General features: G+C 35.7%; 2 protein-coding genes and 1 long non-coding RNA gene across 4 annotated transcripts; 2 read left to right on the top strand and 1 right to left on the bottom strand.

The window, feature by feature from the left end:
- The first annotated feature begins 12068 nt into the window (after window positions 1-12068).
- Window positions 12069-19421, top strand: LOC128186699 (uncharacterized). The gene is made up of 4 exons (XM_052856541.1): window positions 12069-12199; window positions 12552-13486; window positions 13718-19011; window positions 19364-19421. Exons 2-3 carry the CDS (start codon window positions 12656-12658, stop codon window positions 18809-18811), a joined length of 5925 nt encoding a protein of 1974 aa, XP_052712501.1. The 5' UTR covers window positions 12069-12199; window positions 12552-12655; the 3' UTR covers window positions 18812-19011; window positions 19364-19421.
- Window positions 19422-40147: 20726 nt separating this feature from the next.
- LOC128186472 (uncharacterized) lies at window positions 40148-42931 on the bottom strand. 2 transcript variants are annotated; one of them, XR_008243954.1, is made up of 6 exons: window positions 42805-42931; window positions 42398-42640; window positions 41810-42243; window positions 41530-41720; window positions 40892-41006; window positions 40148-40436 (listed from the first exon to the last, which is right to left on the bottom strand). It is a non-coding gene; the product is annotated as an uncharacterized LOC128186472 (long non-coding RNA). The 2 variants fall into 2 exon arrangements; XR_008243953.1 differs by lacking the exon at window positions 40892-41006.
- A 1689-nt stretch (window positions 42932-44620) lies between these two features.
- LOC128186471 (uncharacterized) lies at window positions 44621-47664 on the top strand. Its single transcript, XM_052856248.1, has 3 exons — window positions 44621-44756; window positions 45576-45812; window positions 45890-47664. The coding sequence occupies exons 2-3, from the start codon at window positions 45677-45679 to the stop codon at window positions 46861-46863; spliced, it is 1110 nt and encodes a 369-aa protein (XP_052712208.1). The 5' UTR covers window positions 44621-44756; window positions 45576-45676; the 3' UTR covers window positions 46864-47664.
- Window positions 47665-55567: the final 7903 nt, after the last annotated feature.

Genomic DNA, 55567 nt, shown 5'->3' with positions numbered 1-55567 from the left:
ACAACTGAACTCTATTGTCAAAATGCCGAGCAGCTGTCACTGGGTTTGATCTTAAATAATTGCATTTGTCCTCCCAGGTCATTGATGCTATGTCCTCAGGTGTTAAGGAGATGCCTTGTTGTTCAGCTATCACTGTTAATGTGTCTGTCCACTTGAGGTCAGCTGCTGATAGTGTAATAAACCAGGTGCATGGGCCTAAGTGACGGATCATTCCCAGCAAGTCCAGGAAGAGTTTGTTAAAATAAGCAGGTGATCCTCTGATCTTCTGCATGAAATGAATTCCTAGATCATGACGAATATAATCTTTAATGTTATCTCTAATTTGACCTGCAGTCAAATCGTTCTGTTTTCCTTTTCTTAGCGCAACACTTAAAGAGTCTTGAATTTCCTTAACTTCACAACGATACTGTGCATAAAATATGTACTCAATATTGCTGGCAAACCTTGTATCATGACATAAAATTCTGGTTTGAAAGTATTTCTTCAGTGACAGCTTTTTTACTCTGGGCATGGAAAATCCGTACTTTCCAGAAGGAAGTAACTGTGGAAAACTAAGTTCCTCCGAATGATCATCACTATGGAAACTTAAGGGATGCTTATTCTCCCCAGGAGCATAATTTAGAATAAGATTTGTGTCACTAGTAATGTCTTTCGGTTGAATGCAGCTATTAAATGGAAGGCCACTTAATCTACTTCTTTCATCTTCCTCATCAGATGTGTTGTCTTCATCATCGTTTTCTGCTTCGGAATTATCATCATATGTATTTACTAAACTGCTCCACAGATAGTCATCTTTTTCTTGTGCTTCTTGTGTCCAGTTGTCATTTAATATAACATCCTCATACAGAGGATTTTTCATCACATACTTCAGATTATGTAGTGCATTTTCAATTTTCCTGGGTCTAATATTTTGCATGAAAACATGGCCCCTGTATTTGATCTTTCTTTTCAGTTTAACTGTAATAAATGAATCTGATGATGGGACTCTAGGAAGCACAGATAAAGACTGCTGTATTTCTATGGGAATATTCACAACACAACCGTGTACAGATTTTTGTTTTCCCCTTGGTAAAGCAACCAACTTCATGAATGGAATTCTTCGAGAAATGAAAACTGCCTCTAAACTATTTAAATCTTTCAACTCATTTGGAATTTCATCAAGTTCCAGTCCATTGGCAACTGAAATGCTTGGAATATTACCTTTAAGGATAGAAGACTTACAGCAGCTACATATGTACTGAAGTCCATCATGTGATTTTATTGAAGTTATACATGATGACAATAAGTCCTCTTGAATATTCACATAGTTTTCCATGTTGAGACGAGAGACTGATGATCGATATAATAGTCTTTGACAAGAAACACAAATAAATGAAGGACCTTCAAAAATTTTCTTGTGAAAAAGCGTGATTGCATTATTTTCTAAAATTGGAGGAGCTCTTTTATTTCTCCTTGCCACAGTTTCTCTCGACCGTTCACCCTCTCTGACGGTAGGATCTTGTCTTTTCTTTCTTTTAGCATTCGTATTTGTCAACTGTTCTTGCTGTCTAATCTCAGGTTCTTTACGCTTCCTCTTCCTGTATTGGGTGTTCTTAACTTGTTCTTCCTTTGATACCTGAGGATTTTTTCTTTTTTCTCTTCTAGCTGTAGTATCTCTCAATTGTTCCTCCTGTCTTATGTCTTGATCTTTACGCCTTTCTTTCCTGTATTGAGTGTTCTTAATTTGTTCTTCTTTTGACCTCTGTGGATTTTTTCTTTTTTCTCTTCTAGCAGTAGTATTTCTCAACTGTTCTTCCTGTCTTATTTGAAGGTCTTTACGCTTCCTTTTCCTAGACGAAGTATTTCTCAACTGTTCCTCCTGTCTTATTTTAGAATCTTTCCGCTTCCTTTTCCTGCATATAGTGTTCTTTACTTGTTCTTCCTTTGATACCTGAGGATTTTTTCTTTTTTCTCTTCTAGCTGTTGTATTTCTCAACTGTTCTTCCTGTCTTATCTGAAGGTCTTTACGCTTTCTTTTCCTACATGAAGAATTTCTCAACTGTTCCTCCTGTTTTATTTTAGGATCTTTACGCTTCCTTTTTCTTGATTGAGTGTTTTTGGCCTGTTCATCTTTTGATACCTGAGGATTTTTCCTTTTTTCTCTTCTAGCAGTAGTATCTTTTATCTGTTCCTCCCGTCTTATCTCATGGTCTTTACGCTTCCTTTTTCTTGATTGAGTGTTTTTGGCCTGTTCATTTTTTGATATGAGAGGATCTTTTCTTTTTTTTCTTCTTGCTTTAGCATCTCTCATCCTTTCGTCTTGTCTTTTATCAGCATCCTGTCTCCGTTTCCTTTTATTTAAAATATCACTAAGTCTTTCTTTATTACGATATTCAGGGTCAAGTCTTTTGACTTGCATTCTTCTTGCATCCTGGGTAGAAATGTGCTGAGTTGAACCAGATTTTTTTGGTTGTTTAGAATTCCTTACTTCAGTTGTTAATGTAATTGTTGTATTTTTTGAGTGATTTTGTTCCTTAACACTTTGATCTTTAAAGTATGAATCCATCCATTGTGGAACATCCTGTGAGAATTTGACACCGTCACTTGATGGTTTTTTATCACGGTTTATTAAACATGGTTCTGTTGAAGGATCTATACTAAACAAATTGTTGTTCTGAGATAACCTTTCTGTTCTTTTCCTCAGCCTTTCTTCTTCTTTTTTCCTCCTATTCATATTTAGCCTGCAAAAAAGAAATATTTCCCAAATTAAACTTGTGCCACTTGAAGATGGAATGATTGTGCACACACACTCACACATATTTATTTATTTATTTATTTTACAAAATAATGTCAGAATCCTTTCAGGTAAAATCTCTGAAGAGATCCATAATATATGTATTAACTTTTAAAGTTTATTAATTCATCACATCAATATTTTTAGATCATCTCTTTTTCAAAATAACATTGCTTATTGACAAAAGAAGTTAACCTTGAAAGAAATGAAAATACTGTATTCTGTGGGTTTTTCTGTAGTCTTCTTATTCTTTTCTCTATTCATGTTTAGTCTGCCACAAAAAAAGAAGAGTAACATATACAAGATTAATACCAATAATTTGAAATCTATTTTTCTTATAATTAAATCTTTAGGAATAAGGAGTCACATAATCTTTGAGCATTTTGATATGATAAAAAATGGACAAGTATGATCAAATCCAATAAAGCCCAAAGGCCTTTATGATAGATTTGATCACATCTGATTCCCTCATAATATTCAAGAACGATTCCTTATTGCTTATATTTATATAATTTTCAGCAATTGTGTAATTAAATATTGAAATTGTTATTAATGAAATGTGTTGGACAATACAATACATAAGGAATTTGTAGTTTGATCACACACACTGGGAAGTGTAAATACAACAATTTTTTTCTTCAAATCTTTAGCAAATAAATACATGTAAATGTTTCTGATAACAAATGTACAATATATTGGTTTGTCTGCTTCAGGAATTTGACTTTGTGCGTAATGTTATTTATCTTTTTTTTTGTAATCTAGATTCTATATCCTAATTTTATTAAGAGCAAACGAAAAATGGGTTTCAAAACAATACATCTTTATTTTTATATCATTTATTACATTAAGATACCCCCTCAATAGAATGGGCATAAAGTAAAACAACACAATTGTAATGTTGTAGAAATAACCAAAAAATCCTTCATCATTTCTTGATACACATTCTGGTAAGACCTTAAAACATCATAATTCCCATTTTTCATATGTAAATGAAATTCCGATCTGACCGTTAGACATGAACTAAAAAAAATTAAAATGAAATTTTTCAAAAAGTTCTAATGCAGACAAACTACGCAAAGTTCTGATGGGAAAGATTTTAAGACTGCCAAGGGTGGGAAGCTCAATCTTGCGATGTCTCGGATGGATTTTCCACTGTTGCATTTGTGGGTGTACTAGGGGGATTTGAAAGGGTTGTATTTGGTGTTGATTGAAGCAATGGTGTGCCTGGATAAGCAATAGTGTCTGAAGATGATTGAAGCACTGGTATATCATCATCAGAATTGTTATCAAATGTTTCGTTTACGAAAGATGACAAATCTTTTGAAAGATTGTCGTTTTCCTTTTTCAGTTTCAAAAGTTCCGACTTCATTTTAGAAATTTCTTGTTTTAATTGGAAGTTTTGCGAGGAAACATGAGCAAGTTTCTTCCTTGCGTCTATTATAGTATTGTTCATTTTCTCAGCATTTGCATCAATTTGTTCAGTTCTACGGAGAACTTCTCTCATAGCATTTTCAGGTGTATATTGTTTACATTGCAGTCGTGCAAATATCCCAGTTATCTGAAGCGTTGAGGATTTAATTTCATCCATCTTAAACTACAAAGAAAAATTTCTTACATAGAGAAACGATTTTATGTGTACTTAATTTATACTAAATTGACGAAAGGAACATTTTCTAGTGTTAATAACATGACATCCCCTTACACAACATAGTTTTAAAAATTGAAGCACTGTACAAAATGGCTGTGTATTATAAATATGTTCAATTACATCCAGTGAAATTAGTTTTCTCTACATCCCCCTTTAAATGTTATTTGCTATAAAGGCCGAAATTGCACGATCCCTATGCCAGAATTGTTTTTATATAATTGAAGGATTTAATTACAAGAAAATCCATTTCCTAAATTTCTATGGGCAGGTGAAGAATTTTTTTTATTAATGCAAACGTGGTTGGGCAGTTTCCCTTATGCCTAGCAGAAACATACCACGTAAGCTCTACCGTTGTTTTTAAAGCAATACTCACCCGAAGAAAAAAACACCGCCACGTTCAATATCTTGTGGTAAAACTGAAAACAATTTATCTATACACAGTTACAAATGAACATATAAAAAATAAATCATGCGTACTATGTAATTCTATAGTACGTTCGCTTTTAACATTGAATACAAAACGTTGCAATGACACTCACATCGGCGAACTTGTGGAAATACGGCTATAAAATTGCTTTCATGGGTATAAAATACTTTACTTATAATAAATTCAAGCTAAGCATATTTAAAGGTATAAAAACCGGTAAGAATTTTCAATGTTTTACCTCTTTCCTAGTTCCTTTGAATCCGCAGACGACAATCTATGAATTTCGAACCCGAATGAAACGGACTCCATATACTTAATTTCGAGCCCGATGAAAAACGACATCAATTCGATCCCGATGAAAAACAACTTATCTATTTATGTGCAAGATTTTGTCCAGAAAAAAAATCAAATGAACATTTGATTCTTGTGACAACCTAATGATTTTAAAATTGAAGCAAACAATGAATGATTTAATCATATATTGACTAATGAGAGGTAATAAATGCACCATTATTATTCTGGTCACCTTGAACATGCACAATGACCAATTTTCAAGGTCAGGACATATTTTTAGGTCACATGCAATCTTAAGGTTTTAAGTTCGAATCATTTTTTTTAATGAACTATTTATGAAAAAATATATGGCCAACACTGTAATTTTTATTGACTTTATTTTTTATTGACTTTGAACTTGTGCAAATGACCTGGCTAAATGATTTTGGTTCATGATCATAACACATCCTCAGGTCATAAGCAATTTGTGTGTACAGTGGGGACATCCAATGTTCCTCCATAAAAAATTATTGACTAGACACGAAATCTGCACTTTTTCTGCCAGTGACCTTGACCTTACCCAGTTGACCTTGTGTCAAGGTCATGACACACCCTCAGGTCATAAGCAATCTTTGTGTGCAGTGGGGACTTCCAATGTTCCTCGGTAAGAAAGATATGGACCGGACACGAAATCTGCACTTTTTCTGCCAGTGACCTTGACCTTACCCAGTTGACCTTGGGTCAAGGTCATGACACACCCTCAGGTCATAAGCAATCTTTGTGTGCAGTGGGGACTTCCAATGTTCCTCGGTAAGAAAGATATGGACCGGACACGAAATCTGCACTTTTTCTGCCAGTGACCTTGACCTTACCCAGTTGACCTTGGGTCAAGGTTTGGGTCAAGGTCATGACACACCCTCAGGTCATAAGCAATCTTTGTGTGTAGTGGGGACTTCCAATGTTCCTCGGTAAGAAAGATATGGACCGGACACGAAATCTGCACTTTTTCTGCCAGTGACCTTGACCTTACCCAGTTGACCTTGGGTCAAGGTCATGACACACCCTCAGGTCATAAGCAATCTTTGTGTGCAGTGGGGACTTCCAAAGTTCCTCGGTAAGAAAGATATGGACCGGACACGAATTTCGAACAGACAGACGGACAGACGGACGGACGGACGGACGGACGGACGGACAGACGGACGGACGGACAAGGTGATTCCTATATACCCCCCCAAACTTTGTTTGCGGGGGGTATAATTATTGTCGTCTTGTACAGAAGAGAGATCTTTCTTCTGACGATAACAAATGATTCTTTCAAACCTTTTTTATCATAAGAGTTTAATTTACATGTAGACTTATCATAATAGCAGGTTTTTGCAGCAAAATAAAATTCTAAAAAATACAGCTCATATTGCTTTTAATAAAACACACTGCAAAGCCAGGAATGTGGTGGATTGAACGTTTAGTGTTCTCAAGACAAGTTCAGGTAGCACAGTATGATCTTAACTGTTAAACACTATTGAGGAATACTGTTCACGAGTGGTTTCAATCTCAATATATATATGTTTACATAATATATTATGTAATTATTTAGGCCTATACTCGAGCAGTCAATAGACCAGAATATTTTTACTGAGGTCAGGGAACAACTCAATATGATCATATCATGATCAATATATCATACAAAGCTGTTCCCTGCACAAAGGGGAAAAATATTGTCTATTGACTGTTCAGGCATTTAATAATTTTTTATTACCTAATTCCTCTAGCTAGTTAGTTAGTTTTCAGGATTTACATTTTATGCATTTTACAATTTTTTTTCTTCATCTTTTACATGCGCCAAACCTGTTAGTAAACACATAGAAGGAGGAGCCTCCAACCCATTAGATTGAAAATAGTCATTTACCTTATATGAGGCTTTAAAACTGTTGATTATTTGTTACTCAATATCAATAACATTGAATTTGTTTTCACCTATACTCTGTCCCGAGTTTTTGCTTCCACCACTTTTTGCTTGATATTTCAATAATAGTAAATACCTTTATGCTCAAACTATGTTCATCCACTAATATAAAAAATGTCCAGATTATCTGTTTTGAAACGCCCCCTATACCGCTTCAGGTTTCAATACACATCCCGAAATTGAAAGTCTACGGAGATTTTGCATTGCAACAGCCATTAATAAGCCCGGATGATAATGTTAAAAAATTGCGCGATGTATTCCGAGTGTATTCCGAATGGAGAAAAGATGTAAACATTCCTCAATATAAATCTCCGTAAGGAATCTGTTTTCGTTCCTGTGAATTTCTCTGAGTGAAAAGGGATAATTGTTCAATGAAGATATCTTGGATATATTCCCTTTTAACGATTTCAACTGTATTTCTTTCACAGGTAGGTCTAATTTTATTAAAAATCATCAAAAAGCGATGGAAGCAATAACTTGGGACAGACTATAGTTCTAAAAAGAGCGTAACGATACATTTCCTGAGAACTATCGAAAGGCTGCATATCGTGACTCTAATATGGAACGCCATGGCTGCCTTATAGCATTAGACTATAGGTACATTATGTCAAATTACCATTACATTATGTCAAAGTTCATTACGTAGTGTGAATATATCTTTACATATGGTCAAATCATTATTACGTGATGTCAAATACACGTTAGGTGAAGTAAACATGTCTTTACATTATGTCAACTTTTTATGTTGTGATGTAAAATTACCCTTAAGTTATGCCAACATTGTACAACCAAAGGTCAATACATCATGACATTATTTCGACACTGTATTACATGGGGCGAATGTATCTATACATTATGTCAACATTTTATTACATGCTTTCTATATATCCTTACATTATATCAACACTGCAGTAGGTATCGCGATTCTATCCTTACATTATGTCAACATTTTATTACATGATATCAATGCATTTTTACATTTTATCAACACTTTATTACATGGTGTAAATATATCGTTTTATTATGTCAAACCTTTATAACTTGATGTCATAAGTTTATGACGTTATGTCTAAACTTAATAACGTGATGTAAATAGGTCTTTGCTGTAGGTCAGTTCTCTATTTCATGATGTACATGCTCCATTACTTTAAGGTGAAACATCATTTCGTTACGCGAACACGGATACATCGGCCTTTCTATATACAAGGAAACGGTAAGCTTACCCAAATTTACCCAGGGGTTATTGAAATTTTGTGGAACAGAACGGAACCAGTAAAGGGTCATCCAATGTGAAAATAGAAATTTAAAAATAATGATTTATTTTGTTTTTATTCATTTCATTTCAAAATAAGATTGATCTTTAATTTTATTGTTTAAATTCGTTGTTTAAAGAAAAATATACATACTTATATTACTTACTACTGTAATATTAACATATTACAGTATTTTCACGGCAGAACTTACTAACTAGTTTAAGCTAGCAAAAAATATTCTCTATTAGTTAGAGATTTAAAACAAATGAAACGCATTCCAAAGCATACCATCTTTAAAAAACAATGTCAGCAGTACTTGACTTATTTGTAAGATTCTGGTTCCGTTACGTTCCGCAATATATTACTACCCCTGTGGATATTAGTATTCAACGGAACAGAACGGAATGAGCGTAAATTTCCTTCTCAGCCTATTTTCACGCCTATTCTATACTTACAACGAAAATATATGTAACATGATCATACATTTAACTGTTTACAAAAACCAACACTCATGCTGTCGAATTATTTCATTTAATTAAAAATTAGTAAGTTACATGTATGGGGCAAACCCTGAAAACAGTACCGATTCTACCAAAAGTGTTTGCCTTTCTTTATAATAATTCTGAAATCGGCGAATACAGTTCCCCTCTCTTATTTGTGTGCGTTTTTATTATGACATATTTCTGATTTATACCCTCTGTCTGAACAATTACCTAAAACAAACATTTCATAAAAACATCTATATCAAGATGGAGAAGGTCTTTAAAGGGGATAAAGATCTCTTGTAATTTATTTGTAGATTTTATTTCTTAAAGTTATCAAGTGCCCTCTTGGATGAAAAGGAGAAAATTTATCCAGAGGAACGTAGCGTACCCCCTCCACAAACACCATTTCCACCCCCTCTGCAGCAATAAGAATAAAATCATTTTCATAGCATAATAATTTTGTAGCAGAACGGCCATACCTACATGATTGTGTAGTTAGGGTCAGTATCCTTAATTTAAAAAAAAAAAACCAATAAAGGGGTTAATTTTAGATTTTATATCCATTTCATTTTAAATATTCAAGGGTCGATGAGCACGAGAAAACTTGGATTTTAAGTCTTATTCTTATAACTTAGGTCTATCTAATCTATAAATTCAATGTTTAAATACGTAGATGTTCATTCACTCTCGAGAAATTAAATTGTCAGCAACTAAGTCTTTTACAGCTTTCAGAAGACCTATATATAGGCCTATATATATTTTCATTCTTGTATGATTAAATCACTGCTTCTTACTAGTATCTACTGTTGGGGTTTTTCTGGGTCCATTCGGGTAAATCGGCGTACCGTTTCTATATAGTAAATTTTGTATTTAAAACATGACAAATATACAAAGACCAAGGATTTCGTGTTTGTATAACGGAATGATGTTTCGACTTAAAGTAATAGAGCGTATACATCACGGAATAGAGAATTTGCCTAACGTAAAGACTTATTTACATCACGTAATAAAGTTTAGACAAAAAGTCAAGACATTTTCGTATCAAGTAATGTACTTTTGACACAAAGTGATAAAGTGTTGACATAATAGAAGGATGAGTTAACAGCATGTATTAAGGTGTTGATAAAATAAAAAAATGCATTGATATCATGTAATAAAATGTTGAAATAATGTAAGGATAGAATTGCGATACGTACTGCGGTGTTGATATAATGTAAGGATATATTGAAAGCATGTAATAAAATGTTGACATAATGTAAGGATACATTCGCCCCATGTAATACAGTGTCGAAATAATGTCATTATGTATTAACCTTTGAATGTACAATGTTGGCATAACGTAAGGATGATTTTACATCACAACGTAAAAAATTGACATCATGTAAAGACATGTTTACTTCACCTAACGTGCTTTTGACATCACGTAATAACGATTTGACCTAGCGTTAAGATATATTCACACCACGTAATGGGCTTTGACATAATGTAATGATAATTTGACATAATGTACCTATAGTATTATGCTATAAGGCAGCTATGGCGTTCCATACTCTAAAGTAAAATTATGACGTCATATCGTACGACATACAGAAGAATTACTTTCTTCACATCACTGTGAAATCAATCAGGAAGCCTTAAAATACCCGCGTTCTGAAATATGTTGCCGATCCAAAAGATCCCAGTCTATTGACTAGCATTCCAATAGATCAAAGTCTATTAACCGGCAGCCTAATAAATCGTAGTCTATTGACCGGCAGTTCAAAATAGACGCAAATATTTAATTTGTAATAAAACTAGAAAATCCCTTTGATAAGGTAATTAAGGTGTTTACACGGCAGTGAAGGATACCTCCATTTCAAACCAGAGATATGTGCCTTAGTCGTATTGACATGCATGAATTAGATCAATAAGGCCATCAGCGAGAAGATGTCTTTGCGAAGTGGTGGTGTGGTAGCCAAGCAGCACAACAACACTATAGATCTATACAAAGGAGTGGCCCCACTTACAACAAGAGAATTGAGACAGCAGTTCGGGTCCCAGATTCTAGTAGTGCTGCCAACATATAATAAAGAAATATTCATCACCCTGTAAGAATACGCTATCTTGTTGTTTAATCATTTATAATAATGCAGTCATAATTTGTTAACGAATAGTACTGACAACTAACAAAAGTAAACTGAATATTTCAAGAGATATTGTTCTTGTTGCACAAGCTAATTACAAAATTGAAAAAAAAAGATTTTCATAATAAAAAACAAAATTCTCTAATGGGTTTAGTCATGTAATAAAATAACTTTTAGAAACATAAATAATTGCAGTGTACAAAAGAAATGTTAGCATTTTGAATTTTTCCCACCTCTGATTGAGTAACTCTTAATTAGCATAAAATATTATACAGGGTAAAGTAACACTCATTTCCCAAGGTTTTAATTTGGTATTTATAAGAAGACCACCACTGGCCTTGGTTGCTCTCTCTTTTATTCTGAAGGCTTTTTTCTTTTTAGTCCCCTACCGGTTTCACCGGAGGGGACTATAGCTTTCCTCTGCGTCCGTCAGTCCGTCTGTCTGTCCGTCCGTCCGTCTGTCCCACTTCAGTTTTCCACACTTTTTTTCTTTATGCATTTGAAGAATAATAGCGAGCGCAGCTCGCCGGCGCGCAGCGCCGGCGAGCGAAGCGAGCTCTAAGAACCAGTGTGCGCGGGAAAAAGAAAGAGCTAAACCTACAGTTCATCAAACAAAATTTTTTGTCTACGTCCCATAATGCTCTCTAATGTTTTCACCCGTGGTGCTCTGCCAAAAATGGCTGACTTTTTACTCGTAATTTACGGTGACTTAAAGTTTGAAGACACGTTTTGAGTACCGAAAAGCTTTGGCGAGTCTCAAAAGATTTGTTACATGCTTCCACACCTTCGTATTTACTCGAGAAACGTAAACAAAGACGAACAAAGTCATGGATGACGTCACAGTGCACTCGCGCTATATTTCCCGCGATAAATGTAGAGGTGGATCAAACATCTGTAATGAGTGTACTGGCTATTTCAGTATAGACTGCGATATCTGCCTCATTGACATATGATTTGTTTTTAATCTTTTTCTAATAAAATATTTTAAAGCTAATTGTGCATGCATGTACAGTAGGTAGGTAAAGTATATGGGTAGGGAGGAAATAAACAATAGGACATTTTGAACTAAATAAAAAGGAATAAAATGAAAAAAAAAGAATCAGTTAGAAAAAACTTATTGTCATGTTTCGTGTACATTTTATTTTTTGTTACGAAAGATTTGTCGTACGACTTAATTTTTTATGTTGGAAAACCGCGCCATACTCGATGTATGCACAACTCTGATTCTCTGTATCGAGGCTTGTAATCCACAGTGTAAGTCTTTTGACATTTGTAAACTAGGTTATTTCAACATATTTTTATGTGAATTATCTGTATGTTTCATGTCAGTAATGCTAAGCGATGCATATTCTTGAAATCTTGTATTTTATGTTTACCATGTGCTCGGTGTATGGGGCGCCATTTTGTCCATCATATTTCTGGTCATTTAATTTCGAGTTGCAGTTGATTAATTTACTTTAACTTGCTGTTTATCATATGAATAGACTGAATTCAACTGTTTAAATCATATGTGTAAGGTTTCATAATCTAATTGCAAACTCTGTCCTAATATTTTTTGTATGGAAACCTGTACCAGTCATTGATTGTTACATTTTTTTTGTTACAGCTTTTTACCGTCGTCTGAGACGGTTATCTGTCTCCCAAATAAACTGATTTCACCGACACTTGTGAGTCCGACTTTTATTGGGGCAGAACAGTAAAAAGACTAGGATGTCTACCTCAGCAGAGCAGATCACTCCCGACTCAACAGAGGGCACCCAGGTCACTCCTGACCCTACAGAGGATGCCCGGGAATCACAGACGACTGATGGCAAGAGGCAGTACGTCACACAAGATGAAGAGGAGTATCAGGAAGAGTACTATCAGGATGAGGACTCCTTTGCCGACATCTTAGCGAAGAAGAGGGCTGATGTAAGCCGAGCAAAGGCTAGGATGGCATACACCGCCAGAGAATTGGAGCTCAGGAAACAACGAGTGGAACTCGATGCTGCAATGGAAATGCTACATCTCGAGAGAGAGGCTGCAGAAGCTGAAGCTGATTGTCAAGCCTTTGAATCGACCATGATACAGATGTCACCTATGAAGAGACGAACGAGTTCCTTAGGCGAAGTCAGCAACTTTAAACCAGGACAGGATCAATCCACTCCACGTCAACCTTCTGCATCGCCAGGACTACTGACCGGTACTTCCGATCCGACTCAACTTGACCCGGATGCACAACCCTATGTACCTGCAGCACAGCCTTTGGTTCCTGACACACAGCCGTCCGTGCCTGTCGCACAACCGTACGTGCCTACTGCACAGCCTTATGTGCGTGCCGCACAGCCGTACGTGCCTACTGCACAGCCTTATGTGCCTGCCCCACAGCCCAACGTGCCTGCCGCACAGCCTTATGTGCCTGCCGCACAACCTCACGTGCCTGCCGCACAACCTTACGTGCCTGCCGCACAACCTCACGTGCCTGCCGCACAGCCTCATGTGCCTGCCGCACAGCCTTACGTGCCTGCTGCACAACTTCACATGCCTGCCGCACAACCTCACGTGCCTGCCGCACAACCTTACGTGCCTGCCGCACAACCTCACGTGCCTGCCGCACAACCTCACGTGCCTGCCGCACAACCTCACGTGCCTGCCGCACAGCCATCCATGCCTGCCGCGCAGCCTCATGTGCCTGCCGCACACCCTCACGTGCCTACCGCACACCCTCACGTGCCTGTCGCACAACCGTATGTGGCTGCCTCACACCCCTTATCACCACTTGTGACTGATCAGGGACCACAAGTAACTGATGTTACCCGATTCCTCCTGAGGAAGGACTTGCTATTCTCCAGACTTACTCACTTTGACGATAGACCAGAATCATGCAGTGCCTGGAAACACAGCTTTATGTGTGTAGTGAATGAGCTTCAAGTCTTGGACTCCGAGCAGATGGACCTTCTTATCAAGTACTTAGGTCCGGAATCTAAGAAGCACGCAACAAGCATGAGGACATCCAACATCTTCGACATCTCAAGAGGACTAAGAAGACTTTGGGAAAGGTTGGATGAGCGCTATGGTGCACCAGAACATGTGGAAGCATCCGTAAGAGCCAAACTGTTGAGTTTCCCAAAGCTTGGCAACAGAGATCATCAAAAACTTTACGATCTGTCAGACATTCTTATGGAGATGAAGTTTTTGAAGGAGGATCCGAAGTACAGTGCAATGTTGGCCTATCTAGACTCATCCTCAGGGATTAGACCCATCATTTCAAAACTTCCGTATGGCCTGCAGGAGAAATGGACCAACAGAGCCATGAAGTACAAGCTTGAACATCAGACTGTGTTTCCACCCTTTGGTGTGTTTGTTGACTTCATGAAGGAGATGAGCAGAGTGAAAAACGACCCAAGTTTTGCGTATCACACTGACGCTAACCACAACGAAAAGCAGCCTATGAACGTTCCAAGGGGAAGAGTGAACACGAAGAAAACCACAGTGTATCAACCAACAGGATCCGGAAATCTGAGCGAGCCGAAGCTTGATGTGTGTATAATTCACACCGGTCCGGGTGTTAAACACAGTGTCAATAACTGTCGAGTGTTTAAGGCCAAGCCTATTGAAGAACGTATGAAGTTGCTCCGTGAACACAGACTCTGTTTTCGGTGTTGTTCCGCAAGTCATAGGAAACAAGACTGTAAAGAGGCCATCATGTGCAAGGAATGCGGAAGTGAGTTCCACACTACGTCTCTCCATGTTGATTCGTCACCAGCTCCTACCACTGGAAGGGCCTCATCAGTTCATGGCGGGGAGGAGGCTCCTAGGCGTCAGCAAGTAACAAAAGAACAGCACGTCACAACCATAAACAGCAACTGCACAGAAGTAGGGAAGGAATTTAAGGGAAAATCTTGTGCAAGAATTGTTCCCGCGACTGTCACCTATGATGGAAGAGCTGTCTCTCTGTATGCTATGCTTGACGACCAGAGTAACAAGACCTTGGCTAAGAAGGAATTGTTTGACTTGCTGAACATCAATACAGAGACAATACCTTACCTGATGACGTCATGTTCTGGACAAGTGACAACCTTCGGGAGAACTGCCTCAGGACTCTATATTGAATCAGCCAGGGGTGAGACCAGACTACCCTTGCCGTGCACGTTAGAGTGTGATGAAATACCGAACAACTACCAAGAGATCCCTACACCTGACGTTGCTCTTCAGCACGAGCACATGCGGGATATAGCCGGCGACATCCTACCCATTGACGCTTCAAGAAAAATTCTGTTGCTGATAGGAAGAGACCTTCCTCAAATCCACCATGTTCTTGAGCAGCGCATAGGACGTGACCACGAACCATTTGCACAGAGGTCACCCCTTGGTTGGACGATCATCGGCGACACATGCTTGTCTGGACAACACAGACCAAGAGCTGCGAATGTGTACAAGACCTTCATCACGGACAGCGGACGTGGAACTATTCTTGAACCATGTGCCCAGTACTTATCCGTGAGAGAGAAGCTTCCAACCAGAGATGTGACAAACAGATTACGGGTATCTGACACTTCATCTGATGAACACTTATTCAGACGCACACCAGATGATAACAAAGTGGGATCATCAGTGGAAGATAGGATGTTTATGGACATCATGAACAAAGAACTATTGATAGGTGAGGATGGAAAGTGGGTAGCTCCCCTACCCTTCCGCCAACCAAGATTACGACTACCAAACAACTATGAGGTTGCATTGAGACGTGCACGAGCCTTGGACGCAAGTCTCAAGAGAGATCCAGTAAAGAAGGAACACTTTGCGACCTTTATGACAAAGCTGTTCGACAACGATCATGCTGAGAAAGCACCCACTTCCAAGTCAACGCAGGAGCAATGGTTTCTTCCTCTCTTCGGGGTCTACCACCCTCAGAAACCTCACCAGATCCGGGGCGTATTTGATTCCTCTGCGAAGTTCAAGGGAACCTCTTTGAACGACCAACTGCTGTCTGGCCCGAACCTCACCAACAGCTTGCTTGGAGTGTTGCTTCGTTTCAGGAAGGAGATGATTGCTGTCGTAGCAGACGTGCAGCACATGTTTCACTGCTTCACCGTCAGAGAAGAGCACAGAGACTTTCTCAGCTTCCTTTGGTACAAGGACAACGAGATCGGAACGGAACTAACAGAATTCCGAATGAAGGTCCACGTTTTTGGTAATAGTCCTTCTCCGGCCATAGCGACACTGGGCCTCAGGAAGATCTCAGAACTATCTGAGGAAAGCCATGGACCTGATGTCAAGGAGTTCATCAAGAGGAACTTCTACGTTGATGATGGTCTGACATCATGCTCAACAAGCCAAGAAGCAGTAGACCTGATGTGCAGAACCCAGGACGCATTGAAGCAATACGGGAACCTAAGGCTCCACAAGTTCGCATCAAACAGCGCGGATGTCATGAAGGCGTTTGAGCCACGAGACTTAGCACAGGACATCTACGACCTGAACCTTGATGAGGACCAGCTCGTGCAACGGAGTCTTGGTATGCGATGGAACTTGTCGAGTGATATGTTCGAGTTCCGCATCTCTACTGATGACAAGCCCACAACACGCAGAGGTGTACTGTCGACAGTGAACAGCCTCTTCGATCCATTAGGCTTTCTCTCACCTGTTATCATCAGCGGGAAACTCATTCTTAGAGACGTAGTGACCTGTACCTCAGACTGGGATGAGCCGCTGCCGGACCATATTCTGGCAAGCTGGGAAGAGTGGAGTTCATCTCTGAAGGAGTTGGAGAAGATCCACATACCCAGAACAACCGTGGTACATCTTAGCAAGGCAGTAAGAAAGGAACTGTGGACATATGCGGACGCGTCAGAGAAAGCCATAGCTGCCGTTTCTTACATGAAGGTGTACTACGAAGATGGCTCTGCGATGACTGGATTTCTACTAGGGAAGTCTAAAGTGGCACCAATATCAGGCCATACCATACCCCGTTTAGAGCTTTGTGCAGCTGTTCTAGCCATTGAGATATCGCAGATAGTCATGGATCACATGGACATAATGTTCGACTCGGTGAAGTATTTTTCCGACAGTCGTGTGGTATTGGGGTATATCCACAATGATAAGAGACGATTTTTTATTTACGTCTCCAACAGGGTCGAGAAAATCAGAAGCCTTAGTGAGCCGTCGCAGTGGAACTTTGTGCCGACACACCTCAACCCTGCTGACGAGGGCACTAGAGGCGTAGTTCCTAAGGACATTGGAGAGTGTGCTTGGCTTAGAGGAACTACTCACCTGCAGCGCATTGACGACGAAACCAAGGCAGAAGGGTTTCCCCTACAGGAACCTCTGTCAGACAGAGAAGTCAGACCTGTATGTTTGAAGACTGAGTGTGAACCTATGCTTGGAACTCAGAGATATGAGAGATTTTCCAGCTGGGACAGATTGGTCGAGGGTATCGCCCTGCTCCAGCGATTCATCATAAGCAGAAAGGGAGGTAAATCACAGATTTTACCGAAGTCCATAGACTACTCTCAAAGAGCAGAAAACTACATTATCAAGACAGTGCAAAGAGAAGTCTATTGTGAGGAGATTTACTGTCTGAGGTCCAAACAACCATTGCCGAAGAATAGCAGCATTCTTGCATTGAGTCCGTTCCTCGACGACGATGGTATTGTTAGAGTTGGTGGACGCTTAAGACATCTCAACGATGCGACTGTCTGCAAGAACCCTATACTGATACCGGGGAAGCATCACATTGCGACCTTACTTGTACGCAAGTACCATCAACTGGTGCAACACCAAGGGCGCCACTTTACGGAGGGAAAGGTCAGGTCCTGTGGGTTCTGGGTCACCGGCTGCAAGCGCCTTGTTTCGTCCCTCATTCACAAGTGTGTTACTTGTCGGCGACAACGTGGGAGCTTCGCAACCCAGAAGATGTCTGACTTGCCTACAGACCGCATACTGCCAGGAGAGCCACCGTTCACTTCGGTGGGAGTAGATATCTTTGGGCCCTGGGACGTCGTGACTCGTCGCACTCGGGGAGTTCCAGCCAACGGCAAACGATGGGCAGCACTGTTCACATGTCTGGTGACACGCGCAGTCCATGTCGAGGTAGTAGAGGAGATGTCCGCATCATCCTTCATCAACGCCCTGAAGCGCTTTACAGCCATACGAGGACAGGCAAAGGAGTACCGTTCCGACAGAGGAACCAACTTTGTTGGCGCTACCGACCCTCTACAGATCGACGCAATCAACGTGGAAGATCGTCAGGTCAAGGATTTCCTGCACTCTCGGGGAACAACCTGGATTTTCAACCCGCCCCATGCATCCCATATGGGTGGAGCTTGGGAGCGCATGATAGGGTTGACACGGCGCATATTGGACAACATGTTGAAGGATCATTCAGCACAGGGTCTTACGCACGAGGTACTTACCACCTTTCTGGCCGAGGCAAGTGCGATCATAAATTCTCGCCCACTTACCGCCGTTTCGTCAGATCCAGACTCGCCTTTTGTTCCTACCCCAAGCATTTTGCTTACTCAGAAGACGGATGTACCGACCGAAGCTGTATGCGACACAACTGCTAAGGACCTCTTCAAGGTACAGTGGAAGAGAGTACAGCACCTCGCCAAGATGTTCTGGGACAAATGGAAGAAGGAATACCTGCATACCTTGCAAGCGCGTAAGAAGTGGCATCATGGTCAACGTAACATTAGTGTTGGTGACATAGTGTTGTTAAAGGATGTCGAAACCCATCGCAACAACTGGCCGCTTGGACGCATTACTGCAACGTTTCCTGGCAAGGACAACTTGGTTCGCAAGGTTGAAGTACGTGTCAGTAAGGACGGCAAGACCACCTCTTACGTCAGACCAGTGACGGAACTCATTTTATTATTGGAGAACTGAATGTTTTCTGTACTAAATTGTATTCAAATCTTGTGTGATATAATTTTATATATCAGACGGGGAGTGTCATGTTTCGTGTACATTTTATTTTTTGTTACGAAAGATTTGTCGTACGACTTAATTTTTTATGTTGGAAAACCGCGCCATACTCGATGTATGCACAACTCTGATTCTCTGTATCGAGGCTTGTAATCCACAGTGTAAGTCTTTTGACATTTGTAAACTAGGTTATTTCAACATATTTTTATGTGAATTATCTGTATGTTTCATGTCAGTAATGCTAAGCGATGCATATTCTTGAAATCTTGTATTTTATGTTTACCATGTGCTCGGTGTATGGGGCGCCATTTTGTCCATCATATTTCTGGTCATTTAATTTCGAGTTGCAGTTGATTAATTTACTTTAACTTGCTGTTTATCATATGAATAGACTGAATTCAACTGTTTAAATCATATGTGTAAGGTTTCATAATCTAATTGCAAACTCTGTCCTAATATTTTTTGTATGGAAACCTGTACCAGTCATTGATTGTTACATTTTTTTTGTTACAGCTTTTTACCGTCGTCTGAGACGGTTATCTGTCTCCCAAATAAACTGATTTCACCGACACTTGTGAGTCCGACTTTTATTGGGGCAGAACACTTATGTAGATATTGCATATAGTCAGACCATTAAATTTAATTGTGGGAAATTACGCACCTGCAAAAGGTATCAATCTCTCTCTCTCTCTATCTCGGGGTAGGGGGTTGCGCTGTATGTATCATAACCATTAAAATCAGTACATTTGGCATACTTATTGTAGAGCAATACTCTGTCAAAAATTCTTTGACGTTCGTTGATACCTAAATAAAACTATAAGTTGATGCAAGGCATGTGTAATTCTCGCTGCGCTCGCGAGAACGGTAGCACCGTAAAACATATTATGAAACTTACTGAACAGCTTCACAATGTCAAACTACAGATCAAGTTTACACTTTAATAGCGTTTGGTTGACATATTTTCGAGAAAATTAATTTTTTTATATTCCAATTCTTTAATGATCGGGTTCGTTATCGGGTTCGGTGTGTATTGAATAAACGAGGCCACTGTGTCAATCGGCAATCCTCGGCTGATTCCGCTACGCTCCATACAAACCTCGGATGTGATTGGTGTAGGAATATGCATCGAATCGATGCATTTCTCCGCCGGAAACTGCCTTTTTACTCAGTAGTTTTACGAGTAAAGATGGCTGCATCCAGTATACAATGTGATTTTGATGAAGCGCTGGAGTTTGCAAAAGAATGTGTAAATATCAACTTCGAACTGAAGGAAAAACAGATACAGACATTAAAATCATTACACGAGGGGCATGATACAATGGCAGTTTTACCCACTGGGTTTGGTAAAAGCATTATATTTCAGCTCCTTCCCTTCCTGTTTCAGAGGAAACTCGGTAAACAGCAACCCATGATTAGTTTGATAGTCACGCCTTTAAATTCTATCATGCAGGATCAAGTTCGATCGCTAACAAAACTTGGTATAAATGCCTGTTATCCTAATATTGAAGGAACAGATGTTAAAACCTTCGATGCGGTCAAAAGGTAGGTGTTGATTTGTACCAGAGACTGGTTGTACAATGAACCAAAGTTATCAAGTTTACATTAGCCTAATAAATTTCTATATCGATAGTTATTATTATACCTGAGACGATATACAGAAAAAAACTTCATGCATTAAAGATATTTATTCATAGTTTTATAAGTTATCTCAAATATATGCAGGTCCAGAACAATCACAAGATTTAGCTGCATAGCTTGATTTACCTACATAGCTTTATTTACCTACCTAAAGTAGGTTTTTTTAGCTACTCAATCATACTTTTGTTTTAATTGGGCATAAGTACTTAAAGTCGCACTCGGGTGAAGCTATATTTTTCAACTGTGAACAGATCTAAAAGCTAGGAGTTAAAATGTTGCTCTTTTTGCACAAATGCATTCAAAGTTCTAAATGTTTTGGGGCTATGTATTATTGTTTATGTATTACCAAAGAGCTACTTCTTAATGGAATAAAAAAGAAGAACAGTTCTGGGTAACATAAGAATTAATTGGTGACAATTCTGCACAATATAAAGTAATCACACTTATCCATGTCTCATTGCACATACAGTTACTCAAACTATAGAAATGCATGTTTTCTTTAAAACTGCATGCTCAAAAGCAGTGATTTTTTTTGGCTCTGGGTTGCTTTTATAAATCTACACTACACAAATATAGGTTGACAGTTCATTGCGACTTTTTGTCTGTTACTTTAAAAAGAGCAAAATTGCATAAAGGTAGCTAAATAAACCTACTTCTGTTAGGTAAATAAAGCTATGTAGGTAAATCAAGCCAAGTAGCTAGATCTAGTGATTGAACAGGACCCGACATGCTGTATGAAGGATTTATTTTTCCTTTAATATGTGCATGAAAAAGTTGTAATGTAAGAGGTTACCCTTAAGAAATATTTAAAGTCAGTTTATCTATTCATTATATTATTTGGTTTGGACGTTTAATTGAATTAAACAGAACACTTCATGTTTTTAACTTCAAAAGTTTAGTTATTTGCTTTGATCAAAGATTGGTCATAGTAAATACATTCAGACTATCATTTTCAAAAGCTGATATATTTCTGGCTGTCATTTATCATTGAGTATTAAAGAAACTTGTAAGCCCTATATCATTGACTTACTAAAACTTAAAAATCAAACCAATTACAGTATACAGGATGAAGATGACTCAAATTCAGAGGAAGTTGAGAATCTTGCAATTTTTAGTGCTCCTTTACAAGATATAAAGAATGGTAAATTTTGTTTGATTTATGCCCATCCTGAGACTTTAGTGGAAAAGAAGAACTTTGGGAAAATTCTGCGGAGTAAATTGTACCAAGAAAGAGTCTGTGCTGTTGTTGTCGATGAGGTTCACATCGTTTCAGAATGGTAAGCAATTATAAAATCAAAGCTAAATATATATATACATGTATATGAAGTGAAACATTTGTCAAGGTACGAAGGTTTGATTCCTTCCCTAAGCTTCAAAATACAAGTGCTGGTTGCAAAGTGGGTAAATTGCTTAGTGGCCCCGCCTTGACTTATTTATATATCTTGTGAGAAATGCATGAAGGCCATAAGGCCTAAGGATGACAATTTTAACAGATAATAAAATGTGGAATCTACCAGTAGTTTTAAATAATGGCAATCTGATATTGCTTAATGATAATATTAATAATAACTTCTTGATGATGAAAAGGGTCTGTATTACAATATCATATGTACTTGTTATTGTGTATAGTTAATAGACCTCCTGTTTGAAACAAGCGCCTGTGGTAGTGACATACAGTACTTGAACAGCAAGTGTGTACTACTGTATAGTGTATGTGACAGTTCTGTGACTTTTATACAAACACATACTACCGGGCTATGCTGGAAGTAAACTAATTTGACTTTTAGCAGTTGTCAAGTTTATAAATGTACTGAACAATTAATATAAATTGTAAATGTTATAATTTCTTCAAAACTTCAAATGTTTAAATAACCTTTATTTGCAATTTGTCTATTGCATGTATGATTAATTTTGTGTAATTAATTCTGTATGGGCAATTTTTTCTATTTTTGGGTCGGGTAAAACTTAGTGTATTATGTAACTTCCGCCCAGCATCTCTGTGCACATGGTTTGACGAGAACAATAAACGAATCGTAACACTTAGTGACTTGGTCAGGAGAACGAGTTCTTACTGTAGCTGGTAATCAAATCGAGTCAAGTCTCAGATACTGATTTTGATTATTTACTGACATTGATTAGTGAATATATAAAATTAATGTATGGTTGTTATGTAATTACTAATAAACGTTGTATAGTTTACAGTCCTTATGTTGAAGAACCAACATTGAAGAAAAATCTTCATCAGTATCAAAGATTTGATTCGATTCGATGACCAAGCCAGCTACAATAATCAATATCTATTAGGGAGGGAATCGAACCCTCGTACATAGTCATCAAACTGAACTACTTACAAAGATATCTCTCTCTCTCTCTTAATTAGATTACATAATCACCAATAAAGCTGATATGGTGTATTCGAGCACATTTCCTGTTACCCCCCAGGAAAAGGAGTGGGTTCAATTCCCACTATCAACAGAAAATAGGTGATACATGTTCAATCTAATTGTTAACTTTTATCAAACAAAACACTTGTTCTTATAGCTATCTGTGTCATTTTCTCTAAGTAGCACTTTGAATGTTTTAGAAGCAATAAATTCTATCGTTATGTATACAGCTCTGACTATGCGGGGCCACTAGGCTATCTGCCCGCTTTGCACCAGCTTGTTTCATTATGCCTAGGGAGGGAATCGAACCCTCGTACATAGTCATTGAACTGTACCACTTACAAACAAAGATCTCTCTCTCTCTTTCTCTCTGAATTAGATTTCGTAATCATCAATAAAGCTGATATGATGTATTTGATTAAAAGGTAAAAATACCAAAGCAAAGTGATTAAGAATATAGATTTTTAAATGATAAATTCATAACAATGGCTTTCCTACAGGGGGTGTAAGTTCAAAATAATACGATTATCCTCTAAACTAATGGTCATCACTTCTTTGTATCAATGTAACTTAGGATAAATTAGGATATAAATACTGATCTATTAAGATTAAGGGGGTTTACTTAGTGGTTAACAATACTGATTTTTCAATGATAAAATGAAAATTATGGGTTTTCTGATGGGGGTTTAATTTCGAAATAAAGGGATTTTTCCTAAAGGTAAAGGTGTTTATTACTTTGCATTGATGTGATATAGGATAAATTAGGGAACAAATATTGATCCCAAAAGATTTAGGGAGTTTTTTAAGTGATTAACTATACCGATTTTCAATAAATTGAAAATTATGGATTGTCTCAGGGGGGTATAATTTCTAAATGAAAGAATTTTTCCTGAAACTAATGCTGAATATTTCTTCGTATTTATGTAGTAAAGGAGAAATGAGGGTGTAAGTCTTAATCCCAAAAGTTTTTGGGGGTCTACTAAGCGTTTAACTATATCCATTTTTGAACGTTAAACTGAAGAATATGGGTTCTTTCCTGGGGATGTAATTTCTTAATAAAAAGATTTTTCATTTGACTAATGCTGTTTATTTCTTTGTATTCATGTAATTAAGGTTATATAAGGGCGTAAGTATTCATACCAAAAGATTTAGGGAGTCTCTTAAGCGTTTAATTATATGAGTTTGTTAACGTTAAAACGAAGAATATGGGCTCCTTCATGGGGGTGTAATTTCTAAATAAAAAGATTTTGCCTTAAATTAATGCAGTTTATTTCTTTGATTCGATGACCAAACCAGCTACAATAATCAATATCTATTCAACAGGTCCAGTACTATCTCTTGATTTAGCTATATAACTTAAATAACCTAACTACTATAGCTTTTTATATATGTAGTTTTATCTAGCAATTACCAATAGCTTAAAAAGCTTTATATCTACCTGGTAATTCAAGTTATCAGCTAAATCAAGATATTATTCTCAATATTCTGGACCTGTTCAATTCATAATTCAATTCATAATTAAAATATTACCTAAGAAATCCTCCACTGTGTTTTGATAGTTCTCATTTATTGCCTTTTGTTTTGTAAATGAGTGTAGCCTTCTGGCAGAAGACGCACATAACAAACAGGAACTTAATGGAATCAGTTTTAGCGGGGTCTCCATAATAACAACGAGACTTTCCGACCCTATTGTGACTTCGGTAAAAGTAAAAGTGAAACCGAAACTAGGTTAAAAGTAGTTCCTTTCCCAACATTCAAAGCGTGCTATGGATGCCATCGCATGACGTCCGAGGTTATTGTCGAGTGCGCGAGACATCCGAGTAGTTCCGAGTGCCACTGTGTAGTTAAAAATAATATCGTGCGTTACTTGTACCATTCCTTTTATGATTTCTAACAAACAAATAAATTCTTTAAAATAGTGTTATACATTGTGTTGTAAATTTAATCGGCAGGGTTTTTTTTGTATTATCACAATCGTGTTCGTTGTCGGGTTCGGCTGTTTAACTGTTTGGTTTGATTCGGGGTACAGAAGACGGTAAGAATTGATATTGTGCATAACAGTGCATCGTTTTCACAAATTTTTACCGGCGATTACCTAATGGACTTGGCGAAATTACATGAGATAAAATAAAGAGTATTATTTTACCGACTTTGTATTTAACTTCTATATCAACTATAACGTTATAGTTTTAATTTCCTCAGAGTCTGTTCTTTTATCTCTGGTTAAAGCATGACATCTCGTTTACAATAGTTCTGAAATAGTTGTGTGCTTGGAAGCTTTCGTAGAATAATACAAACCGGTAGGGGACGTGTATTGCTTTTGCAATACTCTCAGAATGCTTGTTTAATTAGGATCGCACCTTCTGAACTCTTTTCTTCGCTCCCTCCACAAGTCGGATGCAAGGAGATGCTTCATTTACCTTTTAAACAATTCAGATGAAATTTAAAATTATAATTTTTAGGAAAATTTAAACTGACACTCAATACAGCTACTTGCATAAAATGATAGTATCCATGCCAATTTTCAAGTATGCAATATAATAGACCAATCCACACTTTACAAAAGTTATGTCCCTTGGTCGCCATCTTTGGGGAAAACCCCATTGATTTCTCACAATAGTCTTTGAAGTTTAAAGGTTTATATCTTTGTCATTTGACATAAAAAATTCGTTTCTTTTCTGTATTTTGATTGCCCCAAAATGGGGAAACACACATGTCGAAGGAATAAATTAAATTCCAAAGGATTTCATCACAGGACGCCCAAATACGTGGTTGGATAAAGAAGGAAATAGTTTTTTTTTCTCACTGACCTTTGGGTTGACCCCGCAAAGGGAAACAACTTTTGCAAAGTGTGGATTGGACTATAGTCCGATGGGATTTTTTCTGAAAATCTTTATCAATTTTCATTAATTTGAATTTGATATATTTATGTTAAGGACATATAATACAAAACCTTTTTACATGTATTTTATTGAAGTCTGTCTTGGTATTAAAATGTACATGTAGACCTACTTTTAAAAAATGTTTTTAACAAGCTCTAGAGACTTTTACCTAACAATGAAAAAAAGATACCACAGAGCCTGCGTCATCTGTTTCATATTTGGATATTTTACTGGACATTGATGGTTACCTAACAACAAAACATTATGATAACGCGATGGCTTCAATTTTTCTAAAGTCAACTTTCCTTTCTTGTACCAATATACCTTCAACACCTGCATATGGTGTTTTTGTCTCTGAGTTGATTCAATAAGCAAGGGCATGCTCTTCGTATTAACAGTTTCTAAGACGAAGCAAGCTACTGTCAAACAAGTTGATAAAACAGAACTATCAACAGTCTCGCTTGATGTCATCTTTTCGTAAGTTCTATGGTCGATACAACGACCTTGTAAGCAAATACAATCTTCCGATGGGTCGGACGCTGACTGACGTTTTTCATACTACTAGTAATTGTTAGACCATAATTAATCATCAAATTGTCAGCGGACTTTTCCGATTTTTTTCCCCGATTACGACAAAGATCACATGACGGGTGTGACCGGTCAGCAGAGGATGCTCACTCCTCCTAGGCACCTGATCCTACCTCTATCTATTTGGAGGTCCGTGTTGCTCTGCTTTGACGTTGTATTTCGTTTAATGATTTTTGAGATGGCTCATGGTTTGTTATTGTCATTTTCTCACTCATACGTACATGTAATAGTGAAATAAGGGATACAAATTATGTGTTGACTATTGACATGTTGAAAGTACATATATTTTTAAATATTGCAGCATGTAAACATATATTTAATGAAAAGTGGATACTTCTAATTATCATTGTTGTTATTTTTGTTAAATATTGTATATTTAATAAGTTTAAGCAGTTTCCAAATGAAATAAATTACAACCGTTTGATCAGTTACGAATAATATGATTGTGATTTTTCCCGATGAATTTGGGTGCGATATCGACACTCATTTAACCATGTACATATTAAGATGTAGCCTACCTTACGTGCTTGTTTGTTATTGAATCTGTGGTCAGCACTGGGGAAAGCTTCCCATGGATAACTTCGTGGAATCCGCATAGTATTCCAATTTAGCTTTCTTACTTCCTTCTTCATTTGACAGTCTCCATTTGGCAGAGGAACACGGAAGTAGCATCGGGCATGCACAGCATCCGTTGCAATATACACTTTTTAATCTCCTTGTGAAGAGTTTCAGACGTAAGCTACTGGGGAATTTTCACCAGTTCCTACGTTTACGTGGTGGTTACGACCTTTAGTAAAACGATATCTACACGCACGTAAATCCGACCATGAAATCTTCGTTAACGTCAAAAAAAATTACGACCTAAGTAAAACTCGGCCCAAAAACCCTTGGATAGCGAAGATGCCAATATATAAGATATTAAAGTAGATTTTTAAGATAAAACAAATTTGATTTACGAATTATCGTAATGTCGCCAGGTGACATGTTCAAAATATGGTCAAATTTAAACCCCCCCCCCCCCCCCAAGAAAACCTTAACTTCCGTCCCATGGCATGGGCAGTGAATTTCAAAATTTATTTTGAATATAACACCTGTAACAATGCATGACTTTAGTTCGAACTATAACATCTTTTGCACGTTCGTCTTAATCATAGATGAAAGCAACGAAAAACTAAATACAGGTTTGTAATACCTGTGCGAGAAATAAGAAAATTAACCACAGCTTGACAGTGTTTTAGGTTGTCTCTACCGAGTTCTACATAGGAAGGCTGTGCAGGTTTCAACATTTTACCGGTCAAAAACTTCACACGTCTTACATTTCAGTCATCAGGAAAGTTAAAGTGTGTAAGTCCCCAACCGATTTTCAATTTCGTAGGCAGAGAATGTAAAACTGAATAGAAAAATAAATCGTATTTACAATATCATTACCTAAATACGTACAGTCTGTGCAGACTTAAAATATTGTTTAAAATAAAACTAGAAAAGATTGAGATAGTGACCAATTCAAGGGCCCTGCTTAATTTATGGACATAAGGATGGAAAGAATTTCAAAAAATTTTGCTTTGACCTTTAACTTAAATTTGACCTTAATCTAAAACGTAAGTCTTCCTGCTAGCATAGTACTTCTAATTCAATCTCATTACCCTTTACATACAGGCATTTTTCCAATCTGAGCAAGATTGAGCAAATGGGAAACAATATACAGTCTAAGACTGATAAAAAGATCCGATGTGACCTTCACATTGACTTGGTTCGAGATCACTGCATGCCATTTACCAAAGAGCTGTATTAGCCAAATAAGGCTAAGTGGGGAATATTTATTGCTAGTAAAGAAATAAATTTGTGTGATCGGATATGACCTTGACACTTGACCTACAAACATCATACAAGGTCACTACATCCTTTGATGAAAGGCACCATATTGGTGAAGTATGAGCAAAGGGCGTGAAGATATGCTCCCGACTAGGATTTTTCATATAACTCTGCTATATCCTTCACATTTTGCCTTAAAAATTCTTTTAAGGTCACTACACACCCTTTACTCAAAAGCTCTCTTGGTGTGAAGTTTGAGCCAAATAGGCTACGTGGAAAGTAAATATGATCTAAAAAAGGACTTTTTCGTGGTCTGATATGACCTCGAAGCACAGTTAAGGCTGTCAATAAATTCCATCTGACAAAAAGTACGGGAAATGTGCATTATGACATCACGATATATTACAAACATCAACTGTTCTTATTTATTCATTTATTAACAAATTAATTTACACTAATCTTTTGATTAAAATCAACAAATGCTTTTACATACAATTTCGATGTCCGTCATATCGTTAACACTGAAAAATAAGCGAGAGGTCTTTCTCACTGTACTACAAAATATGACTTCATATGCTTCAAAATGACGCATAAAGTTAAGTCATTGAAGGCTATCGTGCAGTTTTTTAGTGAAGAAAAATAAATGTCATAGATTAACGGAGAATTATAAATGAATATTTTTATCAACATTATTATTAGTAAAATGCTACCTATGTAGTCTTATTTTAAATTTGTAATAATTATACATATAACATGCATCGTATAATGAGGCAACCTCAGTTCTGAATAACATATCGTATATCTTAAAGTTGGGCACCTTTATAAATCATTCAGTTGCAAGTGTATTCACTTATCTGATCATGACAAACGTTTACATGTGAATTTTAAATAAGCAATGTAATTCAAAAACTTCCAAGATCCTTGTAAAATTATTAAATGAACATATGCATTATAATTTTGGTTTCTCCTGACAAATAATCGTATCTTTGAAAGTTCGCATTATTTTTCAGAATCTACGATGTAAAATCAATTTTTTTTATAATTCAGTTGTGAATCTGACATTAATATGCCGTTGCAATAGTGACATTTTTATATGACCTTAAAACCAAATATATCTGCTTGAACCATGCAATTGCGTGCCGTATCACGTGACCACTATGCACATAAAATTTTGTACTATTATATAATTATTTGTTTCAGGAATGTATTGCATTTGAGCGGCCGTTATTGATTTTAAAAAAGGACATGCCCGTTGAACTTACGTATTCATGTTTTTATTTATATTTCATTTTTTATTCGCCGATATTTTTATTGGCCCTCTTAACTACACTGCGCTGAACCCTTGACCTACAAATTTCTTCAAAATCACCGCACACCCTCCGACCACAGACACTGTGAGTGAAGTATGTTACCATTTTTGGTGTGAAACATCTCTCTGGCAAGAGGAATCTTAATTGTGAAATTCGTGGCTCTACCACCCCGGGTCACGACAATTGGGAACAAATAATGCAAAAAAGCAAAATTTTCAAAAATCTGCTATTCGACTCCCACACATGTGAGGAAAAAACTGGTTGCATGGTTATAATGTCCATGAAGCCCTCTTCTTCTCTACTCCCATATATGTATTTGTTAAAAACTAAATGCACGAGTATGATTCCATGAAGCCCTCGACCAAAATCGTTAAATTAATGACCCCTGTGACAGGGGTTCTGGCTCTAGGGTAGGACCAATAAGGCCATATAGAAAAAATGTATTAAATCTTAGAAAATCTTCTCTACTCCCATATATATTTGTTAAAAACTAAATGCATGATTATGTTCTCCATAAAGCCCTCTATTAAAATTGTGAAATTCATGACCCCTGTGTCAGGGGTTCAGGCTCTAGAGTGGGACTAATATGGCCATATAGTAAAAATGTATTAAAATCTTTAAAAATCTTCTTTACTCCAAAACATGTGGCCAAAAACGGAATACATGTCCACTTAATGTCCACTTACTGCTGAAATTCATGGCCCAAGGGTCAGGGGTTCAGGGCATGGAAGGGGGGGGGGCAATATAGTGTTAATGCATATAATGTTTTAAAATCTTTTTCTTTATTCTCGCACATCTGTTTAAAAAAACTGACTTCAAAATTATGTTTACCACGAAGTCATCTACTAAAATTTTAATTTCATGTCCCCTGGAGTATAAGTTTTGACTCTAGGGCAAGGCAAAAATGGATGTTTAGGAATTAATGCATATAATGTTTAAAAATTATCTTCTTTACTCCCACACACCTGAAGGGAAAACTGAATTCATGACTTTGTAGACCAGATCTTAAATTTTTTCGCTAAAATTATGGGTTTCATAGTTCCTTTTGAAAGATTTCAGACAGGGAGGTGGTCGTCATTACATATTTATAATTTTTCTATTCGAGAATAAAACCCAATTAAATGAATATATGAGACTCCTCGACAAGTTTGTGTAATATACTACTCAGGTGACCATTAAGGCCTATTGGGCATTGGCCTCTTGTTATATAATTCTGCCCTGATCTTATCCTTAAACTTAGAAAATGGTTTATGGTAATTTTACCCAAATGCATTCTGTGGATAAAATATACTACAGATTGGGTCAAGAGAAGAGAAGATATGCTCTGGAGAAGCGGACGGATAGACGGACGGACAGGTTGATCAGTATAGATCTCCCGCAGAGCGGGACCCTAATTATTATAATGAGGCATGCAAAGGAAATAAAGAACATCATTATACCTGAACTATTCTATGGACGTTTAAATGAAAATCTACAAAAAGACGACATCATTCTACAAAAGGCAGCTTTTACGTTGCCTCATAATAGCTAAACAACTTGAGTAGCACAGGACATAGGAATCTTATAAAGGATTATAAGATGGCTTTTTAAAATTATTCCAAACTTCTTGACTGAATAATATATGCAAAGTAATAATTCAAACAAAAGATTTATGTTATCAAAATATATATTGATATCTATCTTTCATTTGAATGATACATAGGAGTTTCTCCGGTTGTATACAGAGCAATGCGTTGATAGCGGAAGATCGTTCAACATGAGTTGCAGGATTATCGTATTGTTATATTTTACCTTGCTTTATGTATCTGAGGGTAAGTGCTATTTTTGAATTAGTATAGCCATACCAGTATTTAATAAACTTTAAACATGCATTATGCAAAACTCTTTTTTAAGGAACTTGGTTCCGATTTGAGATAATAAAAATGTTTTTAATTTTATGGGTAAAATGGATCACATGTGCATTCTTAAATGATTGACAAAATGTTATAAGCGAGATACAGTGGTAACGATTCGTTCTTAAGTTATCAGCGAGTCTAATATTTGTTTACAAATAATGTAATGTAATGTAATTACCATTATAGTGACAAGATAAACTGATTATACGTTTACTGATCATATAACAAAATTCGAGTTTTGTTTATAAAACAAAGAATTTCAAATGCATTGTGCCTGTAACTCAATATTTGACTTTCAAATTTTGACGAAGCATTGAAATACCTATATTAACCATTCAAGACATTACAACTAATTTAATAAAATTAGAAAATTAAGAGATTAAATCGTGTCTATGTCCCTTTGAAATCTCAAACCAATATGCAGATTGATTACCATTTTTTCTAGTTTATATATCAAATTCTTATATTTATAAATTCAGTGATAACATGAGTCAAAGAGAGAGAAGGCTGGGGTAACATTTCGCAAATCAGGTTTAAAGTTAAATTCGATATATATTTTAAATTACATGTACAAAGTTTGGTAAACATGCATTCGAAGGTTTTTTTTTTAAAATAGATACATGTGTATCCACCCTGTTCCTGATAATTATGCCAGTGCCAAGGTGGCATGTCCCCATCTAAGCTAAAATTTAGATATGCCATATGATAGACCATAAAGAGTTTGCTTAAAGAGTTTTTAACCCACTTTGTTGTTAAGGAATCTCACCTGTCATGTGAGATTTTTACCTTTAAAAAATAAAATTCTACAGGAAAATAATTTTTCCCATCGGAAAAACGATATTCCTATATGATATTTGAAATTTCCAACCAAAAATTAACTTTCTATGGGAATTTAAATTCCGATAGGATTTGAACAAAATTCCTACAGGATTATAAAATTTAATGGGAAATCTTGATTTCCTATAAAAAAAAAAACAACTACCGGACTGAATCAAATTCCTATGCATATTTTAACCTAATGAACCCCAACGATATCTCAATGAACCCCAATGATACCTCAGCGAACCTTGAAATACCCTAGTGATACTAAGTATGTTAATAATTGATACACTGAATGAATTTTACATGTATGTACCAACATGTTACACAAATGATTAAAATTTTACTTACGCGGCGTTTTTTCACCGATTGATTTCCCAGTGAACCCATTGATACCCCTACCAAATTTCGTTGATACCCTCAACGAATCACAATAAACTTGAAATGAGCTCTGTTGAATGATTCATTCACCGATTAATTTTTAATTTTTCAAATGATACAGAAATATATACCATTTATACAAGATTACATGTACTTAATGAACAAATTATCCCAACCAGTCTCCGATAAACATTAACTTACCAATGATACCGTATTTTAGCTGTAATGATACCTAAATAAGCCCCAATGACACTTTGATGAACCCCAATAATTTTTTAAAGCACATAATTTACCCCCCCCCCCAACAAAGTTATTTGGGGGAGGGTTTGGGGTTATAGGAATCACCTTGTCCATCCGAATGTCTGTGCAAAAGTTGTGTCTGGTTAACGTTAATATCTAAATACATATGGAGAAACACTGAAAGTTCTCACTTTTACAAACATTGCTTAGAACCTCAGTGTGTGTCATGATCTTATCATTAAGGGTATTTCGAAATTCATTACGTATCATTAAGTATCATTGGGATTCATTGGGGTAAAAAGACGCACCCCCTAAAGGACATCCTTTTCTCTTTAAGAAAATATATTTGCTTTATGATTTTTAAAAAATACTGTAGGATTTTCAATATTTCCTGCAGAAAATTGTTTTTCCTCTAGGAATTTTTATTTTCCTATGGAATATTAATTTCTTAAAACAAAAATGATTAATATATACTCTCTAGACAATGGTCTATCATTTGGTATGCATGGGTTTTTACGAAAATGCATCTTATGCGGGTGCTTAAATGCCACCTTGGCACTGGCATAAATAGTCGGCAGTGTTTTACATACAAACAAACACACACCCTTAGCAGCAAAGCTATATCCTCTGCGCAACAAGTTGTGCAAGGTTATAATAAAGGCAAGGATAAAAGCTAAGTCTCGATCATATTTGGGTGTAGACTCCAAAATGATTATTAAAAGACTTGGCAGACATGGACAGTCCATCCACGAGCTAAGTATACATGTGACCGTCAAGACTTGTTGGTCTCTTGGTTGGTTGTTTTTTGAAAGGCTTGTTTGTCGTAGACATTTTTGAAGTTGATTAATTGCTGTATGACGAACAGCCCTCGATAAAGATACAGAATTAAAATCAATGTTAAACCTTATACAATGGATTCCTTTATTTTCATGATTTTAAAAAATTTTAACAAGTACGTTATTGTAGCTCTGTATCATGCCTTTTTTTTAAATGTTCTTCAGAAATGTTACATAGACTGTTCTTTTCAAAACGTATTTAAAAAATACTGTAGGATTTTCAATATTTCCTGCAGAAAATTGTTTTTCCTCTAGGAATTTTTATTTTCCTATGGAATATTAATTTTGTCGTAGACATTTTTGAAGTTGATTAATTGCTGTATGACGAACAGCCCTCGATAAAGATACAGAATTAAAATCAATGTTAAACCTTATACAATGGATTCCTTTATTTTCATGATTTTAAAAAATTTTAACAAGTACGTTATTGTAGCTCTGTATCATGCCTTTTTTTTAAATGTTCTTCAGAAATGTTACATAGACTGTTCTTTTCAAAACGTATTTAAAAAATACTGTAGGATTTTCAATATTTCCTGCAGAAAATTGTTTTTCCTCTAGGAATTTTTATTTTCCTATGGAATATTAATTTCTTAAAACAAAAATGATTAATATATACTCTCTAGACAATGGTCTATCATTTGGTATGCATGGGTTTTTACGAAAATGCATCTTATGCGGGTGCTTAAATGCCACCTTGGCACTGGCATAAATAGTCGGCAGTGTTTTACATACAAACACACACCCTTAGCAGCAAAGCTATATCCTCTGCGCAACAAGTTGTGCAAGGTTATAATAAAGGCAAGGATAAAAGCTAAGTCTCGATCATATTTGGGTGTAGACTCCAAAATGATTATTAAAAGACTTGGCAGACATGGACAGTCCATCCACGAGCTAAGTATACATGTGACCGTCAAGACTTGTTGGTCTCTTGGTTGGTTGTTTTTTGAAAGGCTTGTTTGTCGTAGACATTTTTGAAGTTGATTAATTGCTGTATGACGAACAGCCCTCGATAAAGATACAGAATTAAAATCAATGTTAAACCTTATACAATGGATTCCTTTATTTTCATGATTTTAAAAAATTTTAACAAGTACGTTATTGTAGCTCTGTATCATGCCTTTTTTTTAAATGTTCTTCAGAAATGTTACATAGACTGTTCTTTTCAAAACGTATTTAAAATGAAATAATTATTCGTACAGGCTGTACCATAACCTTCAAAGACCATGGATCGTACCGAAAAACACAAAGTTACTACTTGGTTTTACTAGACTACAGTAAAGAACTATGTACGACTGCGTGTTCAAAGGATCATCTCTGCGCTGGCTTTGGATACAATGCTGGAAGTGCATCATGTTTTAAATCCTCGCGCTCTGATTCCATGGAAGCTGCTTTTTGTGGGGAATGTTCATTTCACTCCAAAATTTGCAATTTAGGTAACGTCTAGTATTTTAATAGCAAGATATATTCTGTTCCATTAAATTAAATTTAAAACTTCTGTCAAAATGCGTACATTGTAACATCCTTTGACTAAACAGCGGCAATAAACTCTACGCCCCCAGCTACTTGAAAGATGATGGTTTATTGACATTTAATGTCGTCTGGATTTAATGCTACAACGCTTTCATTAAGTTCATTCGAGATATTGTCATTCCCTAAATAGTTTGTTCTGCAAGCGGAAAGGGGTCTTATAAAACTTGTTTTGGAGGATTTATTAGAATAATAAATCTAAGACGATAATATTATCAATATGCATATGCGTAAATCGCATGTTTGAATTATGAATTCTTTCACGATTTATTATTCATTATTATTTAAAATAATTTTATAGTTTATAGTGAATGGTATAATAGAAAAAGATACACGAAGCATTTAACTTTAAATAAAAATTCTCTATATTTAACGAACATGATATCACTGTCAATTTTGTTTGAATCCAGTCATCATGATATGCTGCATGTTTCCGTTACCTAACAACTTGATGTTGACTAGCTTTACTAGAAGTATTTGCTACATATTGTTGACTAGAAAAATGATTTATTTACGTCCACCTACTTTTTGAGCTTCGTTAAGTTAGAGCCTATGTCCTGTGAAGTCCAAAGATTTTTTAGGATATGTTAAGATTTTGCTTTCAAAATTCTTATACTTTATGAAAATAATACCAGCTTCGTTTTTTTTTTAACAAATTATTGCATATAGGGTACCCCTACTGTAAGGATGACTCCCTCTTCATTTTTGAAGATAGGAAATTGCTCTTTTGCAAATAAGTTGTACATACATGTATATCAGAGCCGTGCACATTGCTAAGCTTTCGATTTCTGATCAATAATGAAAAATAAACCCGCTGTTAAACTTGTGTTCAGCAATTCAGGGTTGACAAATTGATTATGGATGCTGTTCATCACACAAAAGAAAACCGGGGTTGCTGTCATATTGACAGCTTTTCTCTTGTTTGTGGTTATTTCAACAGTTATATATATATATATATATATATATATATATATATATATATATATATATATATATATATATATATATATACACACACACACACACACACACACACACACACACACACACACAAACGTATTCCCCTTGTCTAATAGTAATTTACTTTTGAAATTGAATGTTGTCAAAATTATGCTTTTATTGTATCAGAATTATGTTCTGATTTTATTTGCCAGAAAATAATAATTTCTGTTTCAATAATTTTGATCAAAAACCAAATGTCTTTATATTTACAAAATTACAGTAAATGTTAATTCCCATGGTCAAATTGTTGTGTGACAGACTTCTTTTTCTTATTGTAGTTTCACATTTGTATACTGCATAAAGTCTGAATTTACAAAATGCGCTTCATAAAATTTATTAATTAATTTTTCTGCGGCCATGAAAATAATCTCTAATTAAATATTGTTAAAATTCATTAAATTCACTACATTGCGTGGTTGTTTAGATTGAATTTGCTTTCTTCTAAAACAGATTGAATCAAAGAAAACAGTTTTCAAAGGATAATTGAAATCGGTGAAAAAGCATTTCCTATGCTGATATACTAAGTAATGCAGATCATTTTGCAATTAAGGGAGATGTAAAGAAATCTGATTTAATACCCAATCTAAAAACACCCTTCCTATGTCATGAATATTTATATCATATAATTAAAGGGACCAACGTATCCCAAATTCCGTTTACACATTGCAAGATCCTTGTGAGAAAGTGTTATTTTTACACAATCTGAGGTGCCGTTAAAAAAGAAGTATACCATATAAACGAACATTGGTAATGAACTTGAACTGAAGTCTAAAGACTTGTTGTAAGAAGACACGAATTTAGAAAGTTAATACTTTTATTTATTTAAACGATGTAACAAATTAAATGCAAACAATGCGCTGATGCTTTCACTCTTGTGTAAATCACAACACAAAAGAAAAACGTGTTAACAACGAGATCGACTTGTTATTATAACACATTTAACTGGAAATAACTTGAAATGATTCACCATAAAAAATACTCCAAGTTTAGAAAAAATGAATAAAGAACTAAAAGTTTTATGTGGGGTTATCACCCATCAAGCTTGGCGAGTCAAGGGTTTCGGTCCACTCCGCTCCCCATGAACCATTTGCAGATCTCATTATGGAGACTTGGTGACGGTGGCGCTACTTTGTGAGCAACTTGAGTTGCATATTTACATTTTCATTGAATGAAACAATTAGTAATAGTGAACGCTACGGCATAAATATAACTTGGAAACATGTTGACTATCGAGAATAGGAACATAATTAACGATGCTATTTAATATCAATGAAGGTATAACCTAGAGAGAGAAAGGAATGTTTTATTTATAGTGTTTGTAGGGTCCTGGACCGGGAGTGAAAAATTCGAAATCTATGAATTCATTCATCAGGCTGTTCATGCCATAATCGTCGTCATGAATATATCCCCATGAACAAATTTTATACACAAATTACAGTACAAGAAAGTTCATAAACATGTAAAATAGAATATGCAGAAAACAGTCCATGAGTAACTAACGCCAATATATTTTCCACCGCTTGTCCGGGAATTGATATGGCCGGGGGGGGGGGGGGGGGATCGATCGAGAAATCTCAATCTTTTACGTTTTGGGTTTTCCAACTTCCCGGCAAGTTGTTCGAGGGTGTGTTCTGTCACACCACATCTTTGGTCAGCTTTGGCCGAAACCATCTAATAGAAGTTTTCCAGGGTATCTTTTAAATCGACGCTAGATTGAGAAGAGGAGGCGAAACATTCTCTTATACCATTCGCACTGGATGTTTGGGGAAACTTTCGGGGAGAACTCCCTCTTCTGTAGGCTTCAACACAAAATGTTCGTCCAAGATAATCTCTTCTGTGAGATTCCTCTCGAGGGCCCTAACTTCCTCGGACTTGCCAATTCCTAAATGGGTTGGTGTGATATCATCTGTCTTGGATGGCAGAGATGAAAGGGTCTTTGCTTTCACCTTCTGTCCGTCCTTGGCCTTCTAGAATTTTTCCGATCTGGTCGTATCCCATCTCTCAAGATCCTTTCCCTCTGCGAGGAGAAAGGAGTTCCGCCAAGTATCATATATCTAGATTCGCCGCACTTATCTCTGCTGGCTTTCCTTTTCTTAGTATGGTCCTTCAGACCTATGTTATGCCACACGAATTTTATGGCTTCAATGCACGTGTATCCACATAGTCTGAAAATTTGACGCATGCATTCGGAGTATATGGCTTTCTATATTTGCCTTTTCCCTTGTCGTCCCTCTTACTGGACACACTGAAAGACTTTTCCTCTGGCCATCTGCAATGATGTCAAAATTATGATAGTATATAAAATTTTACTTTTCTCAAATTGTTGACCCTGTCATTATTGAGGGTATCACTCATTTAATGGCAGCAAAAAGTTAAGGGACAAAGGGCATGTGGTAGATTTCTTAAATCCTCATTCTTATTATACGTTATTGTTAATATTAAATCGAATTCTATCGTTTACACCATATTGGAACGTCGGTGATGCTGTATTTCTCTATCTTATTGTGGTGCATAGACTTCTTTGCATTTATTTCTGAAATTGAAAGCGTTTTATTTTCCAAAGTAACACAACGTCCCCAGTATGTATTTCTTCTCGCGTGGTCTCATGATGATACCAAATGATGTTCCCTGCTTTTAAAGATATAATTTTTACCCTCGGGTCGTAGGACTCTTTTTGTCGTTTTGCTGAACTAGCCCTGTTCTGGACAATGCTTTGTGCTTTGTACTTTCACATATGAATTCCAAATAACTCACTCAAGATGTAATTGTCTCTCCTGTGTTGTCTAGGATCCTTAAACAATCTCAGTCGGTAATCTTATCTTCTTCCCAAGCATTAACATGTTTGGAGTGAAACTAGGAGACTGATCTATATGCTCCTGCCAAGCAATCGAGGAAAAAATCCAAATCCGTTTGTTGTCCTTTCAAATAGACTTTATCCTATTTGAAAGGGTTCTGTTTAAAGGTCATTGGAGACGGTTTTTAATAGTAGTTTTTTTCCTAATAAATATCAGCTTTACATTTTATATACTTCGTAAAAAAATATGAAAAAAAAAATGTTGCTGATCATTTTCACTTGAAAACATAGGTTTTAAGTCGCTAGTTATAGAAAATCGTTCCCTGATTATCGTTCTTGATTTTCCGATTTTGTGACGTCAGATGAGACCACTTTTAACTTGTTAAAATAAGGGAAAACAGCGGAGAAGTCAACAACGTTTGTTATATTCATTTCTAATGGAGGAATTTGACGAGGGTCCACAGTTTGTTGTACAAGGGTACCAGTGTGAACCTATTAACGCAAATCAGACGGTAGAATCTTCATCTGAAGATAGTATTGACGAAGACGATGCAGATGATCAATCCGCACTGGTTCCATGTAACACTGACTGGTAAAATATGTCTAAAATTATTTAGCAAGTTTAAGTTATAGAACATTAATGAAATCAAACTCCATATATAATTGAGTAGGATGCACATAGCAGATTTAATCATTCATTCACGCTTTTCAGCATGTTTTAAGCTGGTTAGAATTTCCTCCGCAAAATTCATTCACGATATATTAACAAATTAAACATACTTTTAAAGTATATTTTCAGTTACTCCATATAGATATGCAAGTCAGATTTTGATAATATATGTATTAGTTACAATATAGAAAATGTTATTAATTACCATCCTTGGAAGATATCTAGGATAATACTTGATACATGTAAATATTTTATTCATGTCGTCTATATTACCCAGCATATTTTTTTATTGATTGACCTTACACAGGTGCAGCTGTAATAATTGTTATCATGGACGCGGCAAGAGAATGCAGATGCTGCTTTGGAATTACAGAAGTAGCTAGGAAGGTTCATCAAGAAAAATTAAAGTGTATCACAGATCATGAAAGTTTTAAAGTTAACTGCATAAACCACCATGTGTTACAATTATCGTATTATGAATATATCCACGACAATGGACCTTTGGGAGATGAAGAACCAATCCATGGGTAAGATCTTTTCTTAAAAATGCATAAAAATATCAAGAGAAATCAGTTAATCAAATTTTACAGCCAAAATAAAGTTCCCGTTAATTTAATTAAACATATCACAATTTAAAAGTCGCCTTCAAATTTCTCATGTAGGCTTTATCGACACCTTGCTTATAGAAGATTTGTCAGGTTTATATTGAGGCGTCGGGGACGACACAAAAGGAGGATTCTACCAGCCTGTGTATTGACGGCTATCAAGAACCAGTTTCCCAACCAGCAGTACTGTGGGTTTCGCTATCCTGGAGAAGAACGTTAAAATAATAAAAATTAAAATTAAATCTAGTCTATAAAATTATTTTATTGTGATTTTGATCATTCAAATATACAAAGCTGAAAGCAGTGCATGCATTTAAAATATGTTTTAAATAATTAACATGTATAACGTAACAGAATGCATATCATAAAGTTAATGAAGTATGATTATAAATGTACATTAAAATGTCTTTTGGTGACCATGAAATCAATATAAGCTAAATATAACACATCGCGAGGATAAGACAGTAAAGAATATACATGTACAAATATTTTTGACCCCCGCCGCAACGCGGAGCGGGGACATAGAAATGCCGGGCGTCCGTTTGTGGGTCCGTGTGTCCATGCGTCCGTCCGTCACACTTTTTTGTAAGCGCTCTCATGCCTACAAATTTTGACGGATTTTCATTAAATTTATACCAAATGTTTATACCACTATTACCTTGGTCAAGTTCGAAAATCAGCATTAATCGATACTTTTTGTTGGAGTTATGGGACTCTGACCACAATAATGACTCCGTTTTATCCAAAAATTGACCTTGTAAGCGCTCTCATGCCTGCAAATTTTGACGGATTTTCATTAAATTTATACCAAATGTTTATACACCTATTACCTTGGTCAAGCTTGAAAATCAGCATTGGTCGATACTTTTTGCTGGAGTTATGGGACTCTGACCACAATAATAACTCCGTTTTATCCAAAAATTGACCTTGTAAGCGCTCTCATGCCTACAAATTTTGACGGATTTTCATTAAATTTATACCAAATGTAAATACCACTATTACCTAGGTCAAGTTCGAAAATCAGCATTGGTCAATACTTTTTGTTGGAGTTATGGGATTTTGACCACAACAATGACTCCGTTTTATCCAAAAATTGACCTTGTAAGCGCTCTCATGCCTACAAATTTTGACGGATTTTCATTAAATTTATACCAAATGTTTATTCCACCAATACCTTGGTCAAGTTCGAAAATCAGCATTGGTCGATAGACTCGATACTAGTATACTGCTTGACCGGCGGGGGACCCAGGAATTTAATTCTTGTACAACTGAATTTTTAATAATTAATCAACATACCTGTTATTGTCAATTATTAAAACGGCCAATATGTTGCTGGACAGTCACTTGTTTAGGTGGTGTCGGGGTGCTCTGGGACAGCGGTGGGGGTTGTCTTCTTGGCAATCTGTCAAGGGCCTCTCTAGTTTTTACATAGCTATCGTTGACAGTTCGCAGAGTTACAACAGCAGCCATCAGATCAAAGATGTAGTCTTCAAAAAAGAGAAAAGATATTAACAACCAGGTGTTCGTGTACACTGTACATGTATAACTTACATGTAGCATTAAACATAAAACTTACTAAAAGTTTGATCAACTTTAACTTCCTTCGCAACACCTTCTCCTTTTCTGCCCTTTGGATGGATATGAAACACGGTATTGCTTCTACCACTCCCCAAGTGTAAACTTGATCTGTAGTTTGACATTTTGAAGCTGTTCAGCAAATTTCATATTATTCCTCAAACGCATAAAGAAAAAAAGTGTGGAAAACTGAAGTAGGACAGACAGACGGACGGACAGACAGACGGACGGATGGACTGACGGACGCAGAAGAAAGCTATAGTCCCCTCCGGTGAAAACCGGTAGGGGACTAAAGAGTGAACAGCTTTGGGTGCGAATGAGCACACCACTTTGTGGAATGCCTCCAAGCAAGGGGTTTGACCAATGCGAGATAACTGTTTGATGTCTGTTTACAGCAATCGTCAACTTATTCCAACTCTAAGAATGCCTTAGATCCTAAAAAACAAAAACATTTAAATACAAATGTACCACAATGTTAAATACATATACATAGAAAATACATTATAATTACAAGGCGTCACAAGAAAATACTGCAATAACTTTGAAATTAATTCCATTAAAACATTTTAATACAAAATAGCAAAAGTACTTCTCCTAATCCAGAGTCCGTTATCCACAGGTCCATGAAGGCACCTTCGGTATAACTCGCCGTGTCCCTCGTAAATGTCCAACACGTGATTTAGTATGGAGACCCATTTCTCCCGAACCAAATCTCCATTTCCATCAATGGTAGCTGCACAGAAAAAAATGTGATTACTGATGGAGTAAGCCCATGCCCAAATCAGTTCACAATATTTCTATTTGGAAATGGTGTCCAGCTTTTTGTAGACTCCTATGAATAGCAAAAAAGTCCACTTAATATTTATCAATAAAGACAATTTTTTAACAGAAAAATAGTAACAAATATATGATATCTGCAATGAATTTACTCTAAGATCGCATAGTGTGGGCCGACATATGTTGTATCCATCAAGAATATGCATATACCCTAATTACCTCGATCGTCCTTCGCTTTAAGAAGGCTGTAGATGTCCTCAGTTTTTTCTCAACTTTCCCGGGAGGTCAAACAGAGTAGGAATCGCATCTGGCCGAAGATCCAGCTTCTTATATCCGCACTTTTTCGCTAAAGCAGGGAGTGTAGTACATGTAAATTGGTCGGGCGTAAAATGTTTGGCACATAACTTTGAATAGTCGGTGACTTTGAATCCGTCGCGGCGTAAATTTCGCGTCTAAATTCTCCTGAACTTCGGATCTTTTGGAAATAGGTACATGGATACACCCGTCTGACTCCGTATATTACAATTGAAAGCTACGCACTGGACAATATTGATGGATAAACCTAAGAACTTTCACTATTAGTTGCCAGCGTTAACAATCCCAATATTACGTCAAAGTGGTCTCTTTAAACGTCAACAACAAAGGGAGATCAGTCATCATACTTTCATGATACTTTTACAGACTGGTATATTTCGATAGGCGTAGTTCAGCGTTCGAATATGTGTAAAACAATTGTTGTTACATCTTCAATAATCAAAATAAAATATATTTTCGGGCATAACAGAATTTCTCCAGATATTGTCACCTATGACCTTTAATCATTCTACCTGACTATTTCCCGAAGGGTGTTTGGGACTAGGTCTAGTCTTTCGAATTTTTAAGAGATCACACAGCTCTGCAATAATACTACTTTCATTATTTATTCCTTGATCTGAATGCAAATTAAAGGGACTACCAAACTTTCTTAAAACTTCATTTAAGAGCACTGCGGCTGTCGTAACTGCTGACTATTTCCGCTATGGGGAACACTTACCATTTTCAAAAGTAATTTGTGACAACTAGTATATAACGATTTCCTCTGGGGGTAAACGGTAGTGAGCCAATAATGACTGTAGACAATCGATCCATTGGTGCACCTATTCTATCTCCTAGCAGGCCTCTGGCTGCTTAGACAGGGTCTTGCCTCTCGAACACTCTACATACTCCTGAATTGCTGCATTGATCTTTTATCCCATACCAGTAAAAATATTTTTGTGCCTAAATCAGGGTTTTCTATTGTCCGAACTGTCTTGACAACAAATCACTGTGTAATTGTAGAATAACTTCAGTCTTCAAACTTTGGGGTACAATAATTATTTTAACTCATCAGACCCGTTCCTTCTTCTTAAATTTGCTTAACAAAATACCGTTTTGTAGAAATAAGGAAATCCAGAGATGCGAATAGTTCCTGAATACTATGTTGTCTTATATTATTTCCTCATAAGAAGGTCTGACTGTCGTTTATAACAATTTTATAGCAACTCGCAGATTTTCATCTTTACTTTGTTTCTTTTTTAGATGTAGAGGAGTGTAAGGTGGCTTCCACTGGGAAAAATGAAGCATCACATCATCCTTATCAGGAATATTCTTGGTTTCTTTATTAGACGATCTTGTTTAAACTGCTCTTGTCTTGTTTGCCGCATTCAAGTATTTTTTAGGCAACGAATAATTTATCTCTATTGCCCTCCTCGAGCACTTCTTACAAGAGGAACACTGCAATAAAATTTTATGCGCAGAATATGAACAACAACAGTTATTGCGGTTCTCAATTCTTGACATGGCGTGCGCATTTCCGAGTGTATGTCCTTGGCTGTACTCAATAGTGAAATTATAGTCTGACAAGACCTCAATTCACCTCGCTATTCTACACTTTGGTTTCTTTAAACTAATCAACCAGATAAGGGCTCTGTGGTCAGTTATCGCCTTGAATTTTCTACCTTATAAATACTGTCTGTGATATTCTATGAGATTATTCAGGGGTAGAAAGCCCATGATGCAGAAATTTCCAATTTATTAAGGGTTATGCTACCATAAGCTATGACCTTTTCTCTTCCACCCTAAACTTGAATGAGGATGGCCCCAACTGAACAATCATCCGTGTGTAGGATAAATTGTCCCTCATCATTTAGCAGGTATGACAAAATGTTAGGTTTTAATAAAATTTGCTTCAACTTCATGAATGCCTGCTCACCGGATTTTGACCAAATGAATTCTTTGTTTTTCTATGTTAAATCAATCAAAGGCCTCATGGTTTCTGCAGAATTTGGAACAAATTGGCGATAAGCCCAATATTTGTATAACCTCTGTTACGTTCTTTGGGGTTGGCAATTCTTAGATTTTCTTCACATTTTCTCCATTGGGTTGTATAACTTCATTTGAAACCTACATGTAATGACCTTAGAATGTTGCTTTAAGAGCAAAACAAATTGCACTTTAGTTTAGTTTTAGGCCTGCTCCTTGAATTTGTCTAAAACATGTCGAATTGCTGAGGGAAATTTTAGAAACATTGTTCTATTTGTATTGATTTAAAGGACTAGATTAATCTCCATGATAAATACATATAAGAGCTCAATATTAATTAAGATTTTTAAAAGCTAAAAAATATATGGATTTTTTCTTTCCTCAATGATAGTTCTCTACTTAATGAGAGTTTGTAGCTTAACAAATCATATTTGAAAATATGTAGAGAATCTAACTGGTAATTTGTTAACCATCTAGCCTCCTTGAATAAAAACTCGAACTGCTTACTATAGTTTTTGCTATGTGCCGCTGTCATAACCATTTTTTACATAAATTATTGAAGTGTATTTATCGCGAAATCTGCTTTACATGAAGGCTTGGCTTGTAGAGTTTAAATTGTTATGGGGCATCTACTTTTTTCATTGTATCATATTCTACAATGTGAATGAGATAAGTTCTTACACTTACTAGTATTTACTTTTCTACGACAGGATGTACTGTTGACTATTTCGACCATGGGTATTATACAGAACCACAGGACAAGTCCGTCATTTTGTCCTCTCCCAGTTCTTCGCCAGACACTTGCAGTGGGATGTGTACGTCGGATATCTCATGCAGCGGGTTTAATTTCAACAAGCTTACCGCAGAATGTCAGCTGTCACAGCTCTCTAATCCTAAGTCATCTTTATGCAGTTCCTGTTTCTTTCATAGCAAACGGTGCACATCAGGTAGTAATTACTTTTAGTACTTGTAATTTGGAATGACAATTAAGTGAACAATGTGCAATGTATATTGTCTTTTCCAGCACCTGACTCAAAAACTTTACCAGTATCCAGCACAACCATCAGTACAACTCCTGTGAAGTCTACCTCCAATCTTTTTACTAAACCAACAATATCAATGACGAAATTCTTTACAACTGAGTCGAGTAGTGCCGTGTCCAATGTAAAACCACGCCTGGTGACTTCCGCTATTTCTAAAAGTATTAATACCAATACAGCAGATGTGAAACTTTTTCCATACATTACAAACAGTCGTTCTACATTTGAACGACACAGCTCAAACACCAATGACAATAAAACTGAAATAGTCAAGTTCCAGATAACTACTGCATCCAGCGTAAAGCCCTCAACAACAGATATTGGAACTTCAAAAAGTCTGGATAAAAGTACCGATATAAGTAATGTACGTCTGACCTCAAACATAACACCTCAGCCCACTACAGATGTCCGAAACACCACACCCATCGCACTTACTTTTACATCGTCAAACACTTATTCACATCCGAATGCAATAAAGGTTTATACCCAAACCAGTCAATCCCCCAATAACACTCGTATCGTTCAATCGTCACAGTTTAGTGACCGTATTTTTCAGAATACTACTACGTCTAACCTATTGCAGACATTTACAACAGCATTTTCCCCACTAAATTTCACCAACGCAGTATCAACGGCGGATGTACAAATGACAAGTGTTAACAACCAAATCAACAATTCAACTCCACGCATTTTATGCTCTTGTTCTTGTCGTGAAACTGAGTCCAACTTGGATCAGCTTATTTTGCAAAGAAAAAAAGAGCTGAAAGTGGAAGTTAAGACACTATCGATAACAAAGAGAAAGTATATTAGCGTATCAGATCCTCGTACGTCTTCCAAGGCTGTTGGATATCTTGGAATCTTGATATTGTGCTTGTTTGGTGCTTTAATTGTTGCAACTGACTTAATCAATCTCATTCCCAAAGCTGCGAAGATTTTACCAACGAATACTTCAAGTTAGAAGTGTTTTGATTATGTTTACCCTTCTTCAACGATACTGTAGTAATTCAGTGAATCATATTATTTTGTATGTACGAATCTTGGCCAGTGCAGGAATAGTTATGTTATGAGAAAGATTTTTCTAAACTCTGATGACCACGACACGTTGAAAATTGATCCTGTTGAGAATTGACCCCAACCTCAGAGTTTTGATCTGAACTGTAACTTAGTCTACACGGTTCAAATGTACAATCTTGCACATATTTGAACGTTTCAGTTTTAAAATTTTCATACACTCCGACACGTATGCGGGCGTGGCTGATTTTTTTTAGGTTGATATGTCCGATTAATCATTTAATTTTGAGACTGAAAATATGATATCCATTTATTATTTCAATACTATGTAAATAAAGCTAAGAAGATAACGTTTGCTTCAGAATGAAACAGGCGAGTCGGGCAAGAATGCTTTTTGACATTCTCTGCAAGTGTAGTGATTTTTTGTAACGTATTATTGTAGAATCATTAAATATGACTTCTCAAATATTTACATTTATTACACTGCTTTAAGTTTATCAAATTATTGTTTTAATATACTTTTAGACATTTTATAAACCAAATTTTGAAGAAAAAAAAATGAATCGATACTTTAAAGTAGATACATCATGATCATTAAAATGATATTTGAATATAGGCTTACATGTACATCAACATACAAATGATAATGAATGTATTCATGCACATCTAGTCATTGAATCAAACATGTTTAAATTTAAGATGAACAATATCAAATTGTGAATTTGACATTAAATTTGTTTTACATTCCATCAGTTTTTAATGATGGCCTTATCGCTACTTTTCATGCAATTCAACAGAGCTTTATTCGACAGACACTTGACGTTGTATACTTTTATAATAATTGAAAATTGTTAACCTCTATACTGTTTTATTGGGTAAAGGGTATATACGTATTTATATTAAGATATAACTTCAGGTACATGTGTGCTTTTTTTTATCGTTTTTATATATATTATACATATATATATATATATATATATATATATATATATATATATATATATATATATATATATATATATATATATATACATCATAAACACATTTACACATGTGTTTAATGTTTTTTACGACTTAACAATAATTTTCCATAAACTTGCCAGATTAACTTTATTGAAGCGCCAATTTTCTGCATATGCAGAATCATAGTTCTTTTTGAAAAAGCAGTTTATTTCTATTATTTTGAGTTTTTAATTCCATTATTTACTTTTAAATTAGAAACACGGGAAACTGACGTAATATATTTTCTTAAAATTAAAAACATATATCCTCTACAGCAAAAATGTTAAACAATTTAAAAAAGTAGGTTTGCATCTATATACATGTATACAGTCGGAGGATGGTTGATCTAATTATATTAATGGTATATATGTAAAGGCATGCAAAAGTTGAATATATTAAGATTACTCAAGAATACAATTGATAGATAAACACTTGTTAAAATTCGGTTTTTTCAGACCTAGATTGGATTGTGGTGATGTTGTGTTGAGCAGTTGTATCAAAAAACTCCGAATTGCTTAAACATGTACAAAATAAAGCAACCAGGACAGTGATAGGGATCAGAGTTAATTCTTTTAAAATCATTTTACATAGTGAGCTTAATTTGGAAACCTTACAATCTCGAAGAGATAAACATTATAAGCTAATTATATTCTACACGAGTATAAATGGTTTAGCACCAAAAGATATGTTAGATTTAATTCAATCATATTTTCCAACTGAACATGCAAATAATCTTTGGTCGAATTAGCTTTTAGCTCACCTGAGCTGAAAGCTCAAGTGAGTTATTCTGATCACTTTTTGTCCGGGTCCGTCCGTTTGTCTTTCTGTAAACTTTTTACATTTCCGACTTTTTAATCCCCAGAACCACTGGGCCAATAACAACTTAACTTGGCACAAAGCATCATTAGGTTAAGGGGATTCAAGTTTGTTGAAATGAAGGGCCACGCTCTCTTTCAATGGGAGATAATTAGGATTTATTGAAATTTTGATGATATTTTAAAAAATCTTCTGTTCAGAAACCATTTGGCCAGAAAAGCTAAAATTTGTATGAAAGCATCCTCAGATAGTGTAATATTAAGTTCGTTCAAATCATTGTACCCGGGGGTAAGGTGGGGCCACAATGGGGGTCGAAGGTTTACATAGGAATACATAGTGTAAATCTTTTAAAATCTTCTTCTCGGAAACTAATCAGCCAGGAAAGCTGAAACTTGTGTGGAAGCATCCTTATGTAGTGTAGATACAAATTTGTGAAAATCCTGACAAAAATTTACAAAGGACTATTAAAAGAAAAATTTTAAAATATCTTTTTCTAAAAAGAATTTGCTTAAAAAAGCTGAAAGCAACCTCAGATAATATAGATTTAAATTCTTTAAATCAAAAATCTTGAGGAGTAGGATTGGGCCACATTTGGATTCCAATTTTACAAATGAAAATATCAAATTATTCACAAAAAATGAAATGTTTTGATATTTGGTTTTTAAATTACTTATATGCAACATACTGTAAACCAACTTTTATTCGCATGCTAGAAAATTTCGCGAGGTTTGCGAGAGCCTCGTCGTCGCGAATATTTCTCGCAGCGAATCAGTCTCTATTGTATGGTTGTTATAACAAAATACGGGTTAAGATAAGGCTTGGTTGCGAACATTAGTCGTCGCCAACCAATTTATTGGAAGTAAATCGCGAAATATAGTCGCCGCGAATAAATGTTTGTTTACAGTATTGCCGATTCCTTCAGATTATTTATACTTCGGCCCCTGGACGATTCTTGGGCCTCACAGGGATTTCAGAGTTTGATGTAGGTTTATATCCTTTATATAAACAATTCATTAGGATTTCTTTGAGAACTGCAATGTCAACAGGTGAGACATATCATCCTTTTAGAAAAGGGACTTGATTATAAACATAAGAATATCCAGGGGAAAAATGGATTCGTACTTATAAAGGATCTACATGTAATTTTTCTACATTGCCAAGATAGTTTGAATTATGACTCTTTTAAGCTTATTTTATCATACCTATTGTTGCTCAGGTGAGCGATGTGGCCCATGGGCCTCTTGTTTACTGTCTACCAATATATCGGACTACTTATTACAATAGCTTTGTTCCGTCTACATGTAAATTATGGAATAATCTTCATGCAGAAAAGAAAATTTCATCAACTTTATCTATCTTTAAGTCAAAACTTTAAAAAACCCAAAATATACCAACACTTCAGTTAAGGAAATAGGAAATATTTTTCTACGTTAATTACGGAATAAAGCTAGTAAAGCTAACTTATCTAGGGGGTTTTTTAATTGATAAAAGTCGATGTTTATACTGTGGGTCTGAATCTGAAGGAAAGTGTGATCTTTCCCCCTGGATGTCCAAGATACACTCAACAAAGAGACGAACCTTTTATACAACTTATTGGCACTAGTGGACCTTTTCATATGATCAATATACTTTATGATAGTTCTGATTTTTCATATAAATAAAATTGTTTCCCATGTTTTAGTTATATTGGAGCTCCCAAGCGTTTTTGATTCTCTTAAGTTACATTTTTTAAACCTATTTAAGTATTTTACATGTATATTTACTTATTATATAGTTCCCTTTTATTACTGTTCTTTTCATATGGGCTGGATCATGAAAATCTCATTCTTAGGTTTGTATATTTGCAATTATAAATGAAGGTGATAGGTTTGTTAATGTAGGTGTGAGTGAACATGTCTATCAACAATATGTCTTACAATCATATATGGTAAATGTTCAGATGATTATTTAATATTTAAGTATCCCCTGTCTTTTATATACATAATATCAATAATATTCTTTAAATTTGCAATACCATATTCTTATGCCCATAGATAATTTCTTCTTGACTTTGTATGTTTGGAAGGGTTAACAGAGGCTTATCTGTTTTCCAATCCATTCAATAATTTGAACATTCCGTTCAATAAAACACTTTTAAATTAACAATGTAGGTGCCTGTGATAGGAAGGTCAACCATTTACTCCAACGCTGTTGTATAATCTTGTACAAAATATTTCTATTCAAAAAATGTAATTTACCTATTTATTGACGAAAACAATTACTGTTAATAAATCTATATTTGTGATCAAGCAATTTAGAAACAAAGCAAAATTATTTTATTGTCATCCTGTACAAAAATTAGGTTGCTAACTTGCTACAGATTCCATGAAGCAGAATTGTTTATGCCTAGAAAAATTAGCGATTTGATGATATTTAGTTACATCAGAAGTTATCCTATAACGGAACAAATAAAACACAAAAAAATATCGGCTTCCAAGATATATAATTACTACAGCATTGTTCACGAAAGAGTACATGTTAGCGTATCATCATTTGTAAACTGTTATTGGCTGGATGGGTGTGAATACAAAATTTTAACAAACAAAGTGGGTGCAAACAAAAACTCTCAACATGATATACTGTTAATTTTGTATTTTCACCCACCCAGAAAATATACAATGAACAATATCAAAGTTTCAATTTATTGGGTGAATGTAAAACCAAAATTAACAATATGACTTATTGTAATTTTTAAATTATTTATATGTGTACACTTCTCCAGTGAATTTAAAAAAGGAGTTTTGTTCTGAATTGAATAGTTTAGCGTGTAACCATGTCTACAAATATTTTTTTAAAAACATTTTTTTTTAAATATATAGATATCACACAAAACAGCAATTATATGCGAAAAGTTTATTATGAATAAAATAGTTATTAAATATTTGAAGGAATTAATTGTAAATTCAAAAAATATTCATTTAAGTCTCATTTTTACCCCCCCCCCCCCCCCCCGTTGAATGATGTAAACATGTAAATCTACATAATAGATATGTAAAAACTGATAATTTTTAATTGAATAAACTCAAGTTATAAACATTGATTCGTTAATTAGTGCTTCTTTGCTGTTGAATTTTAATTTAATTTAATAAGTATTTTATTCAAGTATATAAATACATTGAATTGGATTGAACAGCAGGCACAATGCCTATTTATGTTCTCTCCTGTAGTCAAGGTATAATATGAGTAATTATATAATTATATATAATATATATATATACATATATATTGCCATGGAATTTTGTATAATAGATTAATATTGTAAATAGTATTGGAAGGAGGTACAGTGCAAAAAAATAAACAAAACAAATGGCTCATGATAGGAAAATGAAAATAAAAAAAATAGAAAAATAATGGTTAATTGCTAAGGTTGGAAATAATAAAGTATATGTAATGTAGGGAAAAAATGAGAAAGAAAAGAAAAAACATGTAATAAAAACAAAACAAAAATTAATAACAGAGTAGAAAAAAATGGAAAGTTTGGGGGGATGGGGTGGGAGGGGGAGGGGGAGAACAAATAAGCAATAAAAAATGAAAAGAAAGGAGTGTAAGGAAAGTCAGTGGTACCCATTTTGATACATTTTTTATACAATGTGTACATTTTTACCTATGCATTTACTTAAATTTGTTTGTACTTTTTATGTAAAAATGAATTTTATCAAATAATAGTAAGTTATTTTGAAATGTTAGTTTATCACTTCCAAAAAGTAGATTCTTAATTGTGATTGGTATGGAATTGTCGTTCATATAATCAAATAGAGATTTTCTCTGGGAGGCATATGATGGACAGTGTAAGAAATAATGTTTAGAGTCTTCCACTTCAAGAAAGCACTTCTGACATAGTGGAGAAGCAATAAGGTGGTGTGAATAAAGGTCAGCATTTAAGTTACTACTGTTATTTCTCAACTGACAATGCCAAATATTTTCTAATCTTTTGCCATGGTTAAATAATTTATGCATATACAGTTTTTTACTATTAATATTTTTGAGGCTGTTCTTAAATGCTGAAACTGTAGTTATATTTTTTGTATTTTGAGTTGAATTTTGAACCGGTTTCATGATCAAAATTCCACGTTGCGGGTCAATTTTCAACGGATTAGGGTCTTTATTCACCAACTTTGGTCTCAATATTCAACGTGGAAAAATGAACCCCGGGTCAATTTTCAACCCGGGTCAAAATTCCTCGTTACACCGGCATTAAAGACATGCCGCCGAAACTCCCCCGCAGTACGACCGCATTGGAGCTGGCTGGGTCGCTTTGCCGGTGTCGTATAATTTAATGTCCACCCCGTAAGGCGATCAATATTGATTTTTAGTTTTACGGATTGTTTCCAAGAAAAGTCATGTCGGAGGACGAAAAAAAAAGAGAAGACATGTCAGCTGCTGGCCCGGGTACTTTGAGGCAACTCTTGCTGCCATAAATCACTACCACCTCCGATTGTGAGGACTCCAACTGTGCGTATTGCATGCAGACACTAGGTCTGAGTGTCTGTTGTTTTGCATTGGATGAATGGGTTTGTAAGTGTAGTTTCACTGCAGGGACCAACCTAGAGCAAAATTTTGGGAGACTTCAATTCTCTCGAACAGAAAAATAGGGAGAAGTTTGAGAAATCAGGGAGACTTCCATTACTTGACAATGGCATAACGCTAATGATGTACACAGATTCAACCTTTAATAATTTAAATTAGATTAGAAGAAAGTCAATAAAAAAAACAACTTTTAATAATTATGAAAAAACAACCAAATTTATTAATTTAATTTATTTGAGGCATTCATACATTAAATAGATGAAATGTGTTGTAATTGTGTTAGTTAAATGATAAATAACAGTGACAGTTTCTGTATTTCTGTGTATTTTGGGGTTATTAGTACAGCCCTTTGACCCAATTACAACCGTTATGTAGAGGGTCTTATTTTTTTTTAAAGATAAATGTAAACAAAGGGTTTTATGATTATTTAAGCATTTATTTGGCAGAGTTATTAACTAATTACAAGTTACCACCTAATTGTAGCATCAACACTAAAAGAAATAAACATCGGCTGCACAGTATGTGGTTGCATCATCCGTATATTAGGCCTACCCCTAAAGATAAGACAGTCTCAGTAATTATCCTAATCACAACAGGGGTTAACTGAGGCTGTGAAAACGTCTTTAGAATAAGTTAATTATCATTTTATTGCCTTTTGGGTTAATTTAAACGATTGTGAGTTGATAATACAGGGCGATTTCCAACTTCTCTTTTGAAGGAAATTCCGCAGAAGTTATCCGACCAAAAAGCGACTATTTCGCCCAAGTCGCCCCCTTTGAACACAACGGAACCAATCCAACGATGTTCTGCAACACCTTGACCTTCCTCCATCATTCTGCAAGTGTTTTTACATACAGATTTAAATGTCTCAGTGATTTCTTACTATAAAACACGGGTTTGAGTCGAGCAGCTTGAACTGAGCTTAAAAATTTTCGATTTTTTTTTTTATAAATGCAAATTTTTAGAGTCGGCGGATCCGTAAAACTAAAAATCAAATTATGATCGCTTAAAATGATCCGGCCGGACCTTTAATGTTCACATTTAAGGTCCGGCTTTCCGGAGTGTGACAGAAGTATCTAACATCAGTGGAGGGATCAGGAGAAAGAGATGGAACGAACTTGATTGACCATATATTAAAAAAAGATCCAGCAGATAACTGTGCTGTAGCTTTAGGGCCTACGCCTGAGGGAAGAAGGAATAGGGATAATGTTACTATAATGGTGCAGAGATGAAATGATATTTGTTCATCCTAAACAGAGTTCCAATAAAGTACAATTTGTCAAACATTAGCAAAAAGGGGTGTTATGATAACTCGGAGGCACTCTTCAGGCACATAATCAAATTTGTCATAATTCATGAATAACAATGTATGTTTTCATTTGAGGAATCGGAAGCATTTTTCAATTCTTTTGATAATTGGTTATCCAGTATTTCGATTGAGTTTTTTTTACAGAGAAAAAAGGAAACAAAGCGTTTTGAAAATATGTTGGCGTTTTTAATAAATTTTCACAATTTATCTTTGTAGTGATTTTTTTCCTGTTCAATCTTACCACGCACCTAGTCAGTTTGTTTCCTTAAAATCAAGTGAAAGAGAATTTTTTGAAACAATTGATGCAAAGACATCACGCTGGGGAAAAAAATCGCAGACGCGACAAGTCACAGAAAGACAACTCGTGAATGACAACAACTCATCAATATAAATTGAAATAAAAATCTTTGAACACTTTTAAGATTTTTTTTTAATTTCATATTCAGTTTAAACATGGTCGAGGGAGGTAGTGATTTTACCTTCCTTCCGTTTCAGATTGGCATACAAACGTTTTGTATACTTATATGATAAAAACATGAGGGGAAACTTATTGGATGTGTAAACTGAGCGATTGTAAGGTGTGAAGTGACAATATCATTGAGGAAATAACAAGACCACAACCATGGCCCGGATGCTGTTTGCAACTACCCGCTTTAAATATGCAAGAAGTGGGAATTCAAAGACATGTGTAATGATCAATGAAGGAATTTCTTCTGCTGAAGCACAAGAAGGCTTGATGAAATAATCTTCATTACACAGACAAGTACAAAGAGAAAGAAGACCGCACATGCCAGGAATTCTCAAAGCTTCCAGTGAATTTGACTTTTCTTCTGTATGGAGTGAGACTCACATAGGGAACCATGAACCGTGATTTGGGATTTTTGTGAACTATACAAAATTTTCTATACTTGTCTTAGTCTAATTGCTGATACTGTCACAATACATTTGATGTATCCCC

The sequence above is a fragment of the Crassostrea angulata genome, chromosome 6 (genome assembly GCF_025612915.1).
Source record: "Crassostrea angulata isolate pt1a10 chromosome 6, ASM2561291v2, whole genome shotgun sequence".
Classification (NCBI taxonomy): Eukaryota; Metazoa; Mollusca; class Bivalvia; order Ostreida; family Ostreidae; genus Magallana; species Magallana angulata.
This window is presented reverse-complemented; position numbering and strand designations above follow the sequence as displayed.

Excerpts from the sequence above, each read along its gene's own strand:
- LOC128186699 (XM_052856541.1), top strand. The coding sequence starts at position 12,656 with ATGTCTACCTCAGCAGAGCAGATCACTCCCGACTCAACAGAGGGCACC. Across the intron at positions 13,487-13,717 it reads TGCCTGCCGCACAACCTCAC|GGACCACAAGTAACTGATGT; the intron begins GTGCCTGCCGCA and ends GTGACTGATCAG.
- LOC128186471 (XM_052856248.1), top strand. The coding sequence starts at position 45,677 with ATGTGTACGTCGGATATCTCATGCAGCGGGTTTAATTTCAACAAGCTT. Across the intron at positions 45,813-45,889 it reads TAGCAAACGGTGCACATCAG|CACCTGACTCAAAAACTTTA; the intron begins GTAGTAATTACT and ends TGTCTTTTCCAG.